Source organism: Silene latifolia, chromosome 2 (genome assembly GCF_048544455.1).
Source record: "Silene latifolia isolate original U9 population chromosome 2, ASM4854445v1, whole genome shotgun sequence".
Lineage (NCBI taxonomy): Eukaryota > Viridiplantae > Streptophyta > Magnoliopsida > Caryophyllales > Caryophyllaceae > Silene > Silene latifolia.
The window spans coordinates 181,556,565-181,628,653 of record NC_133527.1 but is presented as its reverse complement, the minus strand read 5'-3'; the positions used below and the strand labels follow the sequence as shown (position 1 = coordinate 181,628,653).

At 39.0% G+C, this 72,089-nt stretch overlaps 3 protein-coding genes across 4 annotated transcripts; 1 reads left to right on the top strand and 2 right to left on the bottom strand.

Moving 5' to 3' along the window:
* The first annotated feature begins 30,067 nt into the window (after positions 1 to 30,067).
* On the top strand, positions 30,068 to 32,289 carry LOC141631480 (1-aminocyclopropane-1-carboxylate synthase 9). Its single transcript, XM_074444147.1, has 3 exons — positions 30,068 to 30,518; positions 30,672 to 30,832; positions 30,940 to 32,289. Exons 1-3 carry the CDS (start codon positions 30,240 to 30,242, stop codon positions 31,901 to 31,903), a joined length of 1,404 nt encoding a protein of 467 aa, XP_074300248.1. The 5' UTR covers positions 30,068 to 30,239; the 3' UTR covers positions 31,904 to 32,289.
* Positions 32,290 to 38,285: 5,996 nt separating this feature from the next.
* LOC141643581 (putative pectin methylesterase CGR2) lies at positions 38,286 to 43,754 on the bottom strand. Of its 2 annotated transcripts, XM_074452785.1 has the most exons (7): positions 43,415 to 43,754; positions 41,792 to 41,979; positions 41,646 to 41,685; positions 41,073 to 41,102; positions 39,316 to 39,690; positions 38,828 to 38,883; positions 38,286 to 38,677 (listed from the first exon to the last, which is right to left on the bottom strand). In XM_074452785.1, exons 2-7 carry the CDS (start codon positions 41,912 to 41,914, stop codon positions 38,525 to 38,527), a joined length of 777 nt encoding a protein of 258 aa, XP_074308886.1. In that variant the 5' UTR covers positions 41,915 to 41,979; positions 43,415 to 43,754; the 3' UTR covers positions 38,286 to 38,524. The 2 variants fall into 2 exon arrangements, with proteins under 2 accessions (XP_074308886.1, XP_074308887.1); XM_074452786.1 differs by lacking the exons at positions 41,073 to 41,102; positions 41,646 to 41,685 and having other exon boundaries at positions 39,316 to 39,727; positions 41,765 to 41,979.
* Positions 43,755 to 44,464: 710 nt separating this feature from the next.
* On the bottom strand, positions 44,465 to 51,734 carry LOC141643580 (GTP-binding protein At3g49725, chloroplastic). Its single transcript, XM_074452784.1, has 13 exons — positions 51,313 to 51,734; positions 50,598 to 50,662; positions 50,427 to 50,492; positions 50,239 to 50,328; positions 50,029 to 50,141; positions 48,806 to 48,874; positions 47,016 to 47,160; positions 46,863 to 46,918; positions 46,712 to 46,762; positions 46,263 to 46,317; positions 46,121 to 46,177; positions 45,850 to 45,969; positions 44,465 to 45,297 (listed from the first exon to the last, which is right to left on the bottom strand). Exons 1-13 carry the CDS (start codon positions 51,680 to 51,682, stop codon positions 44,833 to 44,835), a joined length of 1,722 nt encoding a protein of 573 aa, XP_074308885.1. The 5' UTR covers positions 51,683 to 51,734; the 3' UTR covers positions 44,465 to 44,832.
* Positions 51,735 to 72,089: the final 20,355 nt, after the last annotated feature.

The following is a 72,089-nucleotide window of genomic DNA, read 5'->3' as shown; positions in this document are numbered from 1 at the left end:
TGGTTATATCGGGGATGGTGGAAGCGGGGATCGCTGTTTTAGGCACAAAGTTGATGGCTTGGTATAACTCATTTAGGTGCCGTTTGTGCCCATTAGCTGACCCACCGTTCTCGTTTCCCCCGATGACAACCTGGATTACTCCCATCCGTTGGAAAACTGATTTTCTATTCGCCCCGTCGGCGCTTGTTCCTGGGCCTCCAGCTACATACTTGCTGAGGCCCCCCTTTCGGATTAGCTCTTCGATGGCGTTCCTTAGATGTCGACAGTTGTCAGTTTTATGGCCGGTGTGGCCGTGGTACTCGCAAAACTGGTTTGTGTCACCGTCCCCCCTCGCCTTGGGGGGCCTTGCCTACTTCTGTCCATCATTCTTGCTTAGGGTAAAGACTTCGGCTGGAGAGGCGACCAGGGGGGTGAGACTACTGTACCGCTTCTGGTAGTATGGTCCCGAACTCCCCCCGGCGCCCGCCGAGTGTCTTTATTTCCTATTAGATCTCTCAGGCCGTGACCTATTCCCGTCACGGCGACCTTCATCTATGTTGTCCCGGCGGCTCTTCCTCTCTGGGTGCCCAGCTTCAATGTGGCCTACCCAGGTTTTGTGATAATCTTCCACCTTTACGGCTCGGTCGGCCATCTTTCTGGCGGAGTCTAAGTTGAGGTCTTCGCACTTGATCAGCTCGTTTTTGAACTCGCCTTTCGGGAGGCCTTTCATCAGTGCGAAGGCCACCAGTTCGGTGTTCAGCTCACGGATCTGCTGAACCTTAGCGTCGAATCTTTTCACGTAGCTTCGGAGGGACTCGTCCTCCCCCTGCCGGATAATTAGGAGATCTGATGTCTCCACGACCCTTCTCTTGTTGCAAGCATACTGGGCTATGAAATTGTCTCTCAGGTCGGCATAACAGTATACCGAGCCATTAGGTAGCCCCTTGTACCAACTCTGAGCCATCCCATGCAGGGTCGTTGGGAAGACTCGGCACCACACCTCATCAGGCTGCTCCCATACCGACATGTACGACTCGAAAGCCTCGGCATGGTCGGTCGGGTCGCTATCTCCTTTATATGATAAGGGCGGCAGCTTCAGCTTAGTCGGCACAGGGAGCTCGAGGACATAGGTACTGAGGGGCTGTCTGACCACGTGTCGAATGACACGCGGCGATCGGCTCCTCGCAACCTTAGTCCGGCTTCTCTCCCTTTGGCGGGAAGGGCTTCTTTGTTGGGGCTGGTGTCCTTAACAGTTAGTGCAAGGACTTATAAATCTCTAAAAGGATCAAAGGGTATACTTTTGTATCATAATCAGTTGGTCCACGTTTATCAATAACGGTTGGCTTGCTAGATAAGTTTGACGTTATTGTCATACAGATGGCGGTGATCAACTGGTCCCTAAAAGTCACACCTATAGGATACGTTTGAGAGATGTGACGGTATGAAAATACAGTCATATAGATGCCAAATTTGACTAACCAGTTAGTCTGAGTTATTTGACTAATAATAAGTCAAAATTGTGATGTTGAGATATTTTATTTAATACGGATTAAATAATAATGGCTAAGGCGAATTAAGCAGTTAATTCGTAAAATTGAATATAAACGTTTTATATTTAATTAAATGTATATTGAATATAATTATACGATATTGTCTTTGTCGGACATGTATTAATAATTCAACTAACCCGTCTTATTAGTTGATGCTTTAATAACCGATAACCGATGACGATTTATAATTAAACCGTGTCATATACATTTAGCGCATTTCGGGTCGTACCACGAGTTTAAGTGAAGAGGAAATTAAAAAGCCCACGAGCTCTCCTCTCACTCGGTTTGGCCGAGCCCTTCATAGACAAAAGGAGAGCTTCTCCTCTTGTCTAACCTAATTGTCATTTGCAAAATTAAATTAGGGTTTTGGAGATCATTTTCTCTCTAAAACCTAGATCTCTCATCTAAGCAAAAACTCACAAAAATTAATCCTCTCAATATTGCAAGGCAATTAGAGGATTCGATCTAGCACAAGGGCATTTCTCGGACTATCTTGGGTGCATCATTTAGGAGGAGGTCTACTTTGATCTCTCATTGCCTTATTGCACTAGGACCGAAGGTTATTCCTTGATCTTTATCGTTTCATCATGTTTTTCGTTTTATGACTATAAATTACATATAAAATTTGCGTTATAATCCTAATTTTATAGGGTAGTATACGGATATTACCCCACAAGTGGTATCAGAGCGAGGCCACGTAAAATTTTCTATGTGATTTTCATTAAACGATTTTGAATCGATGAATTTTGTTTAAAAACATTGGTGCGGCTGAATTTTTTTTCTATTCGGCACAATTTTTTTGCCCTCGGCAATTTTTAATTGCTGCGTTTTTTTTATGTTGCAATTTTTTTTTTGCCTTGGGATCCGTGTAATGATTACATGGTGATGGTTGTCGATTGTTATTTGTTTTCATTTTAATCTTTGCATATTGTATTGTAATCGATATTCATTGCAATATGTTAAAGATCGATCAAAATGATTGCATAAAATTTCGTGTGGCTAGTTTTTTTTTAGAAAACCGTGTGGCCTTCTTGAACACGGCCTGTTTTTCTGTTTTTTTGCATCGTTATGCGTGCCACACAATTTTGTTAGATCGTTCGATCTCTTGTTTTCAATCGTTCTTCACATGTAGCAATTTTAACCGATAATTATTGCTATATGTTGAAGATGTTACAATTGTAGTTTGTTTTCTATACGGATTAGATTAAAATTGCAATTGTGTTTTATCAAACCGTTTTGTTTTGATCTTTTGTTGCTCACGATTTTGAGCCGTGTAAGTTTTTTTTTTTTTTGGCCTTTTGATGCTCTCGGTTTTTACAGCATTTAAAAAAAAAAAAAAAAAAAAAAAAAAAAAAGTGCTGATGTCTTTCACGTACAAGCGATCGAAAAAAAAAAAAAAATTTTTTTTTTTCTTTTTCGGCCCTTCTTAATGCATAAAACGGTTTTTATGCTCTCGCTTGATAGTGAAACGGTTCACTCACGTAAAATTAAGTTACTTTAAAACAATTTAAAGTAACGGATTATCACGAATTAAAATTAAGTTGATGAAGCGGTTTTGTCACATAATTTTAATTATCTTTGGTGGTTTGGATAAAAATTTAACATAATTACGGAATTATGTCACGAATAAATTTAATTTTTAGTTGATGCATTTTAATTTATCGTTCTTGTTTAATTTTGAATGCTTTTAATTACGTATTTATTTATTTTTGCAAACGGTTGTAACTTAGTGTGGCCTTAGTAGAACGTGTTACCGTAATGATGGAACACGGTCTTGGTTGTATTTTGAGATCTCGCATCTCCTTTTTATTTCTTTTAATTACAGTTTTTATTTAGAATGTAAATAGGTTTATATTTGTAAATTTTAAATTGTAATTTTTGAGAAGACTAAAGACGGAGACCGGATGCTCACTCCCGCTACTTGGATCAAGATGGAACATCAAGACAAGCTTCTCGGGTCCAACGGTGGATTCCAAAGTTGTTTTATGTTCTTTTATTAGGATAGGCCACACTAGGAATTTATTTTTACGTATTGCATTCATTTATTTATTTTTCGTATCGATAATATGCATCATATTCCGCCTAAAAACCAAACCACCTAATTATTGCATGAAAACTGACACATATAGAGGTCACGAGTTAGTTTTCATTGACATTCTCATGTCACACGTTTTTTAAAGCCATCATCCAAATTAATTCATTCACGCAGACGCTAGTTATTCGTTCACTTAATATGAATTATAATTTAGTTGATGGGATCTTCCTCGTATAAACAAAAATTGAGAACGGTCTTTATAGGTCAAACTCCAATGAGTCCCTTCTTCGTCGGTAGGCATAATATGACCCCTTCTACGTCGGGTAAGTTGGAACCGATTGACCTATTTTATCTCAACACTATGGTCACTCGTACGATCCTGTGACTATGGTGGACTATAGATAGGATTTACGGAAATCTATCGACCAAGAGTTCTTCCGGAAGAATTAGCTAAACAGTTGGCTTATCAATTTACAGAAATTGAGTCTTGGGATCACTTGTATCATTCTTGAGGGAGATCAATTATGCAAGTGCATTGAGTCTACACGTTAAAATGAATTTTAAATAGACTTAAATCACCTCGATGAGTTGCTTATTTCGTTTTGTTTTTCTTTCTTTTTCAAAGTGTAGATCACGAACTTTTAAACTCGCTAATAACAAATGGTGGTTCTACGATAACCCAATGCCAAGTGCCACATTGGACCGTGAGTCCTGGCTTCGGATCTTCATGAATCGGATGAATCGGTCTACTCGATCAAGAATGATAGATCTAACCCGAGACCGGGAGGCGGCATTACGGAATGCTGCCGCTGCTGATGGGAAGCTCAAATATCTATTAGAGCCCCTCCCGGCAAACCCAGGTCCCACGGCTAGAGCTGCTGAAATCACCAAGTTTAATGATTTCTGTATGGAAGCGGGTGCGATTAAAAACATACTCATTTTTGCAATGGAATCCAATTTGCAGAAGCGCTTCATAGCCCATGGTGCAAACAAGATTTTCACCACGCTCACTAAGGAATTCTCGAAAGCACCGAGAATCGTGACCTATGAGCATACCACTCGCTTCTTTGATGCGAGACTCCGAAAGGGCCAACCAGTTAGCCCACACATTCTCGATGATTGAGAATGTCGAGAAGTCGAAACCTTTAATTGTAACATCAGCGAGAACATTGTTATCGACCGTATGCTTCATTCACTCCACGATGGTTTTTCGCAATTTAGAGCGAATTACTATATGAATGATTTGAAGAAAACCCCACATGAACTGCACTCCCTTCTCGTACCGACCGAGAAGGACATGAAGTTCAGTGGGAGCTTGAAACAGGATGTTCTCGTTGTGTCCAACAAAGGGAAAGGTAAGGGCAAAGCTCGAGCAAACCTAACGAGGGTAAACCGAAGTTCAAGAAGTCGGGTTCCGGTAAGAGTGGGCCTGGTGAGTCGAGCACCTCATCAGGCACGACAAAGAGCAAGAATGAAAACATGGAATGCCATCATTGCCACAAGACTGGGCATTGGAGGCGTACATGTCCTGTTTATCATGAGGACTTAAAGGCAGGTCGTGTTAAACCTGTTGGTATGTCTTCTCTCTCTTCTACTTTTATTCATATGATTGAGATTAACCACGCAAGTTACGGAACTTGGGTACTTGATACTGGTTGTGGTTCTCATCTGTGTAATCATGTGCAGGGGCTCCGAAACATCGAACCCCTCGTAAAGGGTGAGGTGGACCTGCGTGTTGGGAATGGAGCAAGAGTGGCTGCCATCTCAAAGGGGACATATGTGATCCAGCTTCCTAGCGGATTTGAGTTGTCATTATATGACTGGTATTATGTACCTAGTCTTTCGAAAAACATTATTTCGGTTTACGCACTTGATAAACTTGGTTTTTCATTTGTAATAGAAAATAATACTTGCATTTTCTCATTACACGATATGATTTACGGCAAGGCAGTCTCCATGAACGGAATTTATGTTTTAGATCAGACCACGGAAATATTACACGTAATGAATAAAAAGTTAAAGGTTGGTGACAAAGATCAAACGTATCTATGGCACTGCCGTATGGGACACATTAATGAGAAACGCGTAAAACAGCTCATCAAAATGGAGCTATCTCGGCCTTTGATTTTCAATCATTTGGCACGTGTGAATCATGTCTCATCGGTAAGATGACTCGGATTTCCTTCAAAGGTGTTGGAATGCGCGCTGCTGACCTATTAGGACTCATACACACGGATGTATGTGGCCCTATGTCAATCACCGCACGAGAAGGCTATAGGTATTTCATCACTTTCACGGACGATTTAAGTAGATATGGCTATGTCTACTTAATGAAGCACAAAAGTGAATCCTTTGAGAAATTCAAAGAATACCAGAATAGGGTGCAGAACCTATTGGGTAGAAAGATTAAAACACTGCGTTCGGATCGTGGTGGCGAGTATCTTTCTCACGAGTTTGATCAACACCTCAAAGACTGTGGGATTGCCTTACGCTTAACTCCACCTGAACACCTCAATTGAATGGTGTGTCCGAACGGAGAAATCGAACACTACTTGATATGGTTTGATCCATGATGAGTCACACGGTTTTACCCGATTCATTATGGGGTTATGCTCTTTGTCACCGCTCTAATACTTAACCGAAGTCCGTCTAAAGTCATTGACAAGACTCCATATGAACTATGGAAGGGAACGGTCCCTAACTTGTCCTTTATACGGGTTTGGGGCTGCGAGGCTTATGTCAAGTGGAGACACGAGGATAAGCTCGGCCCGCGATCGGTCAAGACATACTTTATAGGTTATCCTAAAGGAACGCTTGGTCATTACTTTTATTCGCCAACCGAACAACGTGTTTTTGTTGCGGCTAGTGCGACATTCTTAGAGAAGGAATTTCTCGAGAATGCAAAGAGTGATAGAACCTTCGAACTGTCGGAGATTCCAGAACCAAGTACCGAGCAACTATTGGAGGAACCTATTCCTTCAATCCCGGCTGCGGTTAACATTCCCGAGGAACCTAGGAGGTCGGGAAGAGTCTCTATTCCTCCGCATGATACATTGGTATGGTCGAGGAACATGACATAGATGACATTCTACTCTTAACGAGTAGTGAACCCGCAACCTATAAAGGTGCCATGACCATTCGACTCAAAGCTATGGCTTGAGGCCATGCAATCCGAGATGGACTCTATGTATGAGAACAACGTGTGGGATCTTGTTGACTTACCTGCTAAGGTTCGTCCCCTTCAATGCAAATGGCTTTACAAGATAAAGCATTCTGTGGAAGGTCAACAAGATATCTACAAAGCACGACTAGTTGCTAAAGGTTTCACCCAAGTGCCGGGTTTGCACTACGATGAGATTTTTGCACCCGTAGTCATGCTGCGTTCCATTCGGATTATCTTAGCGATTGCCGCTTTTCATGACTATGAAATTTGGCAAATGGACGTGAAAACCGCCTTCTTAAACGGCTTTTTGGAGGAAGAGTTGTACATGGTACAACCCGAAGGTTTCATCGATCCAGTACATCCTAAGAAGGTGTGCAAGCTTAAGCGTTCCATTTATGGACTTAAGCAAGCATCAAGGAGTTGGAATCATCGCTTCGACCAAGTGATAAAAGAAAATGGATTTACTCGATCGGTCGAGGAACCATGTCTATATATCAAGTCGAGTGGGAGCAAGATTGTCTTCCTAATATTGTATGTTGACGACATACTCCTGATTGGGAATGACATACCTCTCTTAACTTCGGTAAAAGTATGGTTGAAAAACCATTTCCAGATGAAAGATCTGGGAGAGGCACAAAGAATTCTAGGCATCCGTATCTATCGAGATAGATCACGAAGGATGCTATCTCTCGATCGAGTCTTACATAGACAAAGTCCTAGAGAGATTCAGCATGACTAACTCCAAGAAGGGGTTCCTTCCTATGGCTCCAGGGGTGCATTTGAGCAAGTCTCAGGCACCAGAGACACCGGAAGAGAAAGAGCGCATGGCACGGATTCCTTATGCTTCGGCTATAGGATCAATCATGTATGCCATGATATGCACACGTCCGGACGTGGCATATGCATTGAGTATGACAAGTCGATTCCAACAAAGATCCAGGTGAATCACATTGGCTGGCTGTCAAGAACATTCTTAAGTACCTCCGGAGGACTAAAGATTGGGCATTGACTTATGGAGGCTCTCAAAAGCTATGCGCAACCGGTTACGCAGATGCTAGCTTCCAAACGGATCGAGATGACTCGAAATCTCGATCTGGATTCGTTTTTACTCTTAATGGCGCTGCAGTCACTGGAAGAGTTCGAAACAAACTGTTACAAAGAGATTCTACGACGAGTCCGAGTACTATGCCGCGTCTGAAGCTACAAAGGAAGCGATATGGATGCGTCAATTCTTACATGGGCTATCTGTAGTGCCTAGTTCGAATGACCCGATCACCATCTATTGCGACAATAGTGGTGCCATCTTCCAAGCTAGGGAGCCAAAGTCTAGCAACAAGTCTAGACATGTACAACGGAAAGCTCATCTAATCCGAGATTACGTGGAGCAAAAGGAAGTAGTGATAGAAAAGATTGCTACAGATAATAACATAGCAGATCCTCTCACTAAAGCATTACGACAAGATAAGCATGAAGGGCATGTTAATTCCATGGGAATTAAACGTGTTCCTAAGTTGTAGTACTCTTTTATGGATTAGATTCATTCGCTTTTGTACTCTATACAACATCATCGTTTTGATATTTTATATATATTTTGTTTTTCATGTGGATTTGTACGACAAATTTTGAACACCACAAAGTGAACTGAACGAACATTATATTTTTCAGTCCTTAATTGCCCACATGAGCTGATAACTCTGGCAATTATTTTGTGACGTTGGTTGATGGTGGGTTCAACGAGCCATAAGTCAACCGGTTGACTGACCAATCACAGAGGCGATTTATACGGATATTTCGTAGGACACAATTGTGACATCGACGTGGAGTCCTAAATGTTTTATAACATTCGTTGCCCGGTCGTGGATAGGACTTCCATGGTGATCCTAAGAGTCGATTCTTTTGACTATCGACTGTCTCTTGAGACTAAGGCAGATTTTGGGTGACTTTGGTTTCTTTCTCACGGTCATCCGTAACAGGGGCCAAGTAGATTGTTTCGGGTCATTTCATGCTGTGCTTAGATCGGAAGGAGTCGAGTTGAAGGAAATATTCAGCCTTTATCGGTACTCGATATTTCTCGGGGCCACTCGAGGAGTCATGGATCGAAATGCATGGCCATGCTCGGATACGGATTCGTTTTATCAGTTAAGTTACTCTCTAGTCGGGGAAACCACTCTAGATCCAGATCGATTGTGAAATACGACCTTTGTGGATCCAGATCTGCAAATTGTTTTACATTGAGTGGGAGAAATTTTAAATGAATATGAGAATCGGTTATCGCACATACACTTGTACGGACAAGTGGGAGTTTGTTGGAGCTTGTGTCCTCCAGTTAGTGCGGATAACGTCATTGCACATACACTTGTACGGACAAGTGGGAGCTTGTTGGGGCGGTGTCCTTAACGATTAGTGCAAGGACTTATAAATCTCTAAAAGGATCAAAGGGTATACTTTTGTATTATAATCGGTTGGTCCACGTTTATCAATAACGGTTGGCTTGCTAGATAAGTTTGACGTTATTGTCATACGGATGGCGGTGATCAACTGGTCCCTAAAAGTCACACCTATAGGATACGTTTGAGAGATGTGACGGTATGAAAATACAGTCATATAGATGCCAAATTTGACTAACCATTAGTCGAGTTATTTGACTAATAATAAGTCAAAATTGTGATGTTGAGATATTTTATTTAATACGGATTAAATAATAATGGCTAAGGCGAATTAAGCAGTTAATTCGTAAAATTGAATATAAACGTTTTATATTTAATTAAATGTATATTGAATATAATTATACGATATTGTCTTTGTCGGACATGTATTAATAATTCAACTAACCCGTCTTATTAGTTGATGCTTTAATAACCGATAACCGATGACGATTTATAATTAAACCGTGTCATATACATTTAGCGCATTTCGGGTCGTACCACGAGTTTAAGTGAAGAGGAAATTAAAAAGCCCACGAGCTCTCCTCTCACTCGGTTTGGCCGAGCCCTTCATAGACAAAAGGAGAGCTTCTCCTCTTGTCTAACCTAATTGTCATTTGCAAAATTAAATTAGGGTTTTGGAGATCATTTTCTCTCTAAAACCTAGATCTCTCATCTAAGCAAAAACTCACAAAAATTAATCCTCTCAATATTGCAAGGCAATTAGAGGATTCGATCTAGCACAAGGGCATTTCTCGGACTATCTTGGGTGCATCATTTAGGAGGAGGTCTACTTTGATCTCTCATTGCCTTATTGCACTAGGACCGAAGGTTATTCCTTGATCTTTATCGTTTCATCATGTTTTTCGTTTTATGACTATAAATTACATATAAAATTTGCGTTATAATCCTAATTTTATAGGGTAGTATACGGATATTACCCCACATTCTTGTCCGACTTTGGTGAGTCGGACTTCTTTCATTCCTTCGGGGCTGACCTCGTTGTTGCCGCGGCGACGCTGTCCTCCCGCGAGTGGGGGAAGGACTCAGGTCTGCCACTGGCACCACGGGCTCTGCTGGCGTTCTAGCTTGTCCAGCTCCTTGTATCGCTCCGGACAAGTTGTTCGGGATAACTCTATGGGCCCTGGTCACCTGTGGATGCACTGCTGTCCCCGTCGTCGTGACAGGGGTAATCGGCGTACTACCCATCAGGTCCAGGAATAACTTTAATTTGGCCGCATCGACCACATGTCCCATGACAGTGACTTGGTCGGTAGGCAGCGGTGTTTCTGGCTCTTTTGGCATCCCGAGCGCCGTGTCAGTGACTCGGCCGGTGGGGGACTGCCCGATCTCAGAATTACGGAACGTGTCATCCTGGAAGAATCCAGTTCCTTCACTCACAGTTTCTTGTTGCTTTGACATCTTCTTAGCTCGCTGAATGAGTTTTTTTTTTTTTTTTTTTGTTTTAGTAATGTAGGTGACTAGCTTTTAATATGCTTTCCCACAGACGGCGCCAATTGTTCCGAGTGTAATTCCGGAGCAGGATTGTGACCACTTGAGCTTGTAGAATGATGTCGTTGCTCTTCTCTTCCTTTTACTCTTTTCTGTAAAAATGAACAAACTGAGGGCTCGGCTTGGGGCCGAGCGTACTCACTCCGACGCTCAAGTCAGTAAACTTAGAGAGATAAGTTGTATGTTTAACTTGGTAAAGTATATTGTAGAGAGATAAGGGAGTTTATACCAGATTTTCCAGTTGATTTCTAGTTGGTTTCTCAATGAGAGATGTGGAGTATTTATAGACTTTCACCTTTTGTCACGTAGTGGCCAAGTGGCGTAGCAGGTGGAAAGACTATCTTACCCTCGGCCGAGGGACCCATGACAGGCCGGCAGGCCTGGTTGACTCCATGCCGAGGGGACTGGATGTGAGTATACGGATATGCCTCTCGGCCGGCTAGTTGCCGAGCCGAGACCCAAGTGACAGGCCGACAGGCTTGGTCGGTTAGGCCGTCTTTCTTTTGACTTGTTGTCTTTTAGCTTTGACCTTAGTCAATATGTTGACTTGGTCAGCGGGTGCAGAATATGCCCCATCAAGGACTTTTTCTACTATTGTTACAACTATTCCTCCTCACTATCACTATCACTACAAATCAAAACAGGTTCATCTTCTGAAAAAAGCAATCCTACTTCTTCCTCTGATTCCTCATTTTCGTATCTAATAAGTTCTTCATCTTCATCCCCTTCTTCTCCGACGTCTCTGTCATATTCCCCTTGACCTCATTACACTGTCACTTCGTATACATCTTCATGTGGACAGCGGGCCGCCCACGGGGGCGCTTGGTGAGAAACGGGGACAAGCGTTTGCATTTTGTAAGGAGTCGCCACCAATTTTTATGGGAAATTGGAACCGTTCGAATACCTCGTGTCATGTCAAGACACAAAGTAGTGACATGAACACTAAGCAATCGTTACCCTTAGCATTCTATGTCTAGAATGACTCTCGTGGATGCCAATGAACACGGGTGCTCACGGAGATCTGGAGTAAGGGGTGAGGGTACGTATTAGGAAGCTCTTTTGATCGAACACCTAATCCCGCCCGCCTCGATAGCGGCCTCTACTAATGATTAGGGAAGTTATTCGTACTCGATATATCGTCGGTTATAATGCATGCAATGCAACATCCATAGATTAATCCTAGCATGTGAAGAATTAACTAAGTCGGTTGACACGTAATTAGCATACAATTTGGTCGAAGTAGGATTTAATGTCGATTTACATGTGAAAACATACAAATGATAAAAGAAAATACAATAATTATAAATTACAATAATTACAATGGAATAGGGGATTTATGTCGAAAATACCTTTAAACGGATAATTGGAGAAAAAGGAATAAAAGAAAGGAGTTAAATAAACAGGAATTAGCGTGATATTACGGATATTAGTTAATTCATACGTAAACTAATTAAGCTAAGTCAAAAAACAACGGAGTTCAGGGACAAAACTCATCCTGGAACAGGCGCAGCAGGACTGCGCCCTCTGGAAGAGGCGCAGCAGATTCTTTGCGTTTCAAGGGTGAGTTCTCGGGCCGTAAGCCGAATCGCAAATCGTTAATGTTAATTGTTAATTTTAAGGGTTGATTAGATTATTCGACTCGGATGAAAATGATTAATAGGTTATTTAACATATGAATGGGTCATAAAACAGTAAAACATGAATGAGACGGAATTAAGACGGATTAATTACAAGGTTTGAATGATTAATTAAACTAACTAAACAAATTGATTAGGTTGAACATAATGGGTTAATGACGAAAGCATGAATAAGCAGATGAAAATTATATCAATGACGAATTCCAGAAACTCAATATGAACAAATTGAATCTCTAAAATCCGGGTTTGAATTTAATGACGAAAACCCGCGAATATTGATTATTAGGGATTTAAGTCGGATTTATGATGATTAAAACAAGTTAATGATGATGATTAATATGATACAATATACATGTGGATATTAAACTATTATGAACGAATAATTAAAGAAAATAAACGAAACAAATAACAAAACACACGAATTACAGAGACGAAGAAGAAGAAAAGAAGCAGGAACTGCGGCAGCCTCACGAAGAGGCGCAGCAGGAACTGCGCTCCTTCGAAGAGGCGCAGCAGTTGCTGCGTCTTTTCTCGACGTCTGTCTACTGGAAATCCGCAAAACAGAGTTTCAAAGCACGGTTTTAGAAATCGATTTTAATCGGTATTTTCGACATAAACCTTACAATGGTGATACGATAATTAAAATACAATAAATAAAAGGAGGAATTGTACACCCTCAGACTTACATGTTGACGAAACGAGATGAACTAAGATATCAACTAGTGAATGCTCGACGCGAATGCAAGGAAAGTGCCCTCGTAAGAGGAAAACGGTTAATTGATTAAGTTGATTGAGTGTAGTTGGTCAAATTGGTCGGTCATGCAACGGAGAGGCTGGTACCCGGAAAGATCCGAGCTTACGTGGTAGGAAGTCCAAGCACGTAGGCGCCAATTAGTAAGAACGAAGTCTAGAATGCAAAGGGAGAAGAGAAGGGCGGACACTCGCGTGAGAAATATGAGGAACGAAAGCTCCTATTTATACTAATCACGTGAAGGAATTAGGGTTTCGGAGACTCTTTGGAAGTGAATCTCGGAAAGATATGAAAAAGATACGTAAATCATGCAAAGAAGGGCCTGGGAAGAGGCGCAGCGAAATCAAAGCGTCCCTTGGAAGAGGCGCAGCGCTGCTTGCCCCATTCCCGGAGGTTTCCTCCTGCTCAAGAAAGATTTCCGCGTTTGAGTTATGGTAGGACGGAAATAATTCGATTATCTTATGAATATTACGGGATATTATTTGCCAAAAGATAGAATTTATGAAATATGGAATAGAAACATCCGGAACATTCCAGAATATTCCAACTCGGGATTTAACAGTTATCAGAAAATGGAGACGGTTTTTGACCCGGACTCCGAATGTACTCTAATTACTGCCAAAACGACCGTATCAGGACGTAGATGACAACTAAGAGGTCGACGTTAATATTTGAGCAAACACTTGACGATAATCTTACGAATTGTCACAAATCGTTCCGCGAATCAAACATGCGGCCCAATCATCACCGGGTGGTTTGCGGGAGGTGCAGAAATGAGGTGTCTACACTTCATCCTCTGTATCTTCCAACAAAATCGGTGAAATTGAGTGATCATTCACAACCACATCTTCTTGAAAGACACTTTCTTCAATAGGAGCATCAACTTGTGATCTTGCCTTGGTTTTAAAAACCGCGGACCACTGAATACCTTGATTACCTTTCTTAATGGTTGGATAAGGAGCATAACAAACTTGATCGACTTGAAAAGCTGCCACAAATGGGTTATGTCCACGAAGTTTCTTTTTCTCGTTTACATCTACAAGTCCATAAACCTTATGGATACTAAGTCCTTGTGGGGAATTATCAAGCCAATCACATTTAAACAATATAACTCTATAAACCCTTTGCTCGGCATAATAAGAAAGCTCAATTACTTCATTTAGGGTTCCATAGTAGTCCAACCCTTCAGTTGAATTCACAGAAACCCCATTGCTTAACGTAGACTTCGAAACATCAACTCCCTACTTAAAAGCTCGAAACTTATAGCCGTTGATGGAATACCGTCTCCAATACTTCACCATGTTACTAGGACCCAATGCTAAAGCTATTATTAGACGATCCTTAAATCTATGAACCTATGAATAAAAAAATGTTAATTAAGTTGTTATATTTTTTTCAATATCTAATAAGAAATCTAAATGTATAGTTCAATTTCAAAGAAAATGTATCATCACTTACTTGATTTCAAACCATTTCGAAAACTTTTGTCATGTGATGCCCAAACATCATCGAGGGATGTGACATCAGGAAAATTGATTTTGATATGTGCCTCAAATTCCCTATAAGTAGGGAAAGCATGTTTTAGTTATGTATTAATTACCTATAAATTCGATCTAATTTGATAATTAAAAAACAATTGAGTAATGATGAAGTATTAACTTACTTTTCATAAGTCTCTAAAAAATCTCCACAGTTCCTTAGCACATAAAAATGAGCTTCTTCATACTCTTTCTTAGTTAAGTACCTCTGTATACATTTCCCGGTTGTAGTTCCCATGTCATCATTGAATAACTCAGGTAACTTAGATTTCAACTGGTCATCGGAATTTACACCAACATCTAAGCCTTTCGCTTTTGTGTCAATGTGATCTTCGAAATAAAAAGAACAGAAATTTGAAATTTCCTCTAACAAAAAAGTGTTGCATATTGAACCCTCCACCCGAGCTTTGTTGCCAATCTTTTTTTTTAAATGATTAAGAAATCTCTCAAATGGATACATCCATCGATATTGAACAGGTCCTCCAACTTTCGCTTCATAAGGTAAGTTAAGAGGCAAATGCTCCATGGAACTATTTTAGGCAAGTATTTTACGGATTCCCACACTTCATCACCCGTTAGTTTCGATGCGGCTATGCGATTCTCAGTTTTTCTGTTTTTAAGAAAATGCTTACAATTGTCGTGGAAAGGGTGATCAGGTCTTAAGAACTCACGGTGACAATCAAACCAACAAACCTTTTTGCTATTTTTAAGCCAAAAAGATCTATGATCATTTTCTGGACAATAAGGACAGGCACGATATCCACTTGTGGACCAACCAGAAAGCATGCCATATGCCGGGAAATCGTTGATCGTCCACATTAATGCAGCCTTTAATTGAAAATTTTGTTTCTTAGAGACATCATAGGTGTCCACGCCGGTTTCCCAAAGTTGTTTCAACTCTTTGATCAACGGTTGGAGGAAAACATCTAAATTTGACTTCGGGTTCTTAGGACCGAGAACTAGTACAGATAAGAACAGAAATTGTCTCTTCATGCATAACCAAGGAGGTAAGTTGTACGGAGTCACAATCACGGGCCAACAAGAGTATTTCGTCCCAAACTGCCCAAAAGGTTGAAATCCATCCGTACACAAACCTAGCCTATAATTCCGGGGTTCACTTGCAAAATTTGGATGCTCTCTATCGAAATGCTTCCACGCTTCTCCATCACTTGGATGTGCCATTGTCCCCCTTTCTCTTAATCGAGAGTTTATGTAGTGCCAACTCATCTCACCTGCTATGTGCTTGGTTGCATATAGTCGTTGTAACCTTGGCGCAAGCGGGAAATAAGTTATTGGTTTACATGGAATTCGCCTCCCACTTGAATTCTTTTTACCTTTATACCGAGATGCACGACACTTTGTACATTCTTCAAGATTAGAATTTTCCTCCCAGAAAAGCATGCATCCATTGATACATGTATCAATCTTTTCATGGGGAAGTTGGAATCCCTTCAGAACTTTTTTAATCTCATTAAAATTGCGCGCCATTTGATTTTCCTTTGGAATTATGTCACCAACGAACGACACAAAACCATTAGCGCATCTAAGAGATATGTTGTTCTCACATTTGAGTGATAACAACCTAGCAGCTGCTTGCAACAAACTCATATCACTTCCCTCAAACACCGGCTGTTCGGCTTGCTCTAACATTTTAAAGAACGAAGAAACTTGGGGTTCGGGGTTTCATAACGCACTTCTTTATCGTTAAGGTCATCACGATTAAGTCGATCCTCCAAAATTTGGTCAACAGTATCACGCAATGCATTTTCCACGAACTCACGGTAAGGATTCTCACTAGCATTTGTACTAGGTAGTTTCTCACCGTGATATGTCCATACATAATAATTATCGGCGAAACCATACGACCAAAGATGAATTTGAACATCTGCTTTCCTTTTAAAACCTAGGTTTTTGCATTTCTTACACGGACACCTCATTTCACCTAAATTCTTGAACTCACTACTTCTTTCTGCGAATTTAATAAACTCTTTCACCCCCTCTGCAAATGCTTTCTTGGGTTTCTTTTTTTCGTCTAATCTTTCATACATCCACTGCCGTTCTAATCTTTTCATGTTATTATGTATCTACACATTTATATATGTCATTAAAAAATAACCTAACAACAATCAAAATCAAGAATAATACAAAATAATTTAATATTTTAACCAATATAAATATTGTATTTCTTTCAATTGGGTCCTTATCACTCCAACATAAACCCATCAATGTACGTTTCAAGTCACTAGCAAACATGTACTTGTGATTTATTAATGAGGAAAAAAAATTCGGCAGCAATTCTCATCCGTTCTCCAAATACACAATGTAGAATAAATAATTACTCTACATATACATTTAGAGAACATTAAAGGAATTGTCACCAAACTCTTTTCTCATTAACAAATCACAAGCACATGTTTACTACCTAAGTGACTTAAAACGTACAAAGACAGTCCCAAAACGGGGACTATTCAAAAATTACTCCTAGTGAGTAATTTTTGAACGGGTACTAGGTCAATATGAACAATAATTTTAACAATATTAAAAACAAAACATACAACAATGACTACTTTTTCAATTAACATAAACTAACATGATTTATTTTTCATTTTACATATCTAGTCTAATTATCATTTTAAAAACTAACATCAATAATTTTTAAATTTACATATCTAGTCTAATTATCATTTTAAAAACATTAACATTTAACAAAATTTAACAATAATCTAATTAACAAAAAAATTAGATGCATACATTAAAACCGTCACAACATACATTTAAACAAAATTGGCTTCTATCCTAAGTCAACATGCATCAACATCAACAATAATTCAACAATAATTAAAACAATAACTAATATTCTAATTCAATTAAGATAATTAAACAAAAAAAATTAAAAGAGAAAATACCTAATTAGTTCCACAAAGAAAAAAATGAAAAAGAAGGATGAGAAAAAGGAAAGTGGCGGCAGGGGCGGCGACAGAAGGCGGCAGTAGTGGCGGTGGGAGGCTATGGAGAAAAAAAAATTAAAAACAATTAAAGAATAAGGAAAAAGAGAAAGGAGAAAAGAAGAAAAACAAATAAAATTACCTTATAGTGATGGCGACGGCGTGGTGGTGTTGTTGGTGGTGGTGGCGGCGCCGGAAGTGGAGGAAGGTGGTGGTGGTGTCGGGTTTTAAGGTGGTGGAGGAGGGTTTGGCGATTTTTAATTTGGGGGAAAAAATTGGTAAAGTGATACGGGATGTTCCCGTGGTTGAGATAAAAGGACCCACTGACGGAATATCCGTCAGTATAACACCAAAACTGACGGAATATCCGTCAGTATATCAAAAACACTGACGGAATATCCGTCACTGATACCTTTATCAGGCCAATAATGCAGAAACTTTACACGTCACACTATATTAGCCAACTGACGGAATATCCGTCAGTATAACACCAAAACTGACGGAATATCCGTCAGTATATCAAAAACACTGACGGAATATCCGTCACTGATACCTTTATCAGGCCAATAATGCAGAAACTTTACACGTCACACTATATGGCGCACTGACGGAATTTCCGTCAGTTTTATCTAATTACTGACGGAATATCCCGTCAGTGTCTCAATTATTGTGCCACCCTGTCACAACAGAATTCAAATAATTATTGACCCACTGACGGATATTCCGTCAGTTTTCCCAAAATACTGACGGAAATTCCGTCAGTTATACTAATTGCTTTCCAGCTGTACTCCAATTTTGCGTGTGAAACCCACTGACGGATATTCCATCAGGTTTAAGGAATTACTGACGGGATTTCCGTCACAGCTTTTTTGGCGCCTTTGACTTGGTCAACGCGCCAATAAATAGTGACGGATTGTCCGTCAGGAAACGTTACTGACGGAATTTCCGTCACAAATCCGTCAGTAACCCGTGTTTTCTGACGGACTCTTTTTTCTGTCGGTTGGGCCGTCACTAACCCGCGTTTTTTTTGTAGTGTTTCCGCACAATAGTGTCACACATCCGGGACTACTCCTCTCAATCTCTTCAACATATAGGCTATTCTCATCTTCTTCAACCAACCGAAGAACTAAGGGAAGAAAGTTCACCTATGGTTCAAGAGTCACTCGACTCAATGAATATGGATGACGATGCACCTTTGGTTCAATACATTAGGAGGGTTAGACGCTCTAATCCTTCTATGTCTTCCATGTCACCCGTCAATGAACAGGGTACCCCGGAGCCTAGGAAAGGGTTTTAGAGTCGCCTCCGAGGAAAGAACATGAAGAAGACTTGATGTAATAGTCAGACGATTAATGTATTTGACAATTTAGACGGTTAATGTGTTTGACATTTTAGTTGTAAAACTTTGAATTTAAACCCCTTGTGCTAAACTATGTGGTGTGTAAACTCTATTTTAGTTTTCAATAGACAATGGTTTGTGTCCAATTTGCATTGTTGAGTTTGGTTGTGCCTTTTGACAAGGGAACTAAATGAGGACGAAGGGAAAATAGGGAAAATGGCCAGCTTTGAAAAAATAAAATGATGTTGCATAGACACGCCATACGTATTGGCGTGTCTCTTCCCATAAACACGCCATACGTATTGGCGTGTCCCTATTTTACCAATTTCCAGCTTAGTTTTAATAAGGTGCTGACAAAACACGCCACATCCAATGGCGTGTTTCATGAGGAAGACACGCCACTCTTAATGGCGTGTTTTGTTTGTTCCACTTAGCTCAGCTACTGGAATGGAGGTGAAAAACCCACTGGAGAAACACGCCATAGGTATTGGCGTGTTTCCTGAAAAAGACACGCCATTAGTAATGGCGTGTTTGGCTTGTTACACTTATCCCAACTACTGGATTGGGGCTGGAAAATTGGGCTGAAGAAACACGCCATATACAATGGCGTATTTTCTTTTATAAACACGCCAATACGTATGGCGTGTTTGAACCCAGCACAGGCTCGTAATACCGATCCTACGTGAACACCATTTCGATAATTATTTTCAAAACCGACCCAAAACGACAATTATTTTATTTTTAAGCATTATTTCAAAAACGGACTCAATAAAACAACATAATAAGTCGGATAAACCATCTTTTTTCTTCCACGCCAAACTCGACATATATTTAGGAAAAGTGAATTCAAATCCCGTATCATGTCTTATTCATGATATTTTTTTCATCTTAATCACTGAACTAAGATCTTTTTACGGAGTAGCTCATTTATGTCCCAATGTCTCGTATTAATGGATAAAATTACAAGGTAATATGCCCCAAATTTAAGACACATGGTGCTACAAAGAGTGTCATGTTGTGTCATGTATGTCATGTGCTTGTAAAACATGGTCGACATGCCATTAGGACCAGAATCTTAATACACTCCGTCCTAAGACGAGCTTGAATTGATTTGATCTCAGCAACGGCGCCAATTGCAAATTATTATGCATGGACCATACATCTTCATTTTCTTGACACTATTTAATGAAACAATGTCACTTGCTAATGTTCCAAGTTATTTTAGCAATCTAATTAATTTTACATATTGCTTCTATTGTCAATCATATTTGACACTTATTTATCGAAATAATTGTCATCGATCATAACGTTATTACTAAGTTATATTCGTAAATGATACAATGTAGTGATATCCGATAAAGTTGTATTTGGTTATACTAAAAATCTATTCATAATGAAATACGATGAATTTTAAATACTGTTTGAAAAATACGCAACTCTTTATAATAAGGTGATTCTCTTTTTATCAGAGTTTGGTTACTACATAAGTATCAATCATTCCCTACATGTTTAGTCATATTCACAAGATCAAATGGTAATTCATTCCCCACATGTTTAGTCATATTCACAAGATCAAGTGTTAATTTTGACATGTCGACCCAACGTGTTCTTTTTTCGACAATGAGAATATGCAATCGTTTCTTTAGATGAGAGTTGGATAAATATATTTTGGCTATACCCACAATGTAATACTCCGTATTGTAAGCATATAGGAGAAATTATTAAAATCACATTTTTATTGGGTGTAATTAACAAAATTTCATTCAGGCGACATAGCTAATAAAACATGAAAATTTTAGAGTCATTATTATGGGTTAAACTTAAAGCGAGCAAAGACAATCAAATACAAATGACATTATCTGTTCAAACTCTTGAACTAAAACTAAATAAAGTAGGTGACAAATATTAATGCTAAAACAAAACACAAGTGATCGATCGATTGTGGAAAGCAGTTTTACACAAATGTTATAATGAAACCAAGTGACATTTTACTCCCAATTAAAAATAACTTTTACTCACTAGTCTTATGTATAAGGGTATCTTTATCTTTTGAGTTATTACTATAAAGTCGTTTTACAGGTGACTTACCTTGACAAAATTTGCATGAATTATTCCCAAGCTATTCTTAGGAAAATGGGTGGCCAAAGAAGGCATGGGTATGTCCCCTACTAGGAATATTAAGGTATGGTATTTCACATAGGAAATTTTAAATGGTCCACCATTGTTGTCTTAGTCGGAGCTTCCAATCTCATCAATACAATTCTTGGTTGGGAGGCTAAGTTGTACTGTGCTACTAAAGACAAACTTATGTGACCACACTTTGATACTTACATCTTCATTTGTCAAATTTTGATCCGTACTTCTTATCCTTAACACTCAATTTCAAAGACTTAGAGCTATAGCTACGCCTATTTGATTTAGACACACCTACACAACCTATCTAATACTCCTCACAAAAGATTAAATACGTAAACAAAAAACTGTAGAATGGGAAAGCGTAAACATAAGTATTTGAAACTTTTTTATGTAAATAATATAATTGACGAGAGTTGTCAAAGTTGTCACGGTCTTGGTTGAGTCGTATGCGCCTTATAGCTAGACATATGCTTCAATTTTGCAAATATATGACGAGATATATAAAATATAGATGAATTTAGAACCTTAATTGATTTACAATAGTTGAAAGTTGAAATTACATACTCATTATGTAGGATAAAGGGACAAGTAAAATATTATCACTGATATGTATTATTTATTTAAACATCGTTGTTGACGAATTGATATAAACTGATTATAATTTATTTAAATTCAAGCTATATATGACAATTTATTACTCCGTATGAAGTGACCAAGTAAAATTTTCGAGGCATACATTTCTTAGTAACAATAATAAATAAATAAGCATATAAATATCAATTAGTTTAACTAGTCAAATTTTATGACAATTTATTATCCTTACAATATATAACAAATCCATATAAAAAATAGGTCATAAAGTCAAATTTGAGTTCACTTTTAAGACTTTTGTAGTATACGTGAGTACGTGCGTTATGACAACTTTATTAACACCTAAAAGTACTAATGTCACACAATCAAGAAGACTAACCCAACATGAGGAAACTTCACAAGCAACTTCTCTTAATGAAGCACCAAATGTAAAGAACCAAGATACGAAGTACTAACCAACATTCTTTTTCTAAGTATCAAACAAAAAGTGTTACTACAATACTACTTACGTACTACCTGTCCCTCACTAGTCACTATAATAATCTTACTAAACTAGTTTGAAATTTTGACCGTATAAAGTAGGAAACATAGATCAATAACATGATATTTGTACCCCTTTCTTTTGCTAACCTAAATAATATCAACAAATCTTATATTAGTACCAGTAAGTTTCTCTTAAGACGGAGTTTTAAGACCACTTTACAGCTAAATATGACTACTTTTGGAAATAAACTACAGTAAGCGGTAAACACTAGCTGGACCATTATGACCACATTTGACCATATATAAAATGATCTCAAAATTACATCTTATTATTTCAGACGAAAATTGCCCACCTGAAACAAGAATTTGCGGTAAACCCTAGTTGTCCCTCCCCTAGGTAGCACCAAAACGGACACGGACACTGACACGACATGGACACGCGACACAACATCCCATGAAATTTAGGACACGGGACACGTCATTTAAATTTAATAAAATATATATTTTATAGTTATTTATGTGTGCTTTTATTTTTGAAAAAGTATTAATATTAAATTTAAATAAGTGAGGGTAAAACTTGAGGTTAATTATAACTCATTCTCATTTCCAAAACCAAAACCAACTTATAATCAATCTATTTCGACATCTCATTACTAGTCTAAAGAACATCATTTGCCCCCAATTCAACTTATTTCCCCACCAAATTCAACCATATAACAATTCACGTCATTTACCTTAAATTTAACTTGATTCCGTTTGAAGGTGTGTCCAAATACCATGGACACGGCTCAAAATACCATGGACACGTGCCCAAATAAAAGATGAAATTAGACACGGCTTTACAAGTGTCCGACACGTTTTGACGTGTGTCCGACACAAAAAAGCCAATTAGGAGGAGTGTCCGTACTACCTAATCCCTCCCTATAATCTTACTCAACTAATTTGAAGTTTTGAACGTATAAAGTATGATTTATGAAACATAGATCAATACCATGAGATTTGTACCCTCTCTTTTGCTTACCTAAATATATCAACAAATCATATATTAGTATACTTAAGTCTTGAATGAACGTCACTTTTTGACACATACTCCCTCTGTCCCGGTCATTTGTTGTCTTTTTTCATTTTTGGGTGTCTCAGTCATTTGTTGTCCTTTCTATTTTAAGAATGAACTTAATGAGTAATTTGATCATTCCCATTCAATTTGTTCCACATGTCATTTAGTTATTGGCCTTTTCCTCATTCCTTGGTCTTTGTGCCAAAACGAAAGGACAACAATTGACCGGGACGGAGGGAGTATTTCGTAGAATTTGTGTGTCAAAGTACGACTTATCCTTAATCTTACGTACAACTTTGTGTAGCTTCATCATATGACCTAAAGTGTATATAGCCTTGCTGTGCAAGGCAGTATGGAATTGTTTTTGGTCGTCAATATTCAATACTCTATAGTATGGGGTCATCTTAGATACCAAGACTTGTAATTCGTGCGTAAGAGATGCTGATGCTGATGCTGATGCTGATGCTAATGCTAATCAAAATTAAGAATATTTTTAGTTATAGATAAGAAATGAGAAAATGAAAAAAAACGTAATGACAAACGGGCTCAACAAGCTTTTCTGAGCTTGAGCTAAACTTGAGCTTAATCTCAAAATTGCTGTGAATCAAATCGGCTCGTTTAAACCTTAGTAGCTAGTCCCAGTGTCTATCCATAAAGTTTTTTTTTATATTCGAGCTCCAAATCAAATCGAATCGGCTCGTTTCACCCTCTATCTTTTTACCATATTGTCGCATACTCGCATCCATTACGTACCTTTTATTAGGTATCTATTGGATAAACTCCGAAATAATCTGTACTAACTACATACTATATCATGACACCATTTTTTTTGTTAGGGTTGACAAACTCGAAATATAGTTAGCTAGAAGACATAGTTACACCTAAAAGCCATAAATAGCCCCTTTAATATTATTTTTGGAGGTTCAAGAATACTGAACAGGGTTCACAGATTTTAGTACAGTCAATTAGAACAAATAGATTATCTTCGTGTATAAATTGAACACATTAACATATTCAAAAATAGTAGATTCTGATCAACATGCTACCAAAACATGTCGTTCACTACACACATAAAATCAGTAAATTGATTGATTAATCTACTATTTTAACGAGGATTTATTAATTTCACTCTATGTACTTTTACACTCCATAAGGGAATTTTAAAACAATATTAGTAATACAAAAATGGTTTGAATAATTATAGTTTCCCCTAAAAGATAGATGGTGCACAAAAGATGAAATCTAGGAGCGGCTTGCATTGGTTTATTACCTTCGACGGTTCCACCTACTTGATTAACGTGATCATTTTTTTACGTTTTACCTTTGAACAATTACGTTCAACTACTATAAAATAAAATCTAGTTTGTTCACATTTCTTTATTTTGCTTTTGCCTAATTATTATCATGATTGATAATCTAAGTTACTTTAATTTGACCAATTATCGGCGTTTAATTATTTTATAAAATTACTTCCTTTTTTATTCAGGTAGCTACAAAACCAATGGCCGTTTGATTGAATTGGTTTGTAGGTCTATACCAACATTATTAATAATTATTCATAAGATTATTAACATCATCGTTTCACACTAAAAAGGTTCGTTAATTATTACTCCGTATGAATTTATATTTACATGTATTATTAAAAAGTTCCGGTGATTGTTTACATGAAAATTTGGCGAGTTTCCAGCATGCCGTCCTCAAAGATGTACTCCATACTACGTAGAACATGTTAAAAAATGGCTAATACGATTCTTCTAAAGCGTGTCTTAAGAGCACACGTATGAAAAAGCTCGGGAATTATCACATTTTAGACCTTGAGTTGAAAATGATAGTGTAGGTAGTTGAGGTTATAATTGTCTTTAGGTAAACATAAATTTACATTTGTGTCAACATTATTTCGTTACAAGTTTGTGATCTCTCACAAAAAATAAATGGAAGAGCTTAAGAGCAAGAAGTGGGAGGGAGGGTATGAGAGGTAACAAACTTGTGACCATCACAAGCAAGATATTCTGATAGGAAAATATGGGCGTGTTTTGTTACATCTATTGCAAAGTAAATTTTTCCCTTCTCATCTACTTCTATTATTTTTAGGACTATGTTATTTTAAGATGAATCGGTTAATTCTATTTTATGAATACCATAATTTATCTGTTGAAAATTTTAGATAAACTCAATGAATAAGATTGCACTTGTAATAAAAAATGGGTCAACTACTTAACGTCAGCTCCAAACCTAGGTCCGGATTGAAGTCACTCACCACTCAGCGTCTAATACACTTACTAGTATTAGAAAAGGTCAACATAAGAAAAACACACAAGTCGTTGCATGGTTCCGAACTAATACACTTACTAGTAGACCGGGCTGGCAGGGGGCGGGTCGGGCTCTCCTGGTCAAACTCGGACCAGGCCAGGGGAAGGGACGGGCTTGGCCAGGCCGGGCTGGGATATGCTTGTCCCGGGCCAGGACCAGAGGCGGGTTAAGGTCGGGCCGGGCTGGCAGGCCTTACCATTTTATTTTTTTTATTTTTTTATTTTTGCTAAAATGGTGGGCCAAAGCCGAGCCGGGTTGGAATTTCAGGACCCGAGCCAGGCCAGGGTTAACGGCAGGCTAAGGCCGGGCAGGGCCGGTTCAGGCCAGGCTGCATAAAATAACGGGCTAGGGCGGGACGGGTCAGGGCTGGGCCGGGTCAGCCCGTGCTGACGGCCAGCTCCACTTACTAGTATTACATTTGAACATTAAAAAAGGAAAATCCCACAAGCCAGCCAACACACCAACTTAGTCCATCAACACGATCATTTGTTTATATATTCTATTTTGAATGTTTCAGTCAATTACTACCTTCTTATTTTAGGAATGTATTTGACGGATAATTTGATTTTCCACACTCAATTTAGTCAATTTGTCATCTAATAATTGATCTCCTCCTATTTTCTTAGTTAACATACCAAAATCAAAGATAAACAAATGATAAAAAACGAATAGAATATTCTTCAAGTGTTAATTAAGCAATAAGAAGCTTGCGCGGTTGCGCCGTGTTAACAAGTTAACACAATTTTACTTAAAATAACGGTAATAATGCATGAAAGAAATGTTGCCATTAAGGTTGACTTTTAATTTTAAAATGTTTAATTTAATTTGCCCTCCGTATTAGATAGGTCAAAGAAAGAAAGAAAAAATTGAAGGAAAATAAATAAGAGAGGATTATGGCCGACAAAACTAGGAAAGTGGGGCAACCCGGCAGATGGACAAAGGCACAAAAATGGACCTTCTGGGTCCGACTGTGTATGGGCTTTGTGGGTCACTTTTTGCCCTTGTCGTCTTCATTTCCTGTCGGTATGGCTTTCTTAATACTACTATTAATTCTGTATTAAACTATTAATTAACTTACTGTTACCTAAAATTAGATGCAGTAATTTTGGGAGATTAACCTATATAAACTTTGTGGAAATTTTGGACCTGTTTCATAATCGTTAGAGGCATAAGTTAGATGGTAGGCAATGTAATCAGAGTATGATTAACGTATTTTAGAAAGTAGATATAACTACCACGCAACATTTTCAGAATATAACGACCTGTTTGTTTAAATAGCAGATACATGACATATAATTATTGATTACTCCCATCAACATTACACTTTTTTTCACTTACTTTCACGTCAAATTTACTATCAAAATTACTTCCATAAACACACTTAATTAACACATTTATTGGTTAATATTTGTAACCAAAATTTACTTTTTTTCACTAGTATATGTTGTAACACTACGGATTTTCCTTGGTGACTACTCGACCGAGTAGAGCCTACTCGGCCGAGTAGTGCTGAGGTTGTGTGTTGTTTTGGTTCTGCCGAGGAACACTCGGCCGAGTATAGTGAACACTCGACCGAGTATGGGACACTCGGCCGAGTATACACTTACTCGACCGAGTGTCCGGTTTGGCGGAGTGTTATTTTGACGGTTTGATTAGGGAGCGTTTAAGATTTATTTTATATCCGCGTCAGTTTTCAAAATATCATTTCTACTTCATCATTCTTACGTAACCCTAATCTCTCCCTAATCACCCCCTTTGCTTTGTTGATTGCGAAACCTTCGGAGTCCTTACGTACATTTCCTCATCCTACTGTTGGAGAAGACTTCGTAGAGGAGCCTTTCTGAGTGTTCAAGTTCTTTCCCACTGTTGATTGCTAAGGTAGGGTTTCCCTACTCAGTTCTTGTGTAATTGATTTGAGATATTTGTTGTATCGTGTATGATTGTTGTCTGCTGATCATCGGAGTGTTGTTGTTGTGGTGACGATGGCGATGTGGTTGTGTTGTGACGGAAGTGATGTTGTGACAGCTGTGATGCTGTGGTATGTGTGATTGTGGTGGAGTCACTTGCGGGAGTGGCTTCACACCCTAGTTCGCCCTCCGTGGAACCCGTCACGGGAGGGGATGTGCACATTAAGGGACAGGGATTGTTAGTCGCTCGTTGATGAGCCGGACTAGGTGGGGATGGGTCGCGGTCACCCATCGGCGCGAGGATTACCTGTTGCGATGGGTAATCTGGCGGGGCTACACACTTCGGTGTGTAGTCGATTCTTCGTGTGAGATCGATGATCAGCCGGTTGTATTGTTGTTGTCTTATATTGATTGAGTAGTACGACCCCGTGTTGTTGTTTTGTAAAACTGCGGTGATCCATTCGGGGATGGTGAGCGATTGTGACAGTAATGCGATGTTTAGCTATGGGACAGGTCATGGGAGTCACCACGTCAAGTCTAACTTCCGTTGTTATGAGTTTAGATGTCTTGGATTTCATTTGTATTGAGACCTTGTACGTTTATTTTGAGTTGGTCTGAGATAGTGTAATCTTTAACTTTTATACTTTAATAAATGTTGTTTGGAATTTGTAACTTTGATATACTAACCTCGGGAAACCGAGATGGTAACAGCCTTTCATGCTAGGGTAGTCCTTGGTAAGGTACCTTGGTATGAGGGGTGTTACATATGTAGTATACTAACTAGGAACTTTCTTTTTAACTTGGGTGCTTCTATATCACCAATTAGTAGACTATACAACTAGTTGTATACAACTGGTAATATATAATTGGAGTATTATAATAAAGGATTTAAACTTATATATACATTTTACGCGTTTTATTGAAAAGAATCTGAGCGTCTTTATATAAAATTTAAACTCAAAATATTATAATAAAATTCAAAAATAATATATATATATATATATATATATATATATATATATATATATATATATATATATATATAAAGCTTAATTAAATTTTAATTTTGACACCTAAAAAATTAAAATGTAACTCAAAAATTTTAAAAGCTCGAAAAAATCGCATATAAACTTAATTAAATTTGTATTGAATGTACCATGCTCATATACATTTGTATGTATAGTCTTATTTGTGCAATATCTTCTTTATCACTTTAAAAAATAGTTTTATACACAATCGTGTTAAAAAGTTAAAAAGAAACAAGATTATTGTAAAAAAAAAAAAAGACAATATATAATAGTAAGTTGCTTGAAATATTCTTATTTCGCTATCCCGAGCCAAATATGTATTTCAGATCATATACTCTGCAATAAATTACTTTTCTTGCAAATAGTTATATGAAAATTTAACTTAAATTTTTTATTTCGTATATCTTTTTACCCTTGAAGTTAAGTATTAGTACTCTTAAGTAAGTGCAACAACTGAAAATGAATGTCCAATCTATGTCGCTTATGTGTTTTAGATGATGCCAAGAGTATTACAGATAATAAGTACTACTTGTATGTCAGATTTTTATAGTTGTGTTTGAAAATCTGCACCTTAGTATATTTGGCATTTTGTTTTTTACTCTTTTGTCACATTTTGCATCTTTGCATGTTGGTTGCTTTCTCTTTTACCATTCTTATCCACATTTTTTCCTAGGAAGTGTATATTTCTTTGCCAAATAATGCATGCCAACTCAAGTCATGGAAAAGTTTACCTTTTCAATGAACAAATCGATATCTCATATATATGGGTACTTGGGCAGTATGTAATTGTCTTTCATGTTTGTGCACCCATGTAAATAAGATGGCGTTATTAGATAATACCGAAACTTGATATTATTCTCTCAGATGCAACATGTAGTGCATACTAAATGAACGAATGAACCCTACATAAGACTATAAGAGTAGGTTTAGAAAATAAAAATACGAATTTTTAACTTGATGATTTTTATGTTAAAATTAACGTTTTTTTTATTTCATTCGCTATTAGTGTAGGTTTATTAAAATTTTCGTTCGTTTTACAAAAGTATAAAATTAGGTTGGAAGATGATTATTATGGGTTTTTCTAATATTTAACCTAAGGACACTCATTATCAATAACCTATACGTGAAGATTTTCAAGTTACTCGTTCTCATTAGTTATGGTATAAATGAGTTTATAACTAAATATTTCATGTGAATATCTTTTAATTCGTTCCACATTTGTGTATATTCGTATTAATATGTAAGCTTAGGATACATGTTACAAAAACCGTTATCATAACAGTTAAAAAAGAGTATAAAATGACAGTTGAAACAAGAATCAAGTGATAAAACACCAATTCTCATAAAAGCCGAGTAAAATGTTATCCATTTAAAATGAAAATGTGACCATAGCTTAGAAAATTGTCCTGATAACTTTTTTATTTAAAAATAATTACATTTTCATCTTAAATAAATTACAATTTAATCCGCCTTCAACTTACGAAATATTACCGATTTTCAACAAACAAGAGTTATTGGTGATAAAATGTTACCAAATCATAATTGAGTTTCAATACACCGTATTCACATATGACAATAATAAAATAGTATATTTCAAGTCAAAAGTGTCAAATAATGCTCAAGTAAAAGCTGACATGGCACCACCTAAACGCCTATAAATATCCTCGATGCTCAGCCGTATACATCACTCAACATTCAACAACTCTTTTATTTCCAGCCTTTTCATTCTCTGTACTCTCCCAGTTTACTCTACTCCTTCCGCGTAAATAATCTCTCCACTTTCCTTCATTTTCACATTAATTATCACTTAAACTAAACAAACCCAACTTAATTTACGTAATTAACACTAATTAATATGAAGATGTTATCAAGATTAGCAACAAATAATACTCATGGTCAAGATTCTTCGTACTTCCTCGGTTGGGAAGAGTACGAGAAAAATCCTTACAATGAGACTACTAATCCTACTGGTATGATCCAAATGGGTCTTGCTGAAAATCAACTTTGTTTCGATCTTCTCGAGTCTTGGCTCCTCGAAAATCCTGACCATTCTTCCATGCAGAAGAATGGCCAGTCTGTTTTTAGAGACCTCGCTCTCTTTCAGGATTATCATGGCCTTCCCGAGTTTAAAAAAGTAAGTCAATCTCTTAATATTTCTTTTATCTTTTTATTATTATTGAATGAGTCATTGTGGTAACATTATTGAGATATAGTTTATGTTGCAATATATGGAAATGTGTTGTAATAATAGAGCTAGTTCACTAAAAGTTGTCTTTGCTTGTTACAGGCTTTCGTGAATTATATGTCCAAGTTAAGAGGAGATAAGGTGATATTTGACCCCACTAAACTCGTTCTTACTGCGGGTGCCACCTCCGCGAATGAGACGCTCATTTTTTGTTTGGCTAACCCGGGTGAGGCTATTCTCATTCCTACGCCTTACTATCCAGGGTAAGTATCGTGTATTTTACTAAACGAATGAAAAACCATATCAACCAAAAGTTTACATTTTTATAATGCCTCGTTTAACATTGTTTATTACATTGTCTTTATTTCAGGTTTGATAGAGATCTTAAGTGGCGAACTGGGGCAGAGATCGTCCCAATAAAATGCACAAGCAGAAACGGGTTTAGGATAACTGAGTCCGCCCTAGTGGACGCGTACAATTCAGCCAAGAAACGTGGGCTTAAGGTGAAGAGCATACTAGTCACCAACCCAAACAACCCTCTAGGAACCACATTGTCGAAAGACGAGATTACCCTCCTTCTCAACTTCATTTCATCCAAACATATCCACCTCATTAGCGACGAAATATACGCCGGGACAGTATTCGACACCCCAACCTACATTAGTGTCTTGGAAGCTCTCTTAGACAAAAAATGGGCCAATAACAAGGACCTACATAAACGTGTCCACATAGTGTCTAGCTTGTCCAAGGACTTGGGCCTTCCCGGGTTCAGAGTCGGGGCAATCTACTCCAACGACCCGTTAGTCGTCTCCACTGCCACAAAAATGTCAAGTTTCGGCCTAGTCTCGGCTCAAACACAATACCTCCTCGCAGGGCTATTATCGGACGACAAATTCATGGATAAATACATCAACCATAATAAAAGGCGGCTCAGAGACCGACAATCTATGCTGGTCTCGGGCCTTAAGCAAGCCGGGATCAGCTGCTTAGAGAGCAATAGCGGACTTTACTGTTGGGTCAACTTAAGCCACTTGTTAAAATCTAATTCGTTCGAGGCCGAGATGGAACTATGGAAGGAGATGGTTTACAAAGTGAAACTAAATATTTCACCCGGTTCATCTTGTCACTGTGTCGAACCGGGTTGGTTTAGAATATGCTTCGCTAATTTGTCTGAAGACGTTTTAAACCTCGCCATGCAACGTATACAAGACTACCTTGCGACCAAGTTTAGTAAAAATAGTCATTATGGTATGAGGCATTCACGGAGGGTTAGGTCACTCACTAAGTGGGTTTTTCAACTATCGTTCGACGACAAGGAGCCGGAAGAACGATAGCCGATGCCGCGAACACCACCGTCGTCGCAACCACCCGTGTGAATTAATTATTTTTATTGAAAAATAAACGAACATCCTAAATGTAGTTGTCAACATGGTGCATGTGTTGCCCATGTAGTTAAATTTTTTTTATTTTTTTTTTGTTTTTTTTTTGGGCCGGTGTTGCTGTTTTTAGTTGCTTGAGGATCGGGGAACAGAATTTCTGTTTAGGGGAGGGCCTTGTTTTTTAAGGAATTGATTTCCTTTTTAGTGGCCAAATAAACAGTGTTAAATAAATTTGTAGAGTCAGCATTCGGTCCATGTTGATACAAAGTGATCGATTTTAATTTAATTTCAATTTGTATTAACAATTTAATTTACGTGTGACTCTCAGTTATTTTTACATACATAGTACGGTCTGTTTGCCTTTTTCGGGATGGTTATCTTAATTTTCATGGCTCTTAGGTCACAAGGTAATTTTCAGATGTGTTACTACTTACTATTAAATCATTTCGAGTATGAGCCAATTATTATGCAAGATAATCTTCCTTAGCTTAAGACCTTACTGTATACGGAGTACCTAGATACTTACATCATACTCCCTCTGTTCCAGTTAATAGTTTATACTTGCTTTATTTCCCACTCACAAAATAAAGTACTCACAAAATAAAGCAAGCGTAAACTATTCATTGGGACAGACATACTTTAGCATATTCTTACGTACATAGCTATCATCAAATGAATGACATAAAATCAAAAGATGTCGTTTTATGTACAAGACGATCTCACTATAATATTGTAAAATTTGTAATCCAAATTGATGTTTGGTTTCCATTGGGTAAAATTTGGAATTGATCTCTCATAATAATTTATTAAAATAATATTATTTGGCTACAAAATGACTAAAATAATATAATGTTATTAATTATACTAACAAGAATATTGTACAGAAGCGTTGATATCTCTTCTTATTGGGCCTGGCCTCCTAGATTCCTACTATAATATTACTCCGTACAATATTGTCCGCTTCAATTTAGAGCAAAGCCTCACCAAAGATGTCTTAATCTAGTGGTTAAGACGGAGGTATTGTAGATAATAAGTCTCACGTTCAAATCCCCCTTTCCCTTTATTGTAATGCGACCAAGTACGCACTTCGTTAGACCAAAAAAAAAAATTTAGAGCAAAGCCTCACAAATTTACTATTGGGCTCCTTTCTAAACGCTCTCGTAATATTAGAGTTGACGGATATTTATAAATATGCTTTTTCGTTATCTTACATTCTTACCGATGTGAGACTTGTGTTTGCACTCTAATAGAGACGGTGGAGTATGTTGTTTACTTCGTTAACTGAATTGCTGGCATAGGGAGATAATGCAAAAGACGGAGAATTAATGGTTATCATTAGGGATGACAATGGGTAGGGTCTGGGTAGGGTCTGCCTAGACCCGGACCCGACCCGAGATTTTTCCTTTGGACCCGTACCCGACCCAGACCCGCAATGGTCTAAAATTTGAGGACCCATATCCGGCCCCTATGGGTAAGGGTAGGGTCTGGGTCTACCCGCGGGTCCGAGTTTCAGCCACTTTAGTACCAAGATTAACAGCTATTGGGTCTATAATATTAAAAAAAAAAATTCATACTACTTTAACATTATGAGTTTATTAATCTGCCGTTAATGGTGGTTGTCGGTCGCCGGCCGGCTATTAGAGAGGTGGTTGCCAGTCGCGTATCAGTGCTGTAGTGGTGGTTTTCTTGTGTCAGTGGTGGTATTGTCAGAAGAGTTTGGTTGGGTTTTATCACTTTATGCGATGAGGGAAGAGAAAGAGACTTTAGTTGGGTTTCTACAGTCTGCCATTATGAATTCAGAAAAGTTGTTTAATAAAGGGTCTAAGGGTCGGGTATGGGTCTCATAACTTAGACCCGGACCCGGACCCGAAATATTTTCTTAAGACCCATACCCGACCCATACCCATTGGGTCTGAAAAAATGAGACCCATACCCGACCCGTTAGGGTCCGACCCTCAGGGTCTGGGTCGGGTCCCCGACCCACTGCCATCCCTAGTTATCATTGACATTAACGGCAGATGTACGGTAACAGGCATTTTTTAACGCAGCTTAATTGAATTGGCCGGTTTTACTTTTACCTACCTTAGTTTATTAACCGACCATTTGTTGTTTTCATGGAGTATATGTCCCTCTTCTTTCGTCAATAGACTACTGAAAGTGGTATCTTTACGTTGACATCAAAACAAATTAGTGGCGCACATGAAACAAATTTTTATAGGGATTAATTTACGCACATCTACGATTTACGGAGTAATAATGAGTTATGACCCGATCTTTCCGACATTTATGTTAGGTTTAGAGAAGGGATAGTAATTCATATGATTTGGAATCTTAGTTGTTGATTTCATTATACTAATAAAGTTTATATACGCTTACAGTCTTACATTTTGGTAGGACTAGAATACGTCATAAATGTTAGTACATGAACCTTTTAGAGAACAGTGAAACATTCTAGAGTACATGAACCTTCTAGAGTACATTGAACATATATCTCCTAATACATCAGGTAATTCTACACTATTACTAATGTAGTATATCGGGTTCCGAGTCTCGTAAAGTCTCCGTAACCATTTACCAATTTAAAAAAGATCTGCAACTATATATGTTTCAAACTGTCATACCTAAATAGGAGTATTACTTTAAATAATAAACCTTATGTTATTGCATGTTAATTTAGGGCAAATAATGCTGCATAACTTCTAATATTATTTGATCGAGTAAACAATAAAATGAGAAGAATCCTTGATACGCGGCTAATAACATTCGATTACATCTCCATGACAGTGCATGTGACAAGTGCTTAGAAGATTCAATAGGAGAATTATAATAGTAAAGAAGATTCTATTAATTAAAATTTACGTTAAAAGAAATAGTATGAGCCAACATAGAATTGGGAATTTTGGTCGATTTCCATGTTCTTGTAATCTTGTTGACTAAATGCCATGTGAAATAGATTTGTATAGTCGGTATGTATCTTGTGCAAAACCACCTAAAAATTAGCAAGAGAGATTAGTAGGGAATTACTCCACTATTTATGCTACTCTTATTGAATTAGAGTACTAGTATAGATGAATGCATGCACGGTATATAAAGTTTTTATTTATTTTTAGTATATTATTTATATGTTTAAATTTACATCTCATTAGTATTTAATATTTCACCTGTATTTTTTTTTTGGTGAAGAGTAAGTATATATTAATCAAAAAATCTCCGACAATTACATCATCAGCCTATATCATTGTTTACATCAACCATAACAAAAAATCACTAACTGCCTAGACTATCCATCCAAGCTTGATCACTCCATTTCAGAATACTTCTATTTCTTCTAATCCATCTCTGTTTGACATTCACCTGTATTTTGATATGAACAAAAAAAATTGAAATGAATAACTAATCAAAGTGAATTAAGCTAAGTTCTGAATTTTTTTAATGAATTTGTTTTTTGTCGTGAAGCTAATAGTAAGTATGTGATAATTCTCTACTGTAATAAATTGCATTACAGAGAAATTTATCAACTTATAGTTTATAATTTAATAACAATTTTATTTTATTTAAATGAAAAAATCATAATTCTGAATTTAATTAAAAGATTAGAATTTAATTATAAGAATATATTTCACTGAAAAGATAATAATAATTTAATGATATAAAGTTTTACTTATTTTCTTATTTAGGTAGTTGCCTTTTGGAGGAAAAATTAAAAAAGTTTTTAGTCTCTTAGTAGCAAGAGGAACTATTAAAAAAAATATAATGTAGAACACCTTGTTGTAATATGATTTCCTTTAAATAGGAGTATTACTTTAAATATAATTTAATTTGGTGTCCTCCTTAAGGCAAATAAAATGAAATCATATTTTATAGTGTCCTCCTTAAGGACACTAAAAAGGAAATCAATTCCTTAACAATTTTTGTAATTAAATTATTAACTATTTTATGTTAAAATTTATACTTGTTCATTTTTAAGTGGCTTAATCTCCAATTGTATACGTAGTAATAAAGAAATTTACTAGCAATTTTTGTAATTAAATTATAATTGGTCTCCCTTGTGATGGGTTACCATTTGTGGTGGATATTTTGTGAGATAAAATGGTAACAAAATGGGTTAGTGGAGAAAGGGGACCACATGAATAGTGTTGCAGAGAGAGAAAAAGTGGGTACTTTGTGAGGTAAAATGATATCCGTCACTCTTAAAACACTCAAGAGTGACGGATATGTGCCGTTACAAACAAGAATTTGTGATTAAATTATTAAGCTAGTTACTTACCATTAAAGCAACAAAAAAGTTACTTTACCTGTTTGCAGACAACACCTGTTCTAACAAACTATTAGCAGTATTAGCTTGAAATTAAATAGCTTAATTTATATTGGATAATCTTCTTAATATGGGACCACTCAAACGTTGGAGTAACATACTAACATGTAGTTTGGAAGTAATATGTCAAAAAATGTTGACGTAGCAAGTTAAGCTGGCTCCGTTATAGTTTATCATTGTGAATGCTTATTTATTTGTAAGTATATATTGTATATTTTAACTAAATTGAATTGAATTCATGTCACAAGAAAACGAGGTAGCTGAGGAATACAAGTGAGAAAATCTCCAACCACTTAAGGTCAAACGAATTAGGTTATATAAAACTCATTAGAATATTTTAGGAATAACAAAACATGATTTGATTTGGTTAATAATTAAAGATATTTCTCAAATCCTCCAAAAATCCTAATCACCAACATAAAGTGTTTTGATCCTAAGATGAAAAGGGAAGGGGGGGCATGCCAGTTCACTTAAGCAACACTAAATTAAAGAAACAAGCTGGTTTGATTGAGAATAGGCAAAGGCAATTTGGAAAATTGAGACATGTTTGCCTTTGATTTTAGGAGCTGTTCCTCGACATATCTTAGACACCCAGACATACCTATTTGGACTTTAATTGTCCTCCTTCAGGACACTAGACTATTTTTGGACCGAATTAAGGTGTCCACCGTTGACAACGATACTGTTCCCGTATTAATATGATTTATTTATTAAATTACTATATGTAAAAAACGTCTTGGTTAAGAAGTATTCTATGTTTTTAAGGTGAGAATTAAACTATTTATCTCATAAATGAAAAGTAAAGAGGTATGCAATTACGCGACACCAGACCGACTTGATTTAGAATAAGACTTCTGAATCGGATTCAATGATTAATTACTGGGTATTTCTTTTAACTAGCTAAATGAAGATATTTCAAGTATTTATTGTTTGATGATTTAGAACATGTAATAAATGTATGAAATTGATAAAAATAGTGGTCACTGATGAACATGAACTACTACATTGATTCAGTCATATGGAATCAACAATACAATGAATAATAGCGACTAGAGTCGCTATTAATCATCAAATCTGTGTATTGTGTTGATCATTCGGATCAACTAAATAGCTTGAAACATGGTGAAAGTACATTACAATCGCCACTGTAACTTATCTGGCGTTTCCAAGTGTGGGACTCAGTTTTTTTTTTATGAAAACAATGTATTTTGGCTTAAAATACATTGTTCAAGTGTCATACACTCATACCCATGTTCAAGCATCGAGTGTTGGACACGAGTATATGTTGTAACCTCACAACGGCCTCTTTATGTATTTTATTTCAAGTTTGTGCCTTTTTGCCTGTGCCATGTCGATACGTTTGCGAGTGTACAATATCTGTCGTAAACTTGTAATTGTGGTGTTCTATATCTCAATCATGTCATTTTTGGACTTAAATTCTTGCTTTTGAGTACTGTTATTATATTCCTTTTCCATGTTGAATGTTGTAAATTTAGTAATCACTGGGCGGAAAGTTGTTGCTGCATCTAACTTTGGACAGGGAAAGTACAACGCTGGAGAAACTAAAAGCAGCTCATAAAAAGGTTATGAGAGCAAACAATCACCCTGACGCAATCGGCACCCATTAGTCCATTACCTTGCCTCGAAGATTCACCAAGTTAAACAGATGATGATCGGCAAGTCCAAGAACAGTTTTGTGGGATCATCGTCTCGATTAGGGAAGTGGATTTGCTCTAGAAAAGGATTGTTTTCCTGTGGATTTTCATTTATCGCGATACTGGGGCTTCAGAAAGTGACCAATGTTTGTTGACACTGGAAAACTGGACCAAAATTTGAGTAAACAAACAAGTTGTGATCTCAGAGTTGCTCACAGCTGAATAATAAAATTTGTTTGCTCAATTCTCAACTAATTCCGATACAGGTATGAATGAAGCTCTAGATTCGTGAGTAAACAACTGGAAGTCTGGAACTGAAGAACGACCTTGAACATTTTAAGAAATAGACAAATCGGGTAGCAAAAAATGAAACGAATAGAGCAAATCATAAATTAATAAGAATGTGGGATTACAAGCGATTTTGCAGCATAAATAAGAGATATCGAAGGTGTTGATAATAGTATCGTAGACAATGCCAAGAAAATATGAATCAACATTTGGTACACCAAAGCTAACACTAGACAATATAAGTGTATCTTCTATTTGTGTTGAAGCAACTTCTTCTGCTGCTTTGAACACGGAAAAAATTCTCAAGAGCTTGGAATATCACTGAGAGGATTTAAGGTGGAAAACTTGGCAGGCTGGCTGGTAAGCCTGTTTGGTTGCAGCCTGTTCAAACTTTTTAGCAGCAGCTTCGTTAACTTCCACACCGATCTGACCAAAAAACCGAACCCACCATGACTGGCTTCTCATTTTAGCCTAACCATCACCATCATCAGGAAATACAAACGTCAGTCACATTAGTCATTCCACAATTTACAATTACCGAGTTTTTGATTTTCTGTTTTCAACGAGAATAGCCATAATAAGATGAGAGAGAACATATATGGAAAGGTACTGAGCACTCACCGGGCGTCCAAATTTGGATAGCTCTGTCACTCTAGCCCTCTGTTGACCCGGAAAACCTGAAATTAAAACGACTGATGAGATGAACTAAATTTACTAAGCTGAGTAACGACTTGGCCTCTGTTGAGTCTCGAGACTCAGGTAGCGCTAATGTGACTCAAGTTTAAATTATTGGATCCCTAGGCATTTAGTAGTGTGAAGCTTATCTAGCTTAACTTAGAGGTCTCAGGCTCATTACCTTGTAATGCAGCAGTGATAAAACTTACGGAAAGGAGCTTTCTCACTGTTATGGACCTGACCAGCTCAAATCCAGACTAATTGGATGGTTTCGCCCAAAAAATGAGCGTAAATTTTGAGTAAGATTATCCTATGGTAAGTTATAGTACTACTTGGTGATTTCAACTTAGGATTTTAATAGCTCATCGTGAATGATTGGAAGGAAGTCAAACAAAGGAGACTGAAAAAGACGAGAAGTAAGCAATGTGACATACCAGTGAATATGACAACACCATCAGCAGCGACCCTTGTTAACTCGGGAATAGTTTTGTTCAAATATTTTGGGGATAGGTAATCCAATGCATCTGAGACGATAACTAAAGAAAACGATGATGGCCTATAAGGTAATGGGAATTTGATGTCAGCAACGCGCACAAAACCTTTCCGTACAAGAGTTTTGCAATTAGAATCGGCATCCTCAAGGTCATATGGTTCAACACCCCATGCTTGTGTATCCTCTTCTTTTATCAGCTTAGAGACAATTGAACATGTCTCAGGTCCAACATGCAAAACCTTGCCCATACCGTCACCATAAGCTTTCTTGAGAACAGGTATTGCTCTCTGCAGTTCTAGGGTGCCTGAAAACTCCCCTGCAACCACAAGTTGCAAAACGAACTTTAGTATAGGCTGGATGTGGATATCTCGACAAGGTTGGATTTGAAAGCGCCAGGGCTGATAGATGCAAAGCAGAATCCTTAGCAACTTTAGCATATTAGATGTCAGGAAATCCAAGTTCCGAGATGCATTTCTGATATGAACTGAAGGCTTACTTTCAAAAGCGCAAGGTGCATGTCTCATGCACACAACTCACAAGGCACACTATTTTTGGAAACAAATTTGCATTTTCAAAATAAAACAATGTGCATCTTTTTATCCCTTCTTGAATTTAATAAAGGGTAAGTGTAAGATACAAAGATGTAAAACTATAGATAATAGGGTAAATGGAAAGGCCTAAGAAAATAATTACAGAAAAAAAATATGGAAATTGCATAGCAGCGCGCCTCACTAGTTGCGCACTACTTGCGCCTTATACACAAGACCCCATGTAGGAGAGGCAAGGTGTTTTGGTTAGTGACTAAAGCACATGTGTGCCTAGGCACGCTTTTTATAGAAGATTGAGGGAGGCGATTGATAAATTAGCTCCAACAATATACAAAGTAATAATGTAGCCTGTATAGACCTCTTTGTTGACTTAACTTCAAAGTTAAAGTAAACTACATATCTACATTAACATGTACTCCCTCCATTCAACTCCACACTACACATTTCTATTTTGTACACTATTCACAAGTGATCATTCAGTTTCAATTTTCTCCCATTACATAAATGAAAATATATTCATGTGTGTTCTTGTTTGATTCGTCTTTAGGAGTACATTAAAAATAAACTTTTATAATTTTTGCAAATACGTAACTAAAGATATTTACTGCGCAAAGTACGCGTTGGCAAATGTGTAGTGTGGAGTTGAATGGAGGAAGTATTTAAGAAACACGAAACGTGTTGTCCTCAGTCAAGTTATTTATAATGGTTCCTGATGATTTATCAGGCCTCAGCACCTCTTGCCTTGTTACAGGGTGGAGTCACCTAGACATCTAATACTTCCTGATACCATCCTAGATACAACGTTCAGGAAAATGCTGTTGTCTAAACTTGCGAAAACTTGGGATTGTAGTAGATAATGACTACTGGGTGACTGGGCATCATGCACAAAAGCTTGAGCAGAACATGCAAAAAGTATTGGCAATTCAAAGATGTGGGTTACATATGTAAAATGAAACAAGAATTTACGCAAAAATCGAAAAAAAAAAATGCAATAAGGACTTGAGGAGTTGTGATATTTATGAAACAGTTAATGTAAATCAAAACAAGGACCACTTAATTATTTTCCACTGCCCATAAATCGAACTTGTCTGTCAACTACTAGATGGAAATATATCAGCCAATAAGAGCTAAAAAGACAAGAGAGATATACCTTCAATCCGGCTAACAATGCCTTTTCGCCCTGCAAGGCATAAGCACGCAATTCAATAAATGCTCATAGTATAATTAACTAAATGAAAATAAAGATGGAGTCGAAAAAAGTTCTTGAGAAATAATGAATAGCCTGTTAAGCAAGAGAAAAAGAACCAGGACAAAACTTCTATGATGTGGAGTTCCATAACCATATCTTTATGTTCCTCTTTGAAAACCAAAACTTGGTATAATTAGGCATTATGATTTTATGACCATGTTAGCTTTTAAAGTTTTTCAACTTAAAACAGAAACATGATCTGATCGAAGCGTGATAGAACAGTCTTACCCAACTTTTGTTTCTCTTTAAACACATTTGTAAACACTTCCAAACGAAATAGAGAAAGGAGACATCACAAGTTAGAAGGGGTTTGATCTCCTTCGTTGGTGCAAAGGATGATTATGGGTGAAATGTAAAGCACACAAAGAAAACGGTACATAATAGAAGACTTGACTTGTCCTATTCCGTAACCTAAGAAACCTACACCGCACATAAGTCAAGAAGTACTCAAGGATCGAGAAATTTAAGACAGACCTGAACCGCTGTACATGTATCCAAGAATAAGGAAGACACCCTGCAAACCAGAAATACAACATGACAGAGAAAGAGAATAAGAGACCAAATTTCTTAGATAAGTGATCGATAATCTTCACTTGACATCTAAAAGGCATGAAAAGTACCAGAACAACAAGGGTGAGTGACAGCAAGGGAGACGATCGTGTCTTTGATGGGAATGCTCCCATAAGAGGAAATCCTCCATTGCCCACCAAGCGACGAGTTGGGTTTACTGGTCTCCTTGACATGATTTTCTGAATTACTTTCTAGTCTCGTTTGAAAATTAATATTAGCTAAAACAGCTCACCTGACTCTGGAAGCAGGAAGAAAACCCACAGCATGAGCCAAAAATAAACAACAATATAGCACATTTGAACGCTAAAAGAACACACCATTTGAAAAACTTTCACAATGCTAAAACAAAGCAACATAAAAGACCATCTCAACGCCTCGTAGAAGATTTTGTGCTTGATCAAATTGGCGGTGAACCTCGGCCTTGGTAGGCCAAAGCCCAAAATCAATTTACTACTGTCACAATGCAACATTACATATTCATATAACAAATACTTCTCATTAGATGAGTACTAAGGCTCTGTTTGGCACGACACTTCAGGTAGCTTATTTGACCAAAGTAGCTTATTTGACCAAAATTTCAGCTACCTGATTTTTTTGCAAGTGTTTGGCAAGTAGCTTATTTAGTCAAATAAGGTACCTGAAATGAAATGCTACCTCAGGTAGCATTTGAGAAATCAGGTACCTAAAATGACTTATTTTCCATTTTTTACCCCTTTATTCTATAATATTAAATAGTTTTCATATCCTTTTACGTAATTTTACCAAAATCAGCTACCTTTTCAGCTAGTTTGTCAAACACATTTTTATATAATCAGTTAACTTATCAGCTCCTAATTTTCAGCTACCTTTTCAGGTTTCAGTTAGCTTTTCGGGTTTCAGCTACCTTTTCAGGCAGTTTTGCCAAACAAAATACCCATCACAAATACTACTGAATTTATTTATTTTCAATAGAAAAATTACTATGAATACTTTAAAAGAAACCACCACTAGACAACAACTGAGGACAGATTTCGCGGTACAGGTAGCAGTACCAAAAAAAAAAAAAAACCTTATCAATTGCGATACTTGCAGTACAATGGTTGTTTTGTTTGTTAAATACCTCATCCTCATCTAGGGATAGTAATAAATGAGTGTTTAATCGATCAAAGAGCCATCTTTGACACGGTAAGACACTAAGACGGTCTTATTCTATAATTTTTGTACCAATTGAGCTAACTAATACAGGCCGATAACAAAATAGACGGATCAAGATGCATCATACTCCCTCCGTCCAAATCATTTGTTTACTTTTATTTTTTACAGGGTTATTTTAATCAAAGGTAAATAAATGATCGGGACAATGGTAGTACTCTACTAAATTACTAATGTCACTTGTATTGATCTATTTCAACAAAATACTTCCCAAAATCCAATCTTTCATCATAATCATTTTTCTTTTAACAACAAAGGCATAACATTTTATACATGACCAACAAAACATTACCCCCTCGTTCAAATCATTTGTTTACATTTGATTAAAATACTCGTCACAAAGAATATAAACTTTAATTAATAATAATGCAACCTAGGATAAGATTGATTGGATTAGATACAGCAATACAGATCCAACTAACAACAAAATACATTAATTAAGACAAATTAATTGGGAAATAGATAATAATAATTGAGATTACCTGAAGATTAAAGACAGAAAACCCACATTAATCAGAAGCCAAATAATTCTGGGATTTTGTTGTAACAGAATTATTAACGATCTAGATCTATAAAAAAGTAAAAAGAATCCAACTTTATTAGTATTAATTAATAATAAATAATTAAAATTTGAGTAGTTGGGGTGATAAAAATTGCTGAATTTGAGGGATTAGAGTGTAAAATTAAGAGTGATAGAGCGCAATTGTATGGAGAAAATGTGAAGAAAAGAATGAGATCTTATAAGGCGCGCTGTGTGTATTCCTCACTTCACACTCACTTGCATACTGAAAGGTTGTATTTTTAACGGATTGGTGTGTCGGTAATGCTCCTTTCCTTTATGTGAGGGTACTTTTGTCTTTTTATCTGTGCAAATTGCTATCCTTTATTTGAAGGTCAGATTCTACCTTTTAAAGTTGGATCGGGACGGGTCGGGTCGGGTCGGGTCGGATCAGGTTGAGACGAGTTGAGTTAGGTCGAATGGAGTCGGTGTTTGATTTTTGGAGAGGGAGGGAGGATGGCGGAAGTAGGAGAGCGGAGATGGAATTGGAACGGTATTATGTCTAGTGTGGGTGCGGGAAAAGGGTGGTGAAGAGGATATAAGGTGCTAGGAGGTGGAGTGGTGAAAGACGGTAGACATGGCATACGGGTAAACCGAGTCATTTCAAGTTTGCAAAGATTCGGGTCAAATCGGGTTACTCCGAGGTTTGTTGTCGTCGCGGTATTTGAGAATAAAGAGCGATATACGACAGTAAACATCCAGGTCGGATTAGATAAGTTCAAGTCAATTCAAGTTCAGACCAAGTTCAGGTGTGAATCGAGTTTTATTTGAGTTGACTCAGTTTTATCACGTCTAATGATTGTAATGAAGAATAGGGTTGGTTCAATAATAACTGAAGTGAGAGACTAAAGAGGAGAATTAAAGGTATGTCACTAGTAATAAAGGCCTCAACTTTTTTTTAGCTCAAGTTCAGGTGTGAATCGAGTTTTATTCCAGTTGACTCTGTTACAAATCACGTACAACTACACAAATATTTTTCTTCAAAAAAAGTACTTGATCTAAGTATGAATTTGGGCTCAAGCTCCTGATACAATATACAAGCCCAGCTTTCAAACTGCGAGTTCAGAAGCTCGTTGAGCTTTGAGCTGAGCTTGCTTGACCTAATGAGCTGATCTAAAACTTAATTCAGCTCGCTAGCTTGGTTACAATCTTAGAAGTGTGTGATGGACACAGGTGAAGCTTCACGAGTACCCGAACATTGCATCCCTAAAAGTATATTTGTATGCAAAGCCGCATAGGTCACAAAATCATACAAGATCAACATTGTCATTGTTAATACGAGGGATGGAAAGTCGAAGAAGACCTAGCCGCAGATAGAATAAAACACATTGAAGAAGAGTGTTATTGTCCCACAGCAATGTCTGTATCGTCTGTTTGAGGTGGCCGCCATTTTCGGTCAAATAGACTCCTCTGGACCACTGTTTCAGATTGCCGCTCCTTGTCAATCTCCACCAGCTTCTCATCTATAACCTCTAGAAGCTGCCGCAAACCTACACCTGTCACTGCAGAAGTTTTGACTTGAGGAGTATATTCAGTTGTAGGTTGAGATTCTGAATCTTTCGCCTCGACTCTTGATTCTTCATAGATTACACTTGGTGTCAAATCCGCAGGACCGTGAACCTGCTGATCCTCGTTTTCATGCTCAACTCCAGGTTCAAGATGGCTTTTGGAGTCGTCACTTTGGTAATCCATTGTCTCATGTTCTTGCAGTTGTTGCTTTTCAGCAATCTCAGCTCCGTTTTCATTTATGTCTTCATCACAGTCATCTTGGATATCCTCTTTCCCGGTTTCTTCTTTCAGATCAATCTGTGGCGAAGTCTAAAATCAGTATGTGATCAATTTTGAGATATCCCCCTTTAGTGTTAGTATTTTCATGGAAAACCATCCCTTAAGACACCAATATCCCACCCGCCCACCCTATACTACAGTAGTTGATAAAATTCATTTTGTAGGGGCATTGGGTAAATAACATGTCATTTTACCATAAGATTATTTTTCCGGTGCTAACGATTTAATAACTATCTTTGTTGCTCCAAAATGTTCCAGTTTATGCTCCTACCTATTATCTGGATATACCAAGAAAGATGTTATGGCTAATGAGGCTAATACAAAATATTTACTCATGGGTAGTAGGACAAGTACTCGCGTAAAACTGTCTTCCACCAAGTACTCCGTATTTGTGTTATTTCAAGCCTCATCTTTTTATTTTCAAACCTTGTACGTTTGATCATAACCTTTTAGTCTGACAAAATGATAGGAGACTGTGTCACATGTAGATTCATCTAAAGAACTTTTAGATCAAAGAGAAAAGTGTGCCAGATAGAAAACAGGCAACACATGAAGCCAATATGGCATTACCTTGTTCCAAACCTCAATCATGTCGTCGATTTTCTTCTTTGACACACCTATTTGTCGCAAAACATCCAGCACAGCTGTGCGTTGCTCCTCAAGATTTATAGCACTAGAATCCAGTACATGCTGTGTATTTTGTGCATGATCATGAGCAACATTAATGAAAGTGTAAGGAAACAAAGCCGATTCTGATCCAGGATACATCATAAAAGGATGAAAATGATAATGTAGAATACGGAGTAGAATATAGTCTTGAAAAAAAAAAAAAAATACATACCACAAGCAAGTCTGCTTCCACAACCTCTTCCAGTGTTGCATGGAATGCATCTATTAGCTGCAAAAGGATGAATACTGTATTAACAATTAAGGGAGAAGAATCACATTCTTTCAGAGAGATATTGGTTGCTCCGGCAACTTACTTGCACAGGCAAATCTGATATAAATCCCACTGTATCACTAAGAAGGACCTTCCTCCTATTATCAGCAGCTCAATGAGATTAGCATGTAACTTAAGTTGTATTATTTCACGTGTTATATGATGGACGTGTTCATTTCCAAAGAGAGAAAGATTCATTATTCTTTGGCTTTGAATATGATGAGGAAAAAAAAAAGCAAAATGGCTCATTAAGCTCTATGTGCTTCTTGTATCGTGAAATAATAGTGTGTGCATGCAGTTTACAAAGCATTTATCTTTATGGGTAATCTAAAAACATGTCTGTGTTATTAACACGAGTAAGGAAGCCTGCATCTGACCCCCTTACCCTCACGAGAGGGAACCCTCCATTTGAGGCATTGGGTGATGATGTTATGTATACAAGAGATGCCAATTAGAGAGAGTGATTTGGAGATTTTCTAGGCACAAAATTACCCTGACGGAAGTGTGACACCTCTAACTCTCGGATCAACAGTTGCAAACAATCTGCAAAGATGGAAAAGCGTGCCGAATATTAAATATTAAAATAATTAAACAAGCCAGAAAGTGAAAAAAGAATATCACCATGCCATAAAAATTCATATACCTATCATCACTATATAGATCACTCTCTGAGAGTGCACCAACTAAAGTAGACTTCCCCTGCAGTCAAAGGAAAACACTATAAGGTCAAGAGTCAAAATTCACATGAAAATCCAAAATAAAGGAAGGCGAGTTTTAGAAGAAGTTGATCACTGACAGCATTAGTGTACCCAACAATAGCAATAGTGTCAATCCCTTGATCATCCAAAGCTCCCTGCTTTCTCCGCCCAGCACGCTGCACAGCGCGTGTTTTACGAACTTCTTCAATTTTACCGAGCAAGTACTTTCTTCGATCTGAAATTCTGTCATTGGAAGTCCAAATTATGCATTCATTAAATTTATTTATAAAACGTGTCGCCTTCAAACAAGCTGATTAGGCCAGGCAACTTATCTCACAGAGAACATGAGACGGAGAGAGAGATCACAAAGATCAGAGAGGGTAATACTGGAAATTAATGACCAAGAGAAAGATGCTCAGAAGAAGAACAGAGAATTAAAAGTTAAAAATCTTCAACCCGTTCAGTTCAACTCAATGAAGTCTGCTGAAACATTACAATTTCAAGAGGTATGAATAAGGTGAGTGGGGAAAGAGGAATTGAATATATACATTCATAAATTTAAAACGTTAGAAAGAGTGAAAAAAGTAGCCTAAAAACACAGGAAATAAAAAATATGCAGAGCCACGTTTATAAGTTTATTGATCTTAATCTTAGGTGATTTTTGTTTTAAACGTCCTCTTAACATAGACTGTAGAACTTTGTGCATGATTGCCATCATTATCCTATCCTCGCTGAACTGTCAAACACAGCCAGAAGCTGACTACTCATATTATCATCTCCTGCTCAAGCTTTAAATGCTTCCTCAACCATAATTTAAAAACAAACATAACACAAATTGCTAGAAGAGCAACAAAACCCTTGGCAACGAAGTTGTGAAATTAACATACACCAAACAAGTCAAACGGTAATCTTCAAAACCTTGATAATTCAATAGTGATTCAGTGTCCCGGCTGGAATTTTATTACCATGGGTTTATGGTACTTGGAAAGATTATTACAAATGACATGGTCTAACAAAGAGGACCTTCATATCTTTGCGGATATGTGGGTGAAACGTCTTTTTGGGGTCAAGAGAGAGCATTGGGCATTTGGTTTCTTCCTAAAGGGATTGTGTAACACTTGCAATGTTGTTACTTGATAAAAACGTAAAGACGAAGATATGACTCTTTGTATGTGTGTTTTTATGGCTTTCTTTCGCTGTTTTTGGGTAGAACGATTCATGAGTTTGTCGCTCTCCTAATTACCTTTGGGAATGGATTTTTGACCTCACATCCATTTGAGCTAAGGCTGTCTATTTTTTTGGGATATTTTCTCACAATTTTGAAACATACTGGGGCAATTTGTAACTAGAATATTCTTAGGAGGATTGATTTCTTTTCCTCCAGAAATGTTCTACTCTCTGGATCATTATTATGGAGTATCTCTTTCGTTTCTATACGGAAGTTTGAATAGAAGTCAAGAGTTTTGGTGCATTGAAAAAGATTCAATACCACGCATAAGCCACAGAAATGATAAACCTTTATCGGACATTTCTGAAAACATAAGACTAAAGCAGGCATGATATTTGTACAATATTGGGCAGAGCAAGAAATAATATTGGTCCAAAAAGCTATGTTACTCATACTCATTTAGAAGTATTCGAGGTACGTGTCTAAGTGTCGGACTCCGCTACCTTCATGAAAACTATACATATTTTCGCTTAAAATGAGCTGCCCAAGTGTCATGACCATGTCCGAGTGTCGAGTGTCAAACACAGGTACGCGAGCGAACATGAAGAGTCGGAGTAACATAACCAAAAAGTACTTTAAGAAAATCAAAGGTAACAACTAGGTAAAACCAAAGCCGTGAGGAAAACTAATAAGCTAACAGGTTGCCGAAAAGAAAATAACCTTCGACGTTGGAGCTCAAGCTCAGTTTCTCCAGCACCGCTAATGAATCCTTGGCCGCCACTTCCTCTCCTGTAATTAGGATCAATCAAAATAAAGAAGATTTTCAATGACAAATATTGGAGTTCAAATATAAAATGAACAATATGCTAATACACAAGATTGAGTTTTCAAGCAAACTGACAACTAAACTCAAGCATTTGTGACTTTAGGAGCTTCTTGGCAAGGAGCAACCTTTGAAAGAATTGCTTCCTTGGTTTTGTAATTAAACCGTAGAAACAATGTCACAATGCAGGACCCATTTTAGAGTTGTTGTAAGGGCTTCCCATTAACGAGGGTAGGTTTTGAAAAGAACTGGTTTTTAAACTAATGATCATCTGGAATGTTATGGAAATAGTAGGAGTTGAGAAAGAGCTCCTGCCATACTGAATGCACTTAAGACTGTGATACAACATCAATACAGCGTGTGAGAAAATTAAATTGTTATGAGAAGTCCCAGCAGACAAGATATCACATACTCCCTCCATCCCAATATAATCTTCCTACTTTCCTTTTCTAGTCATCCCAAAATAATCTTCCTATTTTCCTTTTTCAATACTAAAAGCTATAGGTTTCCATCTAAACTTTGTCTCACTTCTCTATACTGTTCATTGTTCAATCTATAAATTGGTTTACGGGCATTTTACAACCAAGAAAAGTATCTTGGGATGGAGGGCGTATTAATCAGCTTAATCATGCATATGCAATCAACTGAGCTGAAAAGCTATATTTGCATTGTTGATCAATCTAAATTTTACTTCACATCAGATAGAATCAATTTACGCTATCTTGGGTGTCACAAGTTTGGTACACAGGACTGCGGGTTTCTAGTATAAAAATATCTGTGAAGAAACTCATATATTCCCACATGTGAGTGTCCCACATGGATAGAAGAGGAGAGAGTTTGGGTGTGGCCCAGACCCGTTGCACAATTTAAAAATATTGCGCCAAGATAAATGTCCAAAAATTCACATGATTTTGCCAGTTAATAAGAGCATAGAGGTATTGCACAGAAGATGGCATTAAAAGCACCCTCCTAACTCAAAAGCCCAAGATTGTGGTCACCAACTGGGAGACTGCTGAGTGCTGAGTGCACAAAACAATCAGTGAACAACTTACTATCGCTAAAGCATTTCAAAAAGTTGCAACAACCATTGTCTTTCTGTAAACAGAAAATTGAGGCTCACCCTCGAGCACTGACAACTTCAGCTTCCCCTCTTGCTCCAAAAGTGAAACTTCCACCATCGCCACGCACTCGAACTAGCCGACTCTTTTTATACATCAATGCAGCTAACTCAGCCTGAAAGTATTTGAGAAACATATACTATCATCTTTTCTAAAAACAAAAAAATAAATAAATTATATAAGGAAGTTGATGGGACTAATATGTTATCTACCTGAAGTTTTGCTTCCTTAGTGTAGGCATGAGCATGGAATATCTCTATAATCAGTCCAACTCGATCCAAAACAGGTATTTCCCACTTCCTCTGCAACAGGTTGGACATTAATTTGCTATCTAAAAACCTAAAACACTTAATTGCACCTCATGAGACCAACTAAAATGGGAAGAGCTCAAGTCACTTACCTCCAGATTTCTCTGCTGAACAGCAGACAGTATAGCATTGACAAATACAGCATCCAAATCACCATCCTACATAACCAAATGAAATGCAAGAATATGACATTAATCTGCGACAAGTCGCTATGGTATCACTTAAACAGGCAGCAGGAATGAAAAAAGCTCCTTAGACCTTACCGTGGATTCAATAGCATTCATATGACACTTAATGTTTTCGACTGTCCCTGGTCCAAAGTATGTATCTGCACGTTATAACACGCATCTGCTAATGTTATAGTCCAGCAGAAATGGTGTAACATTGAGCAAAATGCTACGACCAGTATAACAAATGTCAAACTATTCTTTATTTATTAGGAGAATTACTGAATTATAAACCCACATGCTGCGCCAGTTTGAGTGATTCGACAATTAGCAAAAACACTGGGACCGGGACTGGGGAGTTCGTATAGAAAACCCTACTCCCAATACCAACTAAACATCTTTCAACACTTCTAAGAAATTTAAACCGCGAAAAATCAACATTTCATAAGAAATGCAAATTCCTTACATCAAACCAACAGAGGAATCAATACATTACTCACGAAATTAGTTAAACAACCTAAGAAATATGTCCCACATAAACTGTCATCAAAATAGTTTAGCTAAATTTCATGGTACAATTACATGTTATTCAAAAATTAGTCTTGTATAAAACCATCTCAAACTTACAGTTCATTATATCTAACATGAAATGACCGAAACAGCATGGAAAAACGCCGTCTTAAACTTAAGACGGTCCGAAACAAGAACTTAAACATATTCAAAACTGCAAATTTCACAAAACCCATCAAAACCCCATTAATTAAACCACAAAACAACGAAATTAAAACAACAAAAACAATCAATCAACAACCTGAACGACTCTTAACAGAACCAGAAAGAGGGTTTTGAACAACAATATGAGGGGGAACATCTCTTTTACTCAAATCAGTAGAAAATGTTCCATCTCTTTGTTGATCAAGTGAATTAGCAAGATTAATTGCTTCACTAAGTTTAGATTGCATAAGAGTAATTGGGCGAATTCGTGGTTGAACAACAAGAAGTTTTGGTGCTGAATTATTGTTGTCTTCATTGTTTGAGATTTGGTGTAGAGATGGAGTGGTGGAAATGGGTGAAATTAGGGTTTTGAATAATGGGTTAATTGGGGAAGAACAGAGGAGATAGTGACGGAGTTTTGATCGGAGGAAGGTGGTTCCTTGGTTTGTTAATTGTTTGTTTATCATCGTGTTTGATTCCTTGCTGCATTTGCTACGACTAGATACTACGACTAGATAGTACAGTGTATCCAGTCACAAGTAACACAAGAGTGTAAAAGGCCCAATTAAACGGGTCGAATCGGGTCGGGTAGGCATGCCAGTTTGGCGGCCCAAGCCCATCTAAAGTTGGCACTTGGGTCAGTTGGTTCTGGTCATATCGGCTCAGCCTGCCCTTTTAGGCCGAGTCGGGTTTGGGTCGGACAAACAATGTGTTGGGTCGGGTTATTATAGGGTCCGGTTACTTTAACGTGTTACTTCAATTTTTGACAAATAAATTTAGTTTTTAACTGTTCTTTGGTTTAATTATTTCATTATTAAGTCAAATGTATCAATCTAAACATAAAATCACTTTCATTTTGCTCAATATTAAGCTTAATAATTATCGGATCATCAATTTAATCGAGTCGGTATCGGGTCGGGTCTGGTTCAGGTTCGGGTCACGGATCAACGGGTCGTGTCGGGTTACGAGTCGGTTTTGGGTTGCAATATTCACGAGTTCTGTCGGGTATGGTTTGCTCGAGAACGGGTATGGTTGTAGATACCTCATTTCTGCACCTCTCACAAACCACCCGGTGATGATTGGGCCGCATGTTTGCTACGCGGAACGATTTGTGACAGTTCATAAGATTATCGTCAAGTGATTGCTCAAATATTAATGTCTACCTCTTAGTTGTCATCTACGTGCCGATACGATCGTTTGTGATAAATTAGAGTACATTTGGAGTCCGGGCCTAAAACCGTCTCCATTTTCTGATAACCGTTAAATCCCGAGTCAGAATGTTCTAGAATGTTCCGGATATTTCTATTCCATATTTCATAATTTTTATCTTTTGGTAAACAATTTCCCGTAATATTCACATAAGATATTAAGGAAAACCAAATTATTCCGTCCTACCATAACTTAAACACGGAAATCTTTCTTCCGCAGGAGGAAACCACTTGGGAAACAGTACGCAGCAGTCTTTGCGCCTCTTCCAAGAGACGCAGTGGGCTGGCTGCGCGCCTTTCCCAATTCCTATTCTGCGTAATTCTCGTATCTTTTTCATATCTTTCCGAGATTCACTTCCAAAGAGTCTCCGAAACCCTAATTCCTTCACGTGATTAGTATAAATAGGAGCCTTCGCTCCTCATATTTCTCACGCGAGTGTCCGCCCTTCTCTTCTCCCTTTGCATTCTAGACCTTTGTTCTTACTTTTTGGCGTCTACGTGCTTGAACATTCGACCACGTAAGCTCGATCCTTCCGAGTACCACCTCGTTTGCATGACCGACCAATTTGACCAACTACACATCAATCAACTTAATCTAATCGTTTTCCTCTTACGAGGGCACTTTCTTTGCATTCGCGTCGAGCATCACTAATCGATATCTTAGTCCTTCTCGTTTCGTCAACATGTAAGTTTGAGGGTGTATAATCTCTCTTTTATTTATTGTATTTTAATTATTGTATCATCAATTGTAAGGTTTATGTCGAAAATATCATTAAAACCGATTTCTAAAACCATGCTTTAAAACCTCTTTTTTACGGATTTCCAGTAGATAACCGTCGAGAAAGGACGCAAAGAATCGCCGCGCCTCTTGAAGGAGCGCAGACACTGCTGCGCCTCTTCGTGAGGCTGCCGCAGTTCCTGCTTCCTTTCTTCTTCGTTCGTCCTCTGCAATTCGTCGTGTCTATTTGTTTTCGTTTGTTCTTTAATTCTTCGCCGTAATAGCACATAAATTTCACATGTATGTCATTAATCATCATCATTAGTACGCATAATTCATCATTAAATCCGACTTAAATCCCTTATAATCAATATTTGCGAGTTTTCGTCATTAAATTCAATCCGGGTGTAGAGATTCAATTCATCGATATTGAGTCTCTGGAATTCATCATTGATATATTTGCATCTATTATTTGTCATCGTATATTTGTCATTAATTCGTTATAATTAATCTATTTCATTCACCCATGTCACTAATCAATCGTTCATTCATGTATTTAATCCGTCTTAAATCCGTCTCGTCCGTGTTTTATTGTTTTATGGCCCATTAATCACATGTAAATAACCTATTAATCACTTTCATCCGAGTAAACAATTTAATCAATCATTAAATTCACCAACGAGTATTAACAACACGCAATTCCGCTTCACGGCGATTCGGTCGAGAACAGACGGCAGTCTCTTCTGCGCTTATTCAAAAGACGCAGCTCTCTTGCTTTATTCGGGTTGAATTCTGTCCCTAACTCCGTTTTTGCCTTGAATTAGTTATTTAGTTTACGTATAATTAACTATTAATCGTATTATCACCTTCTGATCTGTCCGTTAATTCTTTCTTTTACTCTTTTTCTCAAATTATCCGTTTTAAAGGTATTTTTGACATAAATCAATTAACCCGATGTAATTATTGTAATTTTCATTATTGTAATTTTGTTTATTATATTTATCATTGTATTTTGTATCAATTGTATGTTTTCACATGTAATTGAGCATTAAATCCTACTTCGACATTAATTGTATGCTAAATTGCGTGTTAACCGACTTAGTCTAATCTTCACATGCTAGGATTAAAACTTGGATGTTGCATTGCATGCATATAGCCGACGATATATCGAGTACGAATAACTTCCCTAATCATTAGTAGAGGCCGCTATCGAGACGGGCGGGATTAGGTGTTCGATCAAAAGAGCTTCCTAATACGTACCCTCACCCCTTACTCCAGATATCTGTGAACACCCGTGTTCATTGGCATCCACGAGAGTCATTCTAGACATAGAATGCTAAGGGTAACGATTGCTTAGTGTTCATGTCACTACTTTGTGTCTTGACATGACATGAGGTATTCGAACGGTTCCAATTTCCCATAAAAATTGGTGGCGACTCCATTCAAAAATGCAAACGCTTGTTCCTCTTCTCTCCCAAGCGCCCCCGTGGGCCCCCGCTGTCCACAGTTTGGCGACTCACTGGGATAACACACTTACGTGTAGCAAGGGTGAAACTTGAACAAGGTTAGGGAATAGTTTGTACAAGACAATTGTCGGTTTTCATAACTCGGTCTTCCTAGACCGTTTTATTCGGCCTTCCTAGGCCCAACCCAACCCATTCGACCAATCGTCCCGTCTAAACGGTCCTAATTCTTATTTGGGCCTAAGGATGGATAGCGATTGACGTCATCCATACCATGATGCTTACTCTTGTTTGTATCAAGGGCCTTCACTACTTGAGGAAATGGACTAGGAATCGGCCTTACTCTTGTTCGGTACGAGCCTCTCCACAGACTTCGGGTTTGATGGTTCGGTATGGCAACCCACCCTTTAAACCAAAACCCTTTTAAATGCACTCAGCATCCCGTTATAATGCTTGTATAAATGTTTGTACCTTACGTGATCACCATTTCTAAACAAAACCATGACGATTTTTCAAAAATCAAAACCCTTTTCTTAATCAAAATTTCGAAATAGGCCTTCAATTAGCGCAAAATCTGGTCAAAACTCTGTCCGTTTGTCGTATCAAAATTCGGGCCACAAGCCCATTTCAAAACCTCACTTTGAGTCCACTCCTACAACTACACTATAGTTGACTAGGACACACATTTTCAAAAACCTTGTCTTTCTTCAAAGCTCACTCTACACAAGTGGCACACACCCACTTCACGAGTCAAAACATTTCTTCTTTTAGCAAGTGTGTTAGAATGGTCGATCGTGTTTTGATTCGTCGCCGATCTCTTGTCCAGTTTTCAAGATGCCTGGATCTAGCGAAACAAACCTCCACCAACGTCAAGATGGTAATGACCGCCTTGAGCTCATCGAGGGCCGTATCTATGCTGTAGAGGGAAGGTTGCCTCCTCATGAAAGTGAAGTACTAGGTGACTCCGATAATGAATCCAATGATGAAAATCCTCTCATGGGGACGACTGCAGCTGAGAAAAGACTCCAATACTTAGAGGACCAATTGATGTACCTTAAGGGGGATGACATTTATAGGGAGAACAATCGCAAGTATGAGGCCGTCAATTCCAAGTTGCCAACCAACTTCAATATGACGGATATCCCTAAATTCAAGGGGCACGAGAACCCTTTGAACCACATCCGTGCCTTCAAGGATTATATGTCTATCAAAGGCATCAAACCCGAGATGTTCTTAAGGATCTTTCCTTCATCTCTTGACACCATCCCGAAGCAGTGGTTCTACTCCTTAGATCACAAGAAGGTCGCTACTTGGGAAAATACCGCAATTGAGTTTTCTAAACAATATGCGGATAATGCCGAGATCCAAGTAAACATGCGCACTCTAGAGGTTCTTACCCAAAATGACAAAGAAGGGTTCACCGACTTCCTAAGTAGGTGGAGGAAGACTAGTACCCAACTAGTTGAACGCCCGGATGAGGCTACCCTTGTGGAGAAGTTTGTGGACAATCTCAAACCCATCTATGCCAATCATTTGAGGTACCAAAACATCAAAACTTTTAAAGACTTGACCGTACTAGGGACGAGGATTGAAGATGACATCCGTAAAGGACTCTTGTCCAAAACGGTAGGTCGAGGATATCAAGGCTCAACAAGTCGTTCATACGGCTCTACTAGCAAGACCGATGAAGTTAACCTTCTCGAGCCATCCAAGAAAAGTATCCCACCAAGAAAATTCACAAATCTTGGGGACACTTACTCCAACGCTCTAAAGAGGTTAATGAAGCAAGGCAAACTCCAACCCATTGGGCCTACTCCCGAACCCGAAAGGAAATCCAAATTCTGGGACGAAAACTCGTACTGTGAATACCATAGGGGCAAGGGGCACGACACAGAAAAATGCTACAAGTTGAAAAACGTGCTTCAAGACATGATTGAAGATGGTCGATTGCCAATACCACCGGGAGGTAAACCCAACAACACTCAGAATCCTCTTGGAGTTCTAGTGATCACAAGTGATGAATCTACCTTAGATTGCTCACACCTCATTTCTCCAATCGAAAATGAAATCTATGCAATCGAGAATGAAGGGTTCTACTCTACTATCTCCCCTACCATTTCCGACTTCATCACATGGGCAAGGAGTGTAGATGGGCAAGTTTGGGAATTAGAAAATATGGTGACAACTTTACGCGATCCAAACGCAACACCCAAAGAACATGTGCCGCTAATCTTCTCTCAAAATGCTACTATGCAAGAAGTAGTCGCCATGGTAGATAAACTAGTTGACCAAATCATACGACTAGAAGATGAAATCATGAGAATGAGAGAGCTAACTGTAATAAATGGAGTTTGGGCCGACGATGATGAGGACGAATATCTCATTGAAAACTCCCTAGTCAAGGAAATAGTCCAAAATGGTGAAGACCAAGATGTGGACCACCTAACTCGTTCGGGTCGTCCATATCAAAGCACTACTCAAAACGGTCCAACCAACGTTGTCACACCAAATGATAACGAAGAGGACTCCACGGACCATTTGCTCAAGCAATTACAGAAGACAAAGGCTGATCTTTCAGTCTGGCAATTAGTAGCAAGCTCGTTCCCACATCGCCAAGCTTTACTGCAAGCTTTGGCCAAACTAAATGTAGCACATAACTCGACACCTGAAGATGTAGTCAACCTGGTCTTCCAAGAATCACCAAAGCTAAGTAATCCTATTACTTTCTCAGACGAAGATTTGCCACCTTTTGGCGCCAGTCACAATTTAGCTCTTTACATCACTGTCATTTGTCTAAAGAAGAACGTGCCAATGACCTTGGTAGATGATGGCTCCGCGGTCAACGTCATACCCCTCAAAACGGCATACAAACTAGGCATGAAAGAGTCGGATTGGACCCCTACCAATCAAGGTGTGCGTGCATATGATGGTACACGACGAAAGGTGGTAGAACTTGTTAACCTAACCATAGCCACAGGGCCAATTGAACGAAAGGTTAACTTCCAAATAGTGGACATTGAAGCTTCCTTCAACATACTTCTGGGAAGGCCGTGTATTCACGCTTCCAAAGCGGTAACATCCACTCTTCATCAAAAGATCAAGATCCCACTAAATGGCAAAGTAGTGACGATCACTTTGTCACCCATCAAGGCAATAATCGAAAAACAGTCGAACCATCAAGTCCTCGCAGATCCCGTATGCGAACTTGGGGGCTTCTAAAGTGTAAGTGTCATACAAAGTGAGTTGGCACCCTTATACTATGATCCCTACTCCAACTTGGTGGTCAACCACATGCTCAAAACCCAGGGATACTTCCCTGGAATGCCTTTAAACCCTACCCGAAGAAATACCTTCGCACCATATAAAAAGGGCAACTCAAAGAGAATACCACTTGGACTAGGATACAAACCCACTAAAGAATAAGTTCTCGAAATGCTCGCTCAAGTTCAAAACCGTAAGCATGTAGGAGTCCAAATGAGACCCTATCTCCCTACTTTAAATGGGCACTTTGTTCAAGAAGGAAGTCTAGAAATCTTTCACGGATTTCCCGAGCCTTGGCATTATCTCGAGAGGAAGCTAGCCGGAATCGAGATCTTTCACGATTGCTACTTTATCCCTCCAGAAACGGTTCCTACCATCAAAACCCGTCAAGAACCTTGCTTAGACGAACAAGCCGTTAGCCTATTGTTCGGAGAAGATCGATTTGTCAGGGCCGCGCAGGATGAGATCATTACCATGATACTTCAAGACGATCGCTTCAACCCCACCGCGTTAATCACAGAAACCAACGCAAGACAACAGAAAGGATGGAGAAAATCAATCAAGTGGACCAACAATCAAGGAAGACTCTTCAAGCTCACCACTGGAGAAGGGGATATGTTCAAAGGAGAATCAGAAGACGATGAGTTCGAGTCGGAGTCGGAGTCAGAGTCGGAGTCTAGAGAAGTCATTAGAGAGTCTCCTCCTGTCGTCATCCCCACTCCCTTTGTTTCTCCTAGCTTAGTCTCGAGTAGTCACAGTAGTTCGGGAAATGCCCCAACCACTGTCCCTTTGCCGCCACTGACCATGGATCAGTTGGCTTCTTTGTTTCAACTTTACTCAAATTTTAATATGAATAAATCAGGTTCTGCTTACTCTTTGTGTTATCTTGAGTGCAATTCTGTTTACGATGATACTGAGGATGACCAAGACCCAGACTCGATCGAAATACCTCCCTACATGGCCAAAGAAATACTGCAGGAAGGGGAAGGGGGACCAGTAATAGAGGACACCGAACCCATCAATGTAGGAACCGAACTAGAACCCCAAGAACTTAGGATAGGGACTACCTTGAGCTCTACCAAAAGGGCCGATTTCATAAACCTCCTAAATGAATTCAAAGACGTTTTCGCTTGGTCCTACAAAGACATGCCAGGGATCGACAGGGATATCGCTAAACATAGGATTCCGATTAAGCCAGGTTTCAAACCTGTAAAACAGAAGTTTCGACGAATGAGGACAGAATGGGCTCTCAAGATTAAGGAAGAAGTTGACAAACAATTCAAAGCCGGGTTCATCAAAGTTTCCGAGTATTCTGACTGGGTAGCCAACATAGTACCTGTGCCCAAAAAGGATGGGAGAATCCGCGTTTGTGTTGACTTTAGGGACTTAAACAAAGCAAGCCCTAAGGATGACTTCCCTCTACCTCACATCGACATATTGGTGGACAACACTGCTGACCACGCGTTACTATCCTTCATGGACGGATATGCGGGTTATAATCAAATCAAAATGGCCATGGAAGATATGCATAAGACCGCCTTCGTCACCCAATGGGGAACCTATTGCTATACGGTCATGCCGTTTGGATTGATCAACGCCGGAGCTACATATCAACGCACCGCAACTACACTCTTACATGACATGATGCACAAAGAATTTGAGGTATACGTAGATGACATGATTGTCAAATCCAAGGAAAGAGAGGGGCATATTGCGAACCTTCGCAAGTTCTTCGCAAGGCTACGAAAGTACAACATGAGGCTCAATCCTCATAAATGCACATTCGGGGTAACATCTGGCAAACTCCTGGGATACGTCGTTAGTCAAAGGGGTATAGAAATAGATCCTTCCAAAATCAAAGCTCTGATCGAAATGCCACAACCTCAAACAGAAAAAGAAGTCAGAGGATTCCTGGGAAAGGTGCAGTATATAAGTCGATTCATATCGAAACTTACGATGATTTGTGAGCCTATCTTCAAGAAACTCAAGAAAACAGACCACACCATGTGGGACGACGATTGTCAGAAGGCGTTTGACCGAATCAAAGAAATATTGGCTAAACCACCAGTGCTCATGCCACCACAACGGGATCAACCTCTTGGTTTATATCTCACAAGAATCAAACAAATGACCATGGGCGCCATGCTGGCTCAAACCGTAGGAAGTGAAGAAAGAGCTATCTACTATCTTAGTAAGAAGTTCTTGAGTACGAGTGCAAATACTCACAACTCGAAAAGACATGCCTCGCTCTTGTGTGGGCAACGAAGAAGCTACGCCATTACATGCTTAGCTACTCCGTCAAAATATACTCCAAAATGGATCCAGTCAAATACCTCTTCGAGAAACCCGTCCTCAACGGACGCCTAGCAAGATGGACCCCGATGCTCTCGACCCGACCTCAAATACGTGCCACTGAAAGTTATTAAAGGGCGCGTCGTCGCCGAGTTCTTCGCAGAAAATCCCATCAATGACGCACAAACAATAGACACTTGGTCATTTCCAGGCGAGGATATACTCCAAACTGATGTAGATTCCTGGGACCTTTACTTTGATGGAGCATCAAACTTGAGAGGATTTGGAATAGGAGTGTTGCTCATTTCTCCCGAAGGCGAGCATACACCAATTCTTTGTCAAACTCGACTTCGAGGTGACAAACAACGCCGAGAATCACGAAGCTTGTCTCATTGGACTACAAGCAGCAGTGAGCTTAGGCATTAAAAACCTCCGAGTACATGGGGATTCATCACTGATCATCAACCAAGTTACAGGATCTTGGAAAATTTGAAGCGAAAGCCTCGCACCTTATCAAGCTAGAATAGACCAAGTTGCCCAATTCTTTGATCAAGTAACCTACCTACACCTACCTCGGGGAGAAAATCAATTTGCAGACGCTCTTGCGAAACTCGCATATTTGATTAATATGCCAGATCACATGGTGGAAATGCCTTTGTGCATCGAACAACGGTCGAGCTTCGGCTTATGTCCACCAAATCACCGATGAAGAAGAGATCGCGCAGGAACCCTGGTTCCAAGCAATCCTGAATTTTAAGCTTAATGGTACCTATCCACCCGATATGGACAAGAGGGGACAACGTGCTATACGCCTACTCGCTTCCCAATACGTTCTCATGCAAGGAGAATTATACAAAAGAACACCTCTTGGTGTAATCTTACGTTGCCTTGATCATTCACAGGCGCGAAAGGTGATGGAAGAAGTCCACGACGGAGAATGCGGTCCTCACATGAGTGGGCCTATGATGGCAAAGAAAATCACATGTTTGGGGTATTATTGGACCACAATGGAATCCGATTGCATCAAATATGTAAGACATTGCCACAATTGCCAAATCTTCGGGAATGTACAACATGTCCCTCTTTCATTGCTCTATACAATGACGTCTCCCCGCCATTTTCTCGCATGGGAATTGACATAATCGGAAGATAACCCCGGCCGAACAGAGGTCACCTGTTTCATTCTAGTAGCAATTGACTATTTCACCAAATGGGTAGAAGCAGCTTCCTACACCAGTCTCACGGCTAAAAATGTGGCAAAGTTCATACAAAACAACATCATCTGTCGATACGGTTGCCCACATGAGATCATTAGTGATAACGGATCACATTTCCAAGTTGAGACCGAGCAATTGCTAGCCAAATACAAGATTCGGCATCACCACTCTTCGCCTTATAGACCACAGACTAACGGCGCGGTAGAAGCGGCAAACAAGAATGTTGTCACGATTCTCAAGTAAATGATTGACAACTATAGAGATTGGCCAAGCAAGATACCCTTTGCTTTGTGGGGATATCATACATCTGTTAGGACGCCCACTGGGACTACTCCTTTCTATTTGACCTACGGCATGGAAGCTGTACAACCAGTCGAGCTAGAGATACCATCCTTGCGTATTTTACTCGAAAGTCAAATCCCGGAAGCCGATTGGAAGAGGGATAGATATGAAGAACTCATCCTCCTGGATGAACGTAGGCTACGCGCCTTGCATAATGTCCAAACATATCAAGCACGTATCAAACGAGCTTTCAACAAAAGGGTTAGGCCAAGAAATATCAAAGAAGGAGACTTAGTGCTCAAATCGGTTAGAGCTCTTCTACCTGTTGACCCACAGGGAAAATTCAAACCTAATTGGGCCGGACCATTTCTAGTCAAATCCATACTCCCAGGGGGTGCGGTTAGAATCACAGACCTAGATGGGAATGAGTTTTCGAACCCAACAAACCTTGACCAACTAAAACGATACTATGCCTAGGATAGGAACAAAAACGCGCCTCGCGTAATCCCACGTGTTGCTCTTGTGGCACTAAATAAACGGCCCCTGGCAAAGCTGAAATAAGCTAATGTCACCGTGCTCTTGCATTTTGACAAATTTATCATCCTCGTGTCATCAAATAAACTAAATTTGCACCTTCAGAGTAAGCGAAAAGCTCATGCTTATTTTCTAAGTTCATTACAAGCTCTTGCTTAGAACAATTATTCTTTTACATTTACTCGAACTACGTGCAAGGGTTTGATTTCATTTTTTTAAGTGAATACGTAGGCAATCCTTCACAGAATTCAACCCATTATCTAAAATGTAAATAGAAGGACATTTGCATTGCATTTGGAATTCGACAAGGATAATAAATAGAAAATCACAGCGGTTTCATAACCATTTAACCTTTTTTATTTCATTCATTTTCTAATAATAATAGTACGCTACATAATAAAAATAGAATAGGCTAGGATTCTAAAAACCCCACCTTTTTTATTACAATAATAATTATAATAATCAAATAATAGATAAAGACTCGGGCTATTCCTCCATCTTCCCCTTGCCCTTGTCATTCTTGTCATATTTCTTGTCACGACCTCGAGCCGGACGCTCTTGCGCCACTTTAGACCTAATCACCAACGGTCTTTCTCGAGGCCTAGCTTTTCCATTCTTGCCAGTCACCATTTCCACGACAGGAGAGATCTTTGGTTTCTTCGAGGGATGAACGACTTGAAACCCGGCTTCTTCTTCTCCTTTTGTCAGATGCTTCTCTTTCTCTTTCTCTACCTCGCGCACCTTGTAGTCAACGGGCTCGCGCTTCCTCATTCTCTCGCGTTCTTCAGGAGTTGTAGCTCTTCTTCATCGCAGATAAGAATCCGACACCCACAAGGCATTGGCGGAGAAATTCAAGAATCACATGTTTCTTTGGGCCCATTTAATGGCCCACTCTCTTCGGCTCTGTAGTAAGCGCCATAGCAGTCTGCGGGACGGTATCAAGCTTTGGGATCGTCTGTTTCAGCCCAACTTGTCTCATCAGCCTTTCCGGGAAGATGCACACCATGAACTCCAATCCAGGAATGCGCACGGACCTAGTGGGATCCAAAGAAGACACTCCAATGACGGATTTAAGGTGCCACCACGGTACGACCCACCTAATCAACGGGCCATCATCGCTCTTCAGTTTGTTCTTCCAGTAATCATAGACCCGAGTGAAGTCCACCATATACAACCTCGTCCTCATCGCAATCGAGCGGGCATGATAAGAAAGAACATGAACTGGGGGCTCGATCAATCGGAGCCGTTCCATAAGCCAAACCTACCAAAAGCGGGTATTAGATATCAAAGACAAAAAAAAAAAAAAAAAAACGAAAACAAAAGACAACAACAAAAAAAACAAAAAAAAAAACGAAAACAAAAAACGACAAAAAAAAAAAAATGTGTCTTTTACCTGCAGAATGACGGGACTCCCCAAATACGGTAGATCGCGGTTGGATTTCCTATTATCCAAGCCCAAAAGAATCTCTCCTAAGCATAAACAAGTTGGGCTCCTGCGCAGCTCCATTTGCTGAACAAGGCCCAGAAGATGGGGATCACCTCTCAAGTCTTCATCAACATGCCCTTGGAAGACATACACATGCAACAAGCAAAAGCCAAATGCCCTCCGCCTAGCAACATGAGAAACGGTGGGGTCGGCCCTGTTGATGAATCGATCTATGAAGTCCAACATTCGCACTCCTTTCGAGGTCACTAGACGGTCCACCTCAAGTCTAGTCAACCCAAGCAAATCTCTAAATTTGCTCTTGTATCCTTGCGAAGTAGAAGGAATGGCAGACAAGTGTTCGGGATCCCACCCACCAATAGCGGCAATTTCTTCAGGAAATGGGCAAATATCACCCCCATGGAACGCAAAAACATGGTAATTCGGGTCCCAATAGTCATGACAAGCATCCAAGAACGGTTTAACAACCTTGATAAGTTTTAAACTCAACAAAGACCCAAAATTATAAGCACCCATATCATGTTTCTCCATGTTCGAAAATTCGTTGGTCCATTCCTTCAAGCGAATCTCCAAAGTATTCATGATGAAAAGATTATTTTGAGAATTTTGTGTAATTAGACGAAGAAGAGACGGAAGAATTATGTGAATAAAAGCTCCATCGACGTTTCTATTTATATTAATTTCTGTTTCCAAAAATCCGTCAGAGCAGAACACCTTGGGAACAGTGCAGACTGACTGCGCGCTCTTTCAAAGGGACGCAGCTCATGCTGCGCCTCTTCCTCAGCTTCACTTCTGTGATTTTCCGCGTTGGATCTTTCCTAATTCCATGACGAATAATTTCCTATTCCTACGGGTTATTATTTTGGTAAATACGTGAAGATTACCATATTTCAGGTTTCCTAATTCCGCGGGCACGCATTTCGAGGCGACATCGACATTTTCGCCATCTTACCACACTTGCACATTTTCATTTTAGGAAATAATTTTCATTCTCATTTTGGGAAATAATTTTCGTTTTAATTCATTTTAATTTTACACTTCTCATTTAATTCATTTAATTTAGAAAATAATTTTCAATTTACCGAATTTCAACATTTATATATTAATTTCAATTTCTTAATTTCATTTCTACATTTCTAACTTATAGATTTCTGTTTTTTTCTTTTTTTAGGGGTAACCCTCCCTACCGTCGAGTCATTTCCGGCAAATTTTTTGCATTTTTTTGCATTTTTGCATTCTTTTGAGTCTTTCGTTTTGCGCTAATTAAGGCCATATGTATATACAAATGTATGTTTTGCGTGATTTCTATGTAAATTTCGGCAGCATGACGGCATAAACCGTCATCTGCCAAACCTGTTCAGAGCTAACCTGCAGATACAAACAATATGGATGTCAATGGATCGGGTTCGGGTCGGGTTGAGCCTCATCCGTCATCCATCCGTCTTTTTAAAATCTCATCCAACCCGTCCGTCATCCGTGAAACCTATCATCCGTCATCCATCCATCCATCATCCATGGATGAAACGGGTGGATCGGGTGATAAATGGATGTTGTGTATTTATAGGTTTCAAGTTACAAAAAGTGATGATTTTTTATTCTATACAAAAAAAATGTTAGATGATTATTTTAGTTTAACTTTCTAATGGGTAATTTCACAAAATATATATTTTGAGAGTAGAAAAATTTGAATATTTGAATATTTTGTATCTTAATAATGTATTATATGTTAAAAAAATTAAGTAAAAAGTAATTAAATCGGGTGATGGATGGATGGCGGGTGAAATTTCTTCATCCAACCCATCCGTCGTCCGTCATCCGTTCCATCCGTCATCCATCCATCATCCATTTAAGTCGGGTTTTCATCCGTCTTTTAAAATCGGATGGATCGGTTTTTGATCGGGTGCGGGTGAAATTGACATCCCTAACAAACAACACAACCCAGCAGCAAAGGCCCTCAAGCCATCTTATATACACCAAACAAGGGAAATGTACAACAAACTGGGGGCTCTCGCCCCAAACAAAGTCTAAAAATGTCCAAAATCAATGTCCAAATGTGCAAGTCTACAAAAGCTACACAAAACTACTGCTGGTCGCCCTCCAGCTCTGCAACTCTTGCCGCAAGAGCAGCAATCTCGGTGTCCCGAACCTCAAGCTCCCTCAACAAGCGAGTTGTCTCGTCCCGAGACTGGGTCAACTCTCGCTCCAGCTCGCGGTCACCCTGTAAACAACAAAATGGCTCATGTCAATCGTTTCAAGCAAAGTCGGAAAATTAAAAATCAAAAATGGAATAGGCATAGGGTTCATACCTGACGACCTCGACCGCCGACAAGTGCCTCGACGGCAGTAGCTCGCAGCCGGTTGGCCACCCTCGACAACGCCACAAACCGAGACGGCGCAACCTGCATTTTCAAAAAGAAATTCTCAACAATTGAACAAACTCAATCAAATGTGTTCTTACACAGAAGTTATGCAAAGTTAGAGGCTCACCCTCCGGATCAGATGCTGCCAGTCGTCCAGGCCAGCATCCGTCACAGCTACGTCAAAGTCACGCAGCTCGGAGATCGTCGTCCTCCCGGTCGCGTCAGTGTACTCGAGGGTCTCGGGGTACTCTGGGGGCTCGATGCCCGCCGCCTCGACCTCCTGCAAAGCCAAACATTTCTCATTAACCGATAATCTTTCATCGTAGTTTTGAAAATCAAGAGGAAGAGTAAAAGATGCTCACCACTACCGGCCAGTACGCCAACCTCCAGTAGAGGAACGCCGAGTAGTCCTCGCCAGGAAGAAGGAGGGCGTCACCACTGGCACCAGCCAAGTCCGCCTCCCTCTCCGCCTCAGAAGGCTCCCTAAACATCGTCCTGGGAGGATCGATGGGAACCGTCAACACGTCCCGAGAGCACTGACGAGCCAAGCGCTCGCCCAAGTACCACACCGGACCCATCGACGACCTCAACAGCAGCCGGCTCGAGCTCCTAGGTCGAAGGACCTCAGCCACAAAAGGAGGCGCTCCAGCGTGCTCCGCCCAAGGTCTGGGCACCCACTGGGACAAGACAAATAAGGAATCATTCTTATGATCAATTTAAAAGCAATATAGAAGCAAATGAATATAAGTAAGATACTTACGCTGTCCAGCTGAAGAGCGTTCACATCCCGCCGGTAGACACCGTGAGAAGAACGCTTGCTCTTCGTCCTGCACATCACCCAATCCCTCACCACGGGATAGGCCTTCTCCAGCGGCTCCGTCCTCTTGGGCGCGAGGCTCGGGAAGTAGGAGTACACCCATGCCTATAAAAGCAAGATAATCAATGATGATCTTTCAGGATTTGATAAAGATAGGAATTGATTTCGGTCTAAAGGAAGGTTCATATCTCCAGCAGTAGTCCAGGCCCGACAGCACCAGGAGAAGTCCCCTTCTCGATCAACTCCGGACAAACCATGGCCCTCATGAAGCGGATGAGGACCGCAAAACCAGCAGTGACCTAATCCCAACGCCTTAGGGAACTCAGGTCAGAAAGGAAAGGAAGAAGTTTCGTCGACAGCCTCTCGCCCTTGTCTCCGAGGTAAATCGAAGACAGAAACCACCAGAGCCACAAACGAGCCCTCTGCTCAGCTGTACAGGGAGGAGGAACCGTCTCCCTCCCGTCAATCGTCACCAGCGCCGGGATCTTTCCCGCAAAGTAGTCTCGAACGTAGGAGTTGGGCACCAAACCCGGCACTGTAACAACCTTCGGCGGCAAGTTCCAGCCGATCAATCTCCTCGCCTCGGCCGAGTCCACCCTTATGGCAGTCTCCGGCCACTCCACCTCCTCGATCCCACACGGTAGACCAGAAATCATGCCGTAGTCCTCCAGGGTGACTCTCACCTCACCAAAAGGCATGTGAAACGTGGAAGCCGTATCCTAGAATCGATCCAAGAAAGCGTGGACCAGACTAAGGTTAGCCCGCAGCTTCCTCTTCGCGATATCCCTACAGGCCTGCACCAAAGGACCGAACGCTCCACGCTCGATCATGGCCCACTCCTCTGCCGACAGCCGCTCGTAGTGCTCCATCATTGTCGTGTAACCCGAGAACGACCTGATGTTCCCGGTCTCCTATTATGATTTGAAACAAAAGCTATCTTTAGTTTTGAATGAAAATCGAAAGAGATATGAACGAATAAATGAAAGGGGATGAGTAATGAGTAGTGAATTCCTATTTACCAAGCTCTTCACCGTCCTGTAGGACAGGTGACCCTCTGCAGCCCACAGCAGGTGCCTAATCTCCCAAATCTCAGCCCACACAGGAGCTCATCTCAGCTGACGACCTCCTCGTCCAACATTGGCCCGTCTCGGGGCCTCGTCCTCCTCAACAGCCTCCTCCTCGTGGACCTCGTCCTCAGCAGCCATCACCGCGGCGGTGAAGGCCTGCTCTAAAGCCTCCTCGACAGTAGCAACGTCTATCTCCATGGGAGCCCTCCCAGAAGTAGAAGCTACATCATCTGCAACATTAAAGCAAATTTAGGCCGCGTCACATGACGACAAGCCTTGGTTAAGGGATTTTCGAGCCTTCGAAGCCCTGAAATCGCTCTTTTCTCGCCATCTTTGGCCACATTCTCGCAAACCCGATCACTCATGTGGTAATTTGGGTCAAGTCAAGCCTAATTAGAAGCCTAGTTCCAGGTTCGAGCCGAAATTTCGGCAGCATTTCGTTATAACGGCGATTATGCCCTAGAAAAGTGTCCTGGAAAAGCCGTCACAAACCAAAATTCCGAGACGGTAGAAAGTTTACCCATCATTCAGGGATCCCAAATATCAAGTTTCATCGCAAATGGGCAATCCTAAGGCTATTTTCGAAGCAATTTACGGTTTAGCTGTGAAACCGTCTCAAATTTCACTCAAAGGCTCAAAACTCAACGAAAATTCGAGACAAATACATGGTTATGTTCCTAATATTACCAATTATCCATTTCTAATGTCAATTTCACAAGGCAAATGCATTTGGGGGAAAAGCCCCAAATTTTCGATCAATTGGGTCATAAACCCTAATTTTTTCGATCCAAAATTCGACAAATATAGACGATTAATGCAAGAATGAGACACATACCTCGATTAATCATGATTAATGCAAGTTTTTGGATCAAACCTTGGCGGAAATGATTGATTTTTGAGAGAGAAATTGGAGAATTTGTATTTCGAAATAATGAAATGAACTTCTGATTATTGCGTTTTTACGCAGAAAGTATACTTTGGGGAATAGACGCAGCAGGCGCTGCGCCTCTTCCAAGAGACGCAGCTCTTGCTGCACCTCTTCCTTGTGTTCCCTCCATATGGATTTTCAAAAATTCGTTATGAATTCGTTATTTGTGGGCCCATCTTTGGTGCGCCTCTTCCCTGATGCTATTTTATCCTTTTGGTCCGTTCGATGATTTTCTTTCATTCCGGCCCGCATTTTCAAGCCAGCAGCAGACTGTTGCGTATTATTTATTCCTTTCGAGACCTTTGCTTGTCGCAACGAGCATTTATTCCCTCACAGAATTCGACACGCCATCATTATAACGAGAGTAAGCAGATACACTTTCCCTCTCACGACATGGGGACTAATTCCCAATCATATCCCCAACGAGAGTAAGCGGACGTACTGTCCCTCTCAAGATATGAAGATTAACATCTACCTAAGCAGATTTCTCCTCAGCAGTTCCCGCCTGTGTCCTGCTATCTACGTATTTCCCGAAGACTACCCAAGCACCTTCTTTCAGCGGTTCCCTTTGTCCCTGCTACTCACCTTATTTAGTCCTTACGCCCGATCTTCGCTCAATAGCTCCCATGTACCTCCGGAAGCATCTCGAGAAGAAGTATCGGTATGGTCTCTTCTTATGGTCAAGCGAGCCTCCTTACGTAGTCTAACGGACTTTAAACGACCCTCCCGATAGTCGACAAACTCTAAAATGTTCCCGACGACGACAGTCCTTGGCTCGGACCCCTTGAGCCGCCTCGCGTCGCCATAGTCATCAGGTTGTAATCTTCGATTGAACTGATGGCTATACTTTGACTTTCGCCTTGTCCAAGCCTCGGTCAAAGTGGGGCTCAGAGATACCTCATTTCTCGCACCTCTCGCAAACCACCCGGTGATGATTGGGCCGCATGTTTGCTACGCGGAACGATTTGTGACAGTTCATAAGATTATCGTCAAGTGATTGCTCAAATATTAATGTCTACCTCTTAGTTGTCATCTACGTGCCGATACGATCGTTTTGACAAGAATTAGAGTACATTTGGAGTCCGGCCTAAAACCGTCTCCATTTTCTCGATAACCGTTAAATCCCGAGTCGAATGTTCGAATGTTCCGGATATTTCTATTCCATATTTCATAATTTTTATCTTTTGGTAAACAATTTCCCGTAATATTCACATAAGATATTAAGGAAAACCAAATTATTCCGTCCTACCATAACTTAAACATGGAAATCTTTCTTCCGCAGAAGGAAACCACTTGGGAACAGACGCAGCAGTCTTTGCGCCTCTTCCAAGAGACGCAGATGTTCTGCGCGCTCTTCCCGCTTCCTATTCTGCGTAATTCTCGTATCTTTTTCATATCTTTCCGAGATTCACTTCCAAAGAGTCTCCGAAACTCTAATTCCTTCACGTGCTTAGTATAAATAGGAGCCTTCGCTCCTCATATTTCTCACGCGAGTGTCCGCCCTTCTCTTCTCCCTTTGCATTCTAGACCTTTGTTCTTACTTTTTGGCGTCTACGTGCTTGAACATTCGACCACGTAAGCTCGGATCCTTCTGAGTACCAGCCTCGTTTGCATGACCGACCAATTTGACCAACTACACATCAATCAACTTAATCTAATCGTTTTCCTCTTACGAGGGCACTTTCTTTGCATTCGCGTCGAGCATCACTAATCGATATCTTAGTCCTTCTCGTTTCGTCAACATGTAAGTCTGAGGGTGTATAATCTCTCTTTTATTTATTGTATTTTAATTATTGTATCATCAATTGTAAGGTTTATGTCGAAAATATCATTAAAACCGATTTCTAAAACCATGCTTTAAAACCTCTTTTACGGATTTCCAAAGATATAACCGTCGAGAAAGGACGCAAAGAATCGCTCGCGCTCTTGAAGGAGCGCAGATACACCTGCTGCGCCTCTTCGTGAGGCTGCCGCAGTTCCTTCTTCCTTTCTTCTTCGTTCGTCCTCTGCAATTCGTCGTGTCTATTTGTTTTCGTTTGTTCTTTAATTCTTCGCCGTAATAGCACATAAATTTCACATGTATGTCATTAATCATCATCATTAGTACGCATAATTCATCATTAAATCCGACTTAAATCCCTTATAATCAATATTTGCGGGTTTTCGTCATTAAATTCAATCCGGGTTGTAGAGATTCAATTCATCGATATTGAGTCTCTGGAATTCATCATTGATATATTTGCATCTATTATTTGTCATCGTATATTTGTCATTAATTCGTTATAATTAATCTATTTCATTCACCCATGTCACTAATCAATCGTTCATTCATGTATTTAATCCGTCTTAAATCCGTCTCGTCCGTGTTTTATTGTTTTGTGGCCCATTAATCACATGTAAATAACCTATTAATCACTTTCATCCGAGTAAACAATTTAATCAATCATTAAATTCACCAACGAGTATTAACAACACGCAATTCCGGCTTCACAGCCAGAATTCAGGTCAGGAACAGACGCAGCGTCTGCTGCGCTTATTCCAAAAGACGCAGCTCTGCTGCGCCTGTTCCGGGTTGAATTCTGTCCCTGAACTCCGTTTTTGCCTTGACTTAGTTATTTAGTTTACGTATAATTAACTATTAATCGTATTATCACCTTCTGATCTGTCCGTTAATTCTTTCTTTTACTCTTTTTTCTCAAATTATCCGTTTTAAAGGTATTTTCGACATAAATCAATTAACCCGATGTAATTATTGTAATTTTCATTATTGTAATTTTGTTTATTATATTTATCATTGTATTTTGTATCAATTGTATGTTTTCACATGTAATTGAGCATTAAATCCTACTTCGACATTAATTGTATGCTAAATTGCGTGTTAACCGACTTAGTCTAATCTTCACATGCTAGGATTAAAACTTGGATGTTGCATTGCATGCATATAGCCGACGATATATCGAGTACGAATAACTTCCCTAATCATTAGTAGAGGCCGCTATCGAGGCGGGCGGGATTAGGTGTTCGATCAAAAGAGCTTCCTAATACGTACCCTCACCCCTTACTCCAGATATCTGTGAACACCCGTGTTCATTGGCATCCACGAGAGTCATTCTAGACATAGAATGCTAAGGGTAACGATTGCTTAGTGTTCATGTCACTACTTTGTGTCTTGACATGACATGAGGTATTCGAACGGTTCCAATTTCCCATAAAAATTGGTGGCGACTCCATACAAAAATGCAAACGCTTGTTCCTCTTCTCTCCCAAGCGCCCCCGTGGGCCC

What these genes read in the sequence shown, in the direction of transcription:
- LOC141631480 (XM_074444147.1), top strand. Translation starts at nt 30,240, where the DNA reads ATGAAGATGTTATCAAGATTAGCAACAAATAATACTCATGGTCAAGAT. An exon ending in GCCTTCCCGAGTTTAAAAAA is followed by an intron (nt 30,519 to 30,671) that starts GTAAGTCAATCT and finishes TGCTTGTTACAG; the next exon opens with GCTTTCGTGAATTATATGTC. An exon ending in CCTACGCCTTACTATCCAGG is followed by an intron (nt 30,833 to 30,939) that starts GTAAGTATCGTG and finishes TCTTTATTTCAG; the next exon opens with GTTTGATAGAGATCTTAAGT.
- LOC141643581 (XM_074452785.1), bottom strand. Translation starts at nt 41,914, where the DNA reads ATGTCAAGGAGACCAGTAAACCCAACTCGTCGCTTGGTGGGCAATGGA. An exon ending in ATACATGTACAGCGGTTCAG is followed by an intron (nt 41,103 to 41,645) that starts GTCTGTCTTAAA and finishes TATGCCTTGCAG; the next exon opens with GGCGAAAAGGCATTGTTAGC. An exon ending in TGGTGTTGTCATATTCACTG is followed by an intron (nt 38,884 to 39,315) that starts GTATGTCACATT and finishes TTTTAATTTCAG; the next exon opens with GTTTTCCGGGTCAACAGAGG.
- LOC141643580 (XM_074452784.1), bottom strand. Translation starts at nt 51,682, where the DNA reads ATGATAAACAAACAATTAACAAACCAAGGAACCACCTTCCTCCGATCA. An exon ending in TGAATGCTATTGAATCCACG is followed by an intron (nt 50,493 to 50,597) that starts GTAAGGTCTAAG and finishes TTGGTTATGTAG; the next exon opens with GATGGTGATTTGGATGCTGT. An exon ending in TTGTTGGGTACACTAATGCT is followed by an intron (nt 46,919 to 47,015) that starts GTCAGTGATCAA and finishes CTTTGACTGCAG; the next exon opens with GGGAAGTCTACTTTAGTTGG.